The sequence below is a fragment of the Phascolarctos cinereus genome, unplaced genomic scaffold (assembly GCF_003287225.1).
Source record: "Phascolarctos cinereus isolate Bilbo 61053 unplaced genomic scaffold, phaCin_HiC Scaffold_4;HRSCAF=312, whole genome shotgun sequence".
NCBI classification, from domain to species: domain Eukaryota; kingdom Metazoa; phylum Chordata; class Mammalia; order Diprotodontia; family Phascolarctidae; genus Phascolarctos; species Phascolarctos cinereus.
The window spans coordinates 288621618-288693706 of record NW_027555847.1 but is presented as its reverse complement, the minus strand read 5'-3'; the positions used below and the strand labels follow the sequence as shown (position 1 = coordinate 288693706).

Sequence of the window (72089 nt, the reverse complement as noted above, 5' to 3'; positions counted from 1 at the left end):
TGCCTCTTAAATCTTTACCTGACAACATGGAACAAAACTGGCTAATTTAATTCTACCATTTTTCTTCCCCATTTTCACCACTGGTAATGGCACTGATGAGAAGCTAAATGCTGGAACTCTTACTTTCAAGAAGAAGCAATGAGGAAACTGAATCATAAAATGGACAATAAGATTTTTTTAAAAAAGAAAATGGTGATGTTAGTTTATGTGCACACAGTATTTCTGCTTCTATAGTAAAAAGAAGTGTTTGAAATTATATCTACCTTTTTTATTAAACAGTAATCATTTTATTTTATATAGGAAAACTCATCTCCTAGAGTTTGACATTTCTTTCATTCATATTTCAATTGTATTTTGCAAGTCACATAAAAAAGCATCCATAGATAGTAATAAGCTTATTTTTTACCTCCCATACAATAGAATACATTTTTTCACTTTTGTAAAATTGGATCCAATATTTGATATATGGCTGGTTTATATTAAAATTGCATTTTCTTGTATATGGATTTCGTTTTTTAGCAGTTGACATTGTTTTCCACAGGAAAATAAGACACCATCAATATTTATTTGCAGGACCTTCAATTTATGCTAGAAAGCTGTAGAAAGCTAGTGGAAAGGTTTATTAATTTACCATGCTTATTTTCAATACATATTCTTCCAATACATATTCTTTGTGCTTAAGTTGAGCTAGTTCTTCAACCTTCTTTCTGAAGCATGTAGCAAATGGAAAAGGGAAGAAGACAGAAAAGAGAACTTTTATACATGAATAGTTTAAACATATAGTAAGCAAATTACAGAAGAGCCTCAAGTACAATTTCTGAAAACCAAGTCCAATCTCTGAACTTGGTTCCTTCTGTTCCTTTCCATACTATATGCTATTGATTCATTGGGCAGCTTAAAAAAAAAAAACAATTTTAGTTGTGTACCAAGAGTGCAAAAAGACAAAGAGAAAGAGGGGAAAAAAATCCTATCCCATCAAATCTACATATTTTAGTAGGTGGGACCTTATTTTGTTTAAAATCCCTCTTTCAAAATTCCAGTTCTTACAATGTGCATTAATGAATTGTGTCTGTGCCTGAATTGCATGGACCCACATTCCTTGGGATTAAGTTCCTTGCACATTGGAGAAAATTCATAGTACTATACTTTCATGAAACATGTGCATGAGTTCAGCAGCAAGAAGGCATCACCATGAGCATAAATTCTTATGGAGTATGCACATTTCCAAAGCACTTTATTATGAAAGAAAAGTTAGAGGGTCTTATAAGGCAAGTGAGCATGGAGAGAGGAGATTGAAAATGGTAGTTATGTCTAGAAAATGCTAATTCTAGGACAACTGACAAAAGATATTGCATTGTTTAGAAAGGTCAGCACATCCTACATTATTGCCTCTATGCTGAAATAATTCAACAATATCTCTGTAATGATCTCTATTTGTAATACCAAGGATTCAGCACTCTAAGGAGAGATACTAGAATAAATTATCTCTGTCCTTTCTCTGAGCAAACTGAAATGTCCTTCTCCTACCATGCTGGCGAAAAAGAAGGTTTAATAACTAATTCACTAGACCTTGCTAGAGCTATGGTTGTTAACCATTTGGGAATGGGTGTTGAGAAAATGTAATAATAGATTGAGTTCCTTATTATCTTGCTGTTCTCTTTTAATTAAATGATTGTACTTTAAATTCATGTATAATCTGGGTTGTGTTGATATAAAAGAAAACATTGTGGGAGCTCAAACCTTTGAATTTGGATGTATGACTATCCCATCAGTCCCACGAACCTGTATGTAGTTAAAAGGACCATATTGAGAAGTATCCGGGCCACATATTTTTACATCTTGTTCATTCTTGCTCACTTTCCATTTCCATCCTAAAGATATTTTCATTTAAATGTGTTTTTTTTTCTGAGCTGATCTTTTGAAAAATATGTTAAGATGATATTACTAAATTGCATCTCTTCTGATCAAAATGTTTCACTTTTTAATCTGAGACTATTTTTTATTATATGGATTTTGATCCACATACAATTTCCTTTTAATTAAATTTTTCCTATTTCTTTTCCATCATCAGAGATCATGACACTTTATCATTCTAAAGATGAACTTTCTAATGTATTTAACAAATGCTTTAGAGTGGTACATATTTTCATTGAAGATTTACAATGGAGTTTGATTTAGGAAGCATTAAGTGAATACAGTGATGAAGAAACACTTATAACTTAAAAAAAAACAAAATTTTATTAAAAATATTTTGTATTTATATAATACTTATTTCTGAATGTACCCTGCCTCCTACCACACCTAATGGATCTTGTCTTGTGATAAAGACTAAATAACAAATAATAAAAACAAGTCAGCAAAACCAACCAACACATTAACTATGCCTGACAGAATATGTAACAGCATATACCTTGTCTTTATAATTACACAATATTCAATTTTACCTTATTGTTTTCTTTGTGATTATTACTGTGATTGTGGATTTTGTTTTATTCATTATGCTTATTTCACTCACAATTTCCAGTATCGCTCTGATTTACTATTTGTGTTTCTTACAGTACAATAGCATTTTATGACACTGAAGTGTCACAATTGTTTAACACTCAAATTATTTTCAGTTTTTGTACCTCTGATTTGAGGTAGAATCCTCTTTGATATGGATCAAAACTCTACTTTTCTATTTGTTAACTAGTACTCCATAATTTTAATGATTGTTGGTTTATAATATAATTTGAAGTTTCAAAGTGACATATATTCATGTATATGTACATGTATCCATAAGTATATACGTATACATACATGTTCACATATATGTATATATGCACATACATGGTACGTATATAGAATTAATCTGCTTTTTTCATCATTCCTTGAATTATTTTGTTTTGAGTTATTTTAGTGTTCTAAATAGTTTTATTACTATTTTGGCTAGTGTTACAGAGTACTTAATATAGCACTAACTCTGAAAGTTATTTTTATTTGTATTTGCATGAGACACTCAAGGAAAATTGATATCCCTCCAATTGCTTGTCTTCCTTTATTTCCATAGTGTGCCTATCCCTTTACAATCTTTCCAACAATTTCCATTTTCCCTTTTTCTCATCTTTGGAATTCTGATGGGAATGAGGTCAAATCTTAAAGATGTCTTCATTTTCATTTCAATTGGGCAGTTAAAAAATCATGTATCAAGTATTTACTATGCTCCTGACACTATTCTAGACACAGGGGATACAAATAAAAGGGAAAAAAAAATAGACCTTGTCATTAAGGAGCTCACACTCTACTTGAGGGGATGCCATGTAAATAACTAGGTGCATCCATGTTGTATAAAGGGTAGATGGTAAGTAATCTCAGACGGGAAAGCATGACAGTGGTAGCACTAGGAAAAGCTCCAACAGAAGAAACCAAGGAAACTAAGATGCAGAACTGAGGAGGCAGAGCACTCCAAGTGTAGAGGACAGCAAGTACAAAGGCACTTGGGAGAAAAAAATGGCTTATATAAGAAACAACAACAAGGCCAATGTAGATGGACAGTGGGGAGAGAAGTAAGGCGTACGAAGAATGGAAAAGTGAGAAGTCAAGAAATGAAGTATTTTGTTTGAGCAGTAACCAGGAGGTCTGTGTCACTGGATGGCTGAGTATAAGGGGTGTAAATGTGTAAGAAGACTGAAAAGATGGGGAAACTCAAGATTGTTCACTATCATGATTGCTTTCTGTTGGACATTTTATAGTATATCAGTATCCTTACATTGTGGTGCCCAGAACTGAGCGGTCTCCAGGTGTGGTCTGATGAGGACAGAGTAAAATGGCACAGAAAGCTGGGAGAGAGAACTTGGGAGAATGGAGTTAATACTCCTGGACATTGAATTTAGGCTTTCAGAATTCCAATCCAACATTCTTTCTACTACTCTTTGCAGGGTCTTCAACCAACATGTTCCCTCTGTATCTTTTCTTTTTCAGAAAAAAAAATTCTTAGTTCTTTCAATCCTAATTCATACAAATACATTTATCTTTCGTGATACCAGTCACCCTCTTCTGTATGCTCTCCAATTTATCAGTAATTATTTATCATTTATCAATTATCCAGCACTTAGCACAGTGCCTGGTACATGCTATGTACTTAAAAAATGCCAGTTGATGACTTAATTTATTGATGCGCCTTTAAAATTGTGGCTCTCAGAAATTTTTCCAGATGCAATTTTCTAGAAGCAACTTAGCTAGCCCAGAGGATAGTAATGCCATTTCTCCCTTGATCCAAGCACTAAATTTCAATTAATGCAGCCTAGGATTGATTTAGCTTTTGAATTAAATTAACCTGATACTCCTGATTTTTTTATCTGATCAGGTAGAGATCATTTAATCCTCAAAGATTTTTAACCTGAAAAAAATAACCTACTTTTTGCTTAAAAATGATGGGTTATTGTATAACATTCCTTCTATGATGGGTAGCAGTCCCTCTGGGCCTAGCATGAAGCTTCTAGGAATAAGCAGTGAAAGTTTATAGTGAAGGCATTTCTCTTCAGAATGCAACAAGAGAAGGAACATTGTTGATTGTAAGGATCTGAGAGTTGTTTACCATAATTCTTGACATAGGAGTGTAAAGCACAGAGGCTGTGAGTATGAGAGAAGGCTCCAAGAGACTGCAGGTCTATTGAGAGCTGGGATCATTTTGTTTTTGTCTTTGTCTCTGCATCCCTAGTGCCTAGCACAGTGCCTGATTCATATCAGGCCCTTAACATATGCTTGTTATTGAATTAGTAGATGAAAACCACGTTAGTACCAGCAGTTTGTGGAACAAGTAGAGAAGCTTGAGGACATCAGGAGAATAAGAAGGTTACAGATTAAACAGTTCAAGAAAACTGGTTGTACCAAGCATCCTTCATATTTTTAAGCCCAGGAAGACCAGGCAGGCTCTAGCCTTCTATTTTCCCCTAAATTAGTTGGACGACAAGGTAGATGATGTTTGGAGTCTGGTTGTCCTGAAAGATTTCAGGGGGCAGAGGTTCTCCTAATCAAGAAGGCTTTATTGACACAAAAGCAGTGGGCTAGTTCTTAGAAACACCAGAAGTTTGAGAAAAGACAGGGATTACTTTTATATATAGGTTTTGGGCACCCAGGGGTGGAGGTATGCTCCTGCAAGGGCAGTTAACCACGGGGAAGGATGTCAGGAAGGGGAAGCAGGTGTGTAAGGAGAGGCAGGAAAGGGGAAGCAGGTGTGTTGGGCACTTTACAAAACAGGTCAGGGATGTGGTCACAAAACAAGGAAGGAAACATGCAACATTCAAGGATATGGGCACAAACCATAGGGGTTAGTCAGGTACACAGAAAATAACAAGGTTTTCTTGTCAACAGATAGAGCCCTCTGTTACCGGGCAGATTTAAATTTAAGCAAGGCTTTCATTGTTGCTGGGCAGGTCATCCTCATCACCACTACACACAATTAGTAGGATCTTCCTTAGAAGAAATAGCTATCTCTAAGCAACAGCAGATATGTTTGCTAAAAATCTCTATATTTCAATAAAATATTAAAAGCATGGTACCAAACTCTAAAATTACAAATTATGAGTGGATTCAAATTTGTTCAGTATGTTCAGTCAGAGAGGGTTTTGAACATAAGATAGTTTGAGATATCCTATCAAAGATTTCTATGAATCTCTTTTCTCTAGGAGTTTCAAGATGGGTTTCCAAAACACTAGATGAGTATCACATTGATAAAATTTTAATTGCATTATTTACTTCCTTGCTAGAAGGACACATTTTAGGTGTTAGCACATGTTTATGTGTTACCCCATCTGGGCTGCTCCTCCAACTTGCACTCACACTTGTAGGTTGGATCCCCCAGAGAATAGCTGCCCTATTTTAGGTTTTAGGATATCCTATGTGTTTTCCAGACTAAAATTATTGCTTTTGATTTTCCACCATGAACTTCTGCTTAACAGCCAATGAGCAGACACAATTAGTTCAAAGAAGTGGTATACACTAAGATGGCATGGTATGAACAATATCTACAAAATAACTCCCTCCAAAAACTTGGAGGTGTGTGTTGCCTTGGCCATATGCATTCTTAACTCACCTCATTATTACTGTACTCACTTAAGTTTATGTCTACTCTTCCAATGGATTCTTTGTGTATCATAACTTAAGGGTATAGTGGTAATGAGGCAACTTGGGAATACATATGGCCAAGGCAACTCACACCTAAAGTACTCTTGAGTCCCCAAATCCTTTCCACATTGGTGGAATGGTTATGTGTCAAGAGAGGAGAATATACTATATGTGGTGGCATACACTTGTAGTCTTTGCTACTTGGGAGGCTGAGGCTTATAAATCTTTTGAGTTTGAGAGTTCTGAGCCGCAATGTGTTAAATTGATTGGATATCTGCACCAAATTCTATATTAATATGGTAAGCCCCTAGGTGGTCACCTGGTTGCCTAAGGAAGAACAACTGATCCAGATTGAAAAATAGGTGAAAGGTCCATGCCTATCAGAATGGGATTGGACCTGTGTGTAGCTCTTATACTTCTAACCAAGGCAAGAAAGGGAGACCCAGTTTAAATAGATATACGTTTGTTATATATTATAATATAATATTACATATAGATATAAATATATAAGTATAAATATGATACTATATTGTATATAATGTTATATATAGATAATATATACACATATAATTTAAAGTCATTGAAAATAACCACAGGAAAGTCCATATGCTCTACTGATACATTCATGACATCAGACTTGGTGGAGGATGTGAACAAAAGGATGGGCAGACACGAGTGGGTTATAATCTTTCTCTAGAGATAAAGATTATATTCACTTTGAAGCTGAGGCATTCCTCTAGGATATAGCAAATATTTACCTTCCTTTTAAAGGTTTATTTTGCTTCTCAAGCCAGGTGATAAAACTGTTAATTGATAGAATTTCTAAACCTTGTTTGCTATTGTTTTTATGTAGCATTCATTATGGGGTTTGACAAAGAGCTTCGACTTTTTTTTTTAAGGCAGTTGAAGTTAGGTGACTTGCCCAGGGTCACACAGCTAGTAAGTGTCAAATGTTTGGTCTGAGACCGGATTTGTACTCGTGACTTCAGGACCACTGCTCTATACATTGCACCACCTAGCTGCCCCCTAAGAGCTTTGACTTTTGACTGAGTTGACTGAGTTGACTGAGAACTGACTGAAGATGCCCAGGTCTTCATTCTCAGGCCAATGAATTGCCTGGGGCTGACCAGACTTTGTCAATTCCAGCCTCTGATTATTTTGTTGATCTCCCAAACTCCCCCCTCCAGAGATTCCCAAGCTTTCACTATGGATTTTTGTTTGTTATATACATTTACCTTGTGAAATTGTGAGATGCCTAACCCTTTCCACCTGCAGCCTAGTCATTCTCTCTGCCTTAGTACCCCATATAAACTCTGTTCCCAGCTCCCTCCTTGGGTACCTCAGCACTTGCTGTATGTCACCCCTAGCTACAACTCACTTGCCTTATTAAAGACCTCCATTTTGTTGTATTGACTGCTTTCATTAAAATTCAGGTTGACAGGGCCAATTGGGAAAGGCCTAGAAGGGGAGAGAGTTTGGAAACTGCTGCATATCTGCCAAAGTGAAATACTGTGAAGAGAGACAGAGAGACAGAAGACAAAGAGGAGAAGAAAAAGGAGGAGGAGGAAGGGAGGAAGGTAGGAAAAGAGAAAAGAAAAGAGGGTGGGAGTTTATTTCTGGTAGGTATTATATTAAATATTACATATAAATATTTAGTCCTTTTTTAATTTCATCACAGCATACCTCAGTATCCCTCCCTTCTCTCTCCTGGGGAACCATCCTATATAACAAATATTATCTTTAAAAATTAAAAAAAATGAAAAAAATCAGCATGACCAATGACTGTATAGAAGTAGTCCAGAAATGTGCACGATGTTGACCTCTATAAAGTACTTGTTGACCTTTATAAAGACGTAGGTTCAAATATCTTCATATATCTCTTCTTTAAAGCCATGCTTGTACATTTCAATTTTGTGACTCTAATTTTGCAACATCTAACTTTTGATTTTTGTATATTTGGTTATTCTTTCCATTTACATAATATATCATTTTCAATATTGTTTTCTTGGCTCTGCTTACTTTATTCTATATCAATTCACTCTGTATTAATTGAGATCTTTCATGCTTCTTTGTGTTTCATTCGTCATTTCTTATAGTAAACTAATATTACATTATTTACCACAATTTGTTTAGCCATTCCCTAATTGATGACCATTTACTTTGTTTCCAATTCTTTGCTGTTACAAAAAGTGTTACTATAAATATTTTGGGGTGTGTGTGTGTGTATGTGTGTGAACTCTTGTCAATGTCCTCTTTTGACTTTAATCCTAGTAATAGAAACTTTGGGTCAAAGGGTATCAACATTTTAATCACTTTATTTGCAAAATTCTCAGTTGTTTTAAAAAATTATTCCATAGCTCCACCAATAATGCGCTATCTTTCCAGAGTCCCTCCAACATTTTTATTTTTAACAATTTCCTAGAGCAGAGATAACAGTAAGGTAAAGCAAAAGGAGCTTCAAATCCTGTCTCTGAAACTTAATACCTGAGTGACCTTGGACAAGTTACTAAATCTCCCTGTACCTCTTCTGTTTCCTCATTTGTAAAGTGAAGGGTTGTACTAGAATATTTTTAATGTATCTTCTGGCTCTTTATCTATGATCCTACCATCCTCTAGGCATCAACCTAAGTCAAAAACACTATAGGACCCTTAGTTAGTTGAATGAGGCATGATAATTGCTTTTTTACTACTTGAATAATTTGAAAAAAAAAGAGGAAAGAAAAAGAAATGCTCCAAAAGGAAAGGGATCAGACACAGCTAGGGGAAAAAAAAATTGTGCATTAAGGAGGAATGATTTCTCTGATAGCCTAGCCCACATAAAAGTGGAAGGAATGTGGTGGTGGTGGTGGTAGTGGTGGTGGGGAATAAAATGATTGACAGCTCTCCCTGTCTTCTTACCAGTGCACTAACCAATATTACATAGAAATAATCTAAGGAAAAATTAACTCGGGGGTTCTTGACCAAGGACATCCATTTAATCTTTTCACTATTACAATAGTAACTTTTTGTAATACAAGGAGGCTTAATGACTATAATCTTCCATAGTCTTATTATGTGTATTTGCTGGTATGCCCTATTATGAATAGCAAAGGAATTGGCAACAGATACACTGACAATTTAATTTTCCTTCCATAGCTTCCATACTTAGTGATTATATGAATTACTCTATTTGCAATAATTTGCTATAGATGAAAGCTCTTAGGGTCTAGTGATCTGGTTGAAGATTAAAAGTAAGTATTGGCAAAGACAAAAACAAAACAAACCAAAAAGCCCTCAAAAGACTTCTTTGTGCCTGAAGTTTCTTTTTTTTTTCCCATTTCTTATTCTTATTCCAATATATTCAGACTATCTACTTTAAATTGATGTTGCTTTTTGAGTTCTCTTACACCACTGCTATTTAATTTTTTTCCCTAATAAATTTTGTGTCTTGCTTATTATCTGTTATTTTTGTGATGGCATCCATTTATTACACAATTATAAAATTAAGATTAATTTTCTCTGGATGGTGAAGAAATTGCCCTAATCCTTTAGCTGGCAATGGACTCTCTCTCTCTATATGTACTTTATATGAACCTTCTGTTTTGTACTTGTTAATTTTCAGTTATTTATATATATTTTTTTCTCTCCTACAATATGTGAGCACTTCTTTTCTGATTCCATCCTGGTATTCTGAGAACCCAGGATGAGTCCCTTCATATAAGAGGAGCTTAATAAATATTTGTTAAAGTGAATTGAATCATCTTCTAATTTTGACTAATTAAGCCTTTATGCTTGAAAGTATATATAGCTAGTTGGATTGTTTTCACTAATTTGTTATACCAAAAAAAAAAAAAAAGGAAGAATCAGTGAATCAGAAAGAAAAGGAAATAGCAATATCTCTGAAGAGGATATCAACCTATTAGCCTAGGAGTTGCCTGTAATTGGCCCAGTTTTTCTAAACTGGCCTTTGTCCTGTAGATCTGACTGCGTTAATAGGAGGCAGAACAAGAGAGCCAGGTTAGATATCTGAGTGATAGAAGAGTAGCCTTCTGGGCAGTCTGGTTACCTGGGTGATGTTCTCTGTACGTCTGTTTGTGTTCTTCTGTGTTTTGTGTTTACCTAGGAAGAGTTTTGTACAATAAGCTGTAAGGGAATTGCTCAAGGTCTTAAAAGGCAGCATATATCAATAATTCTCTACTTTTTCAAGTTATAAGGAGCCCTTTTTAATATCCCAAAATGTTACAAATCTCTACATGATAATCTGTATTACAGAATGACAAAAATTTATAATGAAATCTGTGAAAAAATTTTATTTTATTCATTACAACTGTATTTATGTATAATAGAAAAATAGTATAATGGGTGACATCCTTATTCAAACAGTAGAAGATATGGTTGCCTATTTTGCTGAATCATTTCATCTTCACCTGTCTCATATATACCCTCTCTCCCTCTCCTCACTTGTCACTTTCTTTCTAAGAATTGCAAATAAATCAACCCTGCAAGTGCCTCTGGGAAGAGTTTCTCAATTGTTTTCCCTATTGTTTTACTCACAATGTTATTGACTTCCAAGACCATAATCCCTGCATGCCACTCTCCTATTTGTATTGTCTTACCCATTAGAAATTAAGCTACTTAAGGGCAAGAACTCACTTTTGTATCTGTATTACCAGTACTGTGCATGGAGTGTTCAAGAAGAACTAGCACCTCTAGTGTCAGGGCTTGCTGAGCACTTTTCAGGGTTGCTCCTCTACCTCTGGTATCTAACTGGCACTCACCTGTGGCTCCAGGAAGCTGTTGCATGCATACAGGCCACACCCTGATAAACTGTCTAAGCAGCACAGCTTAACCAGGTTGAGAATATCTAATGGGCCTCAAACCTGTTGGTGACTCAAGGGGGTGTCTACCCCAAGCCTGTAAAGACTTCCCCTGTGGAATGGGCAGAGAGAACAATTTGTTCCAATGGCCAGTGAAGACAGCTGAAACTCTTAGAGCTTGGTCAGACATCTAAGATGCCAAGGTCATCTATTGCATCCTGGGCTATCACCAGTTGTCTTGACTTTTATCTTGCTATTGGACTTGGATGACTCTGGAAGAGAGAGTGAAGCTGACAACTTTGTGCAGCTTGGCCTCACTTAAATCCAGTTCACACATGAGTCAAGATACACTCCACGATGTCATTGGTCCTCTCTGAAAATGAAGGACAAGGAACAACAGCCAGTGCTAAGCATAGTGCTTGGTCGATAACATGTGATTAATACATTATTTTCATTTATACACTCATAATGAGATAGCTGGTGCTATTTTATAGCTTTCAGAGATTAGAAGTCAAGTTGGAAGTGATGCAAATTGCAACCTTAGATATAGTTTTTCAAACTTTGCATTAATTTTATTATCCTTTCCAAAGAATCCAGTCATAACCTGAATCATTTATATATGCCAAAAAGTGAAGATACTGTGTCACAATCATTAGCAATAACTGAATCCATGACTATCTATTCTGAGTCTTTTACACAGTGTGCTTATGGATCACACTGGATCATGGTTATAGTCTTAGCATACAATGGAAACTATTTTTCCTTCCCCCTCCTTTAGAGGGCTTGTGGAGGTCATACAACTGAATAAGTAGCTGCAAAGATCTACAGATCAGTGATTGCCCAATCAGTGGCATTAGTAGTTATGTACTGAACATAGAGAGATTTCATCAGGTTGGCATACACTGCAATATTGGTACCACTTGAGTCTATCATCCTTTTCCTACATGTGATCTTGGGTCATTGGGAGAGGACGCTGACATCTGTTAGCTGTTGCTATTATTGTCACAGACTTTTGAAATAGATCTGTCAAGGATGATCTTTATCTTGGGCAAATGGACTAGAGAGAAGGCACCAAAGACTGGGCAGTTCTTATGAGAAGAATCTCCAGTTGGGAACCTGCCAAGAATTTAAGGCAGAGTTTCTTGTTTAAAAATAGCCCATTGGGGCAGCTAGGTGCGCAGTGGATAGAGCACCAGCCCTGAAGTCAAGAGGACCTGAGTTCAAATCCGGACTCAGACCAAACACTTGACACTTACTAGCTGTGTGACCCTGGGCAAGTCACTTAACCCCAACTGCCTTAAAAAAAAAGTAGCCCATCAAGGGCAGCTAGGCAGTGCAGTGGATAGAGCTCTGGCCTTGGAGTCAAGAGGACCTGAGTTCAAATCTTGTCTCAGACACTTGACAATAACTAGCTGTGTAACCCTGGGCAAATCACTTAAACCCATTGCCTAGCCCCCCCCCAAAAAAAAGTAACCCATCAAAAATAGAATGTGACTATATCATATAGGAAATGCAATGAGAGATACTCACTGTTTATACATATCTACATGTTCTGCCAACTGAAAACCATTTCAGGCTGGGAGGACAATGAATGGAGAGAAATAAATTTTAAGTACTCCAATTAGGACTTAAAGGACTTAAAATTTCTAAGTAGGAACATTTGGTGACTTTAATTGACATTACTATAAAATATATCAGACTAGGAGAAAGAAAAAAGGGGATGGGCCGATGTTTCCAATATAAGGGCCTGAGTCACCTGGTAAAGTGGTAGAGACTGAACTGATAGCAACAGAAAGAGAAGGCCTAGAGGAATGATCATTCTATCCTTAGTTAAGCTTGAAGGAGTGACTATCTGGGGACAAGTAGGGCAGTGCAAATGGAAAAAATGCCTCATTAATTCTGGGACCTCCAAAATTATATCACTTTCTCTTAACAGGTGTTCATATTTCCCATGGGCTGGCTACAGGGCTGAAGTCCCAATGGAGGAAAGTCTTAGAATGAATCATCATTACAAACCCTGCCTTCTAAAGCATTCTACAAATTATTATTGTTATTGGAATTTAACACATGCTTCTTCATTCATCGATTCATCTGTAAAATTATGAGTACCTCTGTAAACTTAAGGACTTGAATTAGATGGCCTGTGAGGTCTTTTTGAGCTTTAAATCTATGATCCTACAACTAGGCTACTGTGCCATTCTTACTTCCTTTAGAACATGGAGATCCCTCTCAAATTTCATATTAGCTATTTTTTTTAAGTAAATATCTAGACAAGGAAAAAACTACTACTTCTCCGGCCCTATAATTTGTCATTATAAGGACCCAACACACAAGTATATTACCAAATGAACTACTTCATTTCTCTTTCCATTCAATCCATATTCTTTCCATCCAATTCTTCTATTATCCCTGACCCTCTTCTCCTTTTTTTGTGCTATTCTCTGTGTCTAGGTTATGGTTTAAAATACCTATAATAATGGGGCAGCTAAGTGGTGAAGTGGATAGAGCACTGGGTTATACAAACGTTAAGTATTTACTATAATTTTTTCTGAAAGTTCCCTCCATCCTATCCCCAATCCATCCAAATACATATATCTTACCACCAATATTGTGACTGAGGAAATTTAATGTAATACAACTTTTTAGTTCTTAAAAAAAGAAAAAAAATCCTACTTTTCTTCCAATTCTTTGAATCGTTGGCATATCTTTATGATTTTTATTTCGCTCTTGTGTGTGTGTTTGTGTGTTTCATCTTTACTTCTATGTCCTTCTCCTTATTCCACCTGCATCGTTTTGTTTTGAGTTAAAGCAACAATGTTTTCCAGTTGATCACTAGGTACTTAGGAGAGCGTGTAAAATGTACCTGCAGACAGCACTCAGAATTTTCCCCCAGAGTTTTTCCCCTAATAACCATACAAAGTAAAAAAAAAGGTAAAGGAAAGAAAAGCCAAGTAATATCAAACTCAAAAATAATCTGCTTTACTCCTTTTAGATGAAACTTACTTTCTTTTAAATCCTGAGTAGATAACAGCAGCAACAACATCAACAGCAACTAACATTTATATAGCATTTACACTGTGCCAGGCACTGTGCTAAGTGCTTTATAATTATTGTCATTTGATCCTCAAAACAATCCTGGGAGATAGGTGCTATTTTTATTCCTATTTTACAAATGAATAAACTGAGGCAAACAGAAGTTAAATAACTTACCCAGGGTTACATAGATAGTAAGTGTCTGAGGCTGGATTTAAATTCAGATCTTCCTGACTCCAGGCCCAGAACTCTATCTACACATGAACCTGTGTTTCTTTTTATTGCTCAAATGTGTTGTATCCTTAGAGCTCCTAAAAATGAAATTGCTTTATCACTCTGTAGACAGAAAGATATTGGAACTGAAATGGCCTTAAGATGCATCTAGTCTGAGCCCTTACTTTTGTAGATGAGGCAAGTAAGGCCTAAAGAATAAGTGCCTTGCCCAAATCTGACTTGTTGGAAGTAGAGCTGAGATTAGCACTCTGCCCTTCTGATTCTAATCCAGGGTTTTCTGCATTCTACCACGTTGCCTCCAAAACAATCAAACTTCTTTTAAAATAAGTATAAAATTGCCTCTAATGATACCATAGTAGCTGAATTCTATTTTGGTTGAGAGAAGAATATTATCTGAGTAGAACCCACACCTGGGAAGCTTATTCCCCTACCCCTTAGAAAAAGTCTATAGTGTTTCAATGCACAGTTTAAGAACCATCTGTTTAGAAAGGCTTTTCTCTGGTTGAGATAAACTACTAGCACTTCTGATCTGCATTTTTGTGGTTGGGTTTTGGAGTTTTTTTGTGCATACATGTGTCTTTGAAATACTTTCTAAATATCTCATCAATCTTCACAATATCTCTTTTGGTAGGTAGCAAGCATTATGGCTCCAAATGGTTATGATTTTTGTCATTCTAATAATAGCATTTTATTACCTCATTTAATGTGATTTTATTGTACAAAGTTGAGGATTTTAAGCACAGAGTCTTTTGCAAATGTAGTATCCTCCAAATTATAGGGTAGGTCCCCCAGAAAAGAATACCCTTCGTTGAAACTATTCTGTGTCCACAACTAAGACCATAGTTCACAATCCACTACCCATGTACTTACTTTTATTACTCAACAAGAAGATCAGACAACCAATGAAGCTATTAAATGAAATTGTGCAGTAAGAAAAGTAGAACAAAACATTTATCTCTTATATTTGTGGCATATTTTCCCATAAATACATATACCATTAGCAGGAAGATTGGATAGAGCAATGGACTTTGAGTCAGTCAGTCAGTAAACATTTTTTAAAGTACTTACTATGTGCTAGGAACTGTGATAAGAGTTGAAGTCAGGAAGAGTGGAATTCAAATCCAGATTCAGATACTTAGTGGCTTTGTAACCCTGGTGAGTCATTTATAGCCTCCTTTGCCTCAATTTCCTCATCTGCAAAATGGGAATAATAATAATAATATCAACCACCCTAGGTTGTTGAATGGATAAAATGGGAAACTACTTGTAAAGCACTTTTCAAACCCAAAAGTGCTATAGAAATACTGGTTGTGATGATGATGGTGAATGATGATGATGATGATGAATGATGACTACACAAGGAGAGGTCAACCCAATATCAATTCCCTGTGAAGCAAGGTGGCGTAAAGAGGGAGCATTATGACAAAGAGTAGAAAAACTCATCTGGCATTCTGCTGCATCTGGCCATGAAAGTGGTGGGACCAATGCTATATATGTAGGAACTGTGTCAAGGTATAAGCCTACTTCCTCAGAGACTGAAGTGGTACATGGGGAGAGGATGCCCCTGCATTATTGGAGGAAATGACCATAGGCTTAATCTTGCTCTGTCTATGAAATCAATAAATAGTCCTTTGTAAAAGTTATGTAGTATTGGGGCAGCTAGGTAGTGCAATGGATAGAGCACGGGCCCTGAAGTCAGGAGGACCTGAGTTCAAATCTGGCCTCAGACCAAACACTTGACACTTACTAGCTGTGTGACCCTGGGCAAGTCACTTAACCCCAATTGCCTAAAAAAAAAAAGTTATGTAGTATTAAATGATTAAATAGAACTGGGGAGGTCATAGTTGGTGAAGGTTCAAAAATCTGCAAAGACACCTTTGTACGCATGGAGGGAGATACAGCAGACCCAGCCCTGAAAGAGTGGGGCCAGAAAGTATATGCTTTACTTTCAGTATTCCTTTTGAATTTATTTTGATATTCTTTTCACTTTCACTTCTCACTGTCAGGTTATTCAAAGAGGAATAAGACATTGCTTATATTTAATTGCTGTTATATATGTAAAAACAAAACATGGAGAAAAACTGTGGATAAAAACAATTTAAAAAAATGAGGAACTCTCCAATGTAATTAGCCCTTTTTTTCTTTCAAAGATACAGTAGGATATCATGCCTTTGGCCACTGCATGTTTTACACGTTTATTTTAATAGTTTATGCAAAAAAAAGACCTGAATACCAATCAATACAAAACAGAATTTTGCTTAAAGGAACATTATATACTAAGAAATTCATGGCATCATGGTTTAAATGATGTGTTTCACACCATAGAGATACACATCTTTACATGTGTTACTATTACGTGACAATAAAACATTTAACAACTAGAATATTTAAAAAATTCACTGAGATTACAAACGCTCAAGCAAAACTTTGTAGTGTTCTTTACATGCTTTTGCCAAATAACAGACCACTTCTTATACATAACTCTTCTTGAATACCTATGTTCTATTTCCTTTCATTTGACCTAAAGCAGCTATAAGACCTGAGAAAAGAATAGGAAGGCTTCTGATTTCTTTCCCATGAATTGCCTCTTTTCTGACATTAGAAAGGGAACTGCTCTGAGTATGAGAAAAGTTTCCTTTTTTTTTTGGTAGTGATCTGTGGGTGACATGGAAAACTATTTTGATAAACATCCCTTGAGCAATGTTAGTGGTGGACCATGATTATAGGTTATTTTTTTTTAATGATTCTATAGTGCCCCCATTACTTGGCAGCCCCAAAATGTTCTTTCTTCTAGTTTCTAAGAGCATCAGGCACACATCTGGGTTCTTCAAATTCAACAAAAGAAAAGCCGGCAGGGTTTCCAGCAACCTATACACTTCAGTTGTTATCATTCAGTTGTTTCAATCATGTCTGACTCTTTGTGACCCCTTTTGGGGTTTTCTTGGCTAAGATACCAGGGTGGTTTGTCATTTTCCTCTCCAGCTCATTTTATAGATAAGGAACTGAGAATAAACAGGGCTAAGTGACTTGCCCAGGGTCACACAGCTAGCAAGTGTCTGAGGCCAGATTTGAAGTCTGGAACATGAGTTTTCTTGACTCCAGGCCCTCCAGTGTGCCACTTAGTTGCCCTATGAGGTATGTATTGCAAAGTGGTCCATAATATCCAAAAGCTTTTTCCAATTCTGTCTTGTCCTCATTCCCAAAGTTACCTTTAAAAACCGTATTATCCAATAAACAAAAGTCAGAATGAACCTCAAATACAATGCTGTCCTTAACAAGTAGAGATCAGATGTCTCCTGCTGTCCTAGATTTTCCCAGCTTCTCCTGGCTCTATCCCAGTGTTCAGCTATTGTACTCTCCCTCTGCCATATACAAAATGGTGATTTTTTCCCCCCTCTACCACAAAGCTTGTCCTTGTTTCTTATTCTTAAATAAGACACAGTATGCTGTTTCTTAATAATGAAACTGATTCTCTGTGTTTTTCTGTCCCTGTCTCCTTAGAGTACAAATATGATGAAACCTGCTCAGGAAACCACATGTATCCGTGGACTACCAGCTCAAACAAATTTGCTGGCATTGATTTTATTTCCTAGAGGAGTAAGATATTCGATCCCTCAACTGCTTGGTTCAACTGTGAACAGCTTAGAAAGTAGATCAGGTGGTGAAATTACCTCTTACAGCAGAAAATAGTATAAAATGCAATTAACAAAAGCCATAGAAAATGGAATCTTTAAGATGAAACCATAGATATATTTAACTTGACAAAAATAACTTAATGGAATTCGTAACTTAAGTAATATCAAGTTGCAAATTCACCCTAAGAAATGGTCCTCTGTGAACTATATACATTTCTACTTATGATTTGTGTGTTGAAATATGCTTTCCTCCTCACTGTGGATTCATAGTTTTTTTTTTCTTTTTTCCCCCCACAAATTCTATGTCTTTTATCCAGCTGAGGCCATTGAGAGATAATGAAAGCATAGCTACTTCTATTTTACTATTTGGAGAAGTAGTGGTGATTTCGGAAAGATATTAAGTAGAGAAAGTTATCTGATTCCCAAGTTAGTGCTTTACCCATTAAGGCAGTTCCTTAAGGCAGTATTTCTTCCCCTTCGAAGAAGTTTTTACAGCAAACATTCAGTCTTAGGCAAGAGCACCACTTCTCTTCAGTTGTATAATTAAGATAGAATGGTCATTCAAGTGATTTGCTATAGCTCCCAAAATGCATCAAAGCCTCCTACCTTCGCACTGTCAGGCAGTTATTACCCCCACCCCTAATATTAAATGGCATGCATCAAATTTTTAATTAACTATGTTGCTGTATTATTGGCTTGGGTTTGCACTTTTCATCCAGGTGAAGGAAAAGAAAAATACAACAATCTGAGCAAATGACTGCTCTTAGGGAAGGGACTTGTTCTCAGATTGGACAGATAATACATCTCTGAGTGAAGGTTTACGACTCCTCCATGAACGTCCTCACTGTCTCTGAAATTTTGACCCTTTGTTAAATTCATCCTTGGGTTCCTAGAACTTAGAACCTTTTTCACGATATGTTATTGTAAATTTGGTTCTCAGATATATTGATATCATAAACACTCAAATGATTTTTTATTAATCTTAAAAAATCCAGTATGTGACATCATTTAACATGGATTATTATTTCATACAAGAAAATGTGGAGCAAAGCTCCACGAGAAGTACTTGAGAAGCTCCTACGCCTCACTCCCCACTCTGTTTTACCTAGATATGCATTTATAATCTAGATATAGCTATTTTTTGCACACACATATGTTTGAATATCGCATTTGTGCACACATGCATTATATGTGTAAATCTATATTACATAAACATGTTTATATATATACATACATATATATGTATATTGCAGCAATAGATAAATGGAAGAGAAGACTTGTAATCAGGAAGACTGAGGTTCAAATCCTGCCTTATACACATACTAGTAGTGTGACTTTAGGAAAGTCATCAATGGAATTACAAGTCTGGACATACACACAAAATGATACAAAACTTCTCTAGGTGTTTGCCTTTTGAAAAAGATACATTTGGGTTGGAGCAATGTGAAAATAGCTTATGATACACTTAGCAAGGTGACAGCTTTATTTTAATCTTGGTTTCAATTAAACTTGAAATTCATTGCTAAAAATCTTTGTCTTTGTCTTTTTTTTTTTTTCAGGGGTTTAGAAATGTTGTGTATGGAATATACAAATCAAGGAGCATTGCTATCTTATTGCCCTGACATTTGTATGTGAATATCAGTCACATTTAATCTTTTCTTCAACTATCAACAAAATGCCTTCTGACATTATACTCTAATTTTGCAAGATACAGAATCAGCCATCCTAAATGACAGAGGTGGCTCAATTTAATGCCTCATTTTTCTCATTTTCTAGAGGCTGAAAATAGATAGATTTTGAAAAATTCCTGTCTCTGCATATGAATCTTTGTGAGTGAAAATTATATTGACTTTAACATTTAATTTGCAAGAATGCTTTGGTATATTTGAAATTGTTCCTCAAAATAACTTTCTTTTTTTGTGTCCAACAATAAATATCTTTAAAGTAGATAGTAGGGGCAGCAAGATGGTTCAGTGGATAGAGCACCAGCCCTGGAGTCAGGAGGACCTGAGTTCAAATCTGACCTCAGACACTTGATACTTATTAGCTGTGTGATGCTGGGCAAGTCACTTAACCCCATTGCCTAGCAAAAACAAAACAAAACAAAATAAAACAATAAAGTAGATGGTGATATTAAGATTAAGATATATGAAAACTATAATGAAATATACTCATATTCAGCACTTCATCATCAGGGGTGGGAGAGGGGAGAGTCAGTATCTCCAGCATAATGGACAAGGCCACCATCATTGTAACATGCCAAGCAAGGGATCTTTATTTTGGTCTTTATTCAGCACATCAAATCAGTGACTAAATTACCCTGTCTCTTCCTCCACAGTAATTCAACTTTCTCTCTAATTCTGGTGTCATTGCCCCAGCTCAAACTTTCATCCTCTCTTGCCTGGATTTACTCTGAACTATTCTTTAGCAGATTTCTCACTTTTAGCACAAACACATTTAACCTAGGATTCCAACCAGGACTTGCCTGCTACTGGGCTATGGAAGGATATGTTACTCTTAATTGGTGGAAAGAATTCTGTTACAACACTGAGGACGAGTGTGAAGGGTAGAGTTGGTTCCCAATATTCTTTATGAGAGAGTTGTGTAAAAGACTTTGGAAGTGAAAGATATGTAGTAGAAGCTGTCTCATTTTCACCTTGCCTCTCTAGACAATTCAGAAAGACCATCTTCCTGAGTGAGGCTGAGTTTCCATCTCAGTTCAAATCCTGCTTCAGACACATACTAATAGTGTGACTTTAGGAAAGTCATCAATGGAATTACTAACACACTCACAATAAAACACCTACAAAATGATGCAAAGCTTCTCTAGGCATTTGCCTTTTGAAAAAAGAGGTTTTATCTCAATCCCAGAAAAGAGCTGATTCACTCTTCCGTATTTTCTGGTACATTCTCCGACTTTTGTTTGCTGTTTGTTTGGATAAATGTGTTTACTTACTATTTATTTACTATTTGTGATGGTCTTTTGTGTAACCAGACTTTTCAGGAAGGAGCTAAGCTGGTATTTGGAAGCTTGACTACTCTCCTTAAGAGCAATGATGAAAGCAGCCTTTGTTTTGAACACCCCAAAAATTATATACATAGATTACTGATATTTAAAGGTATAGGTAGATATAGTAAGATGATCCTCTTAGAGCTAGGAGAGAGAAAGAGAGAGAGAAAGAGAGAGAGAGAGAGAGAGAGAGAGAGAGAGAGAGAGAGAGAGAGAGAGAAAGAGAGAGAAAGAGAAAGAGAGTCCAACTTTGGTTCTTTTCCTGTTCCCCTCAAAGTAGAAATCACAGCCTCCTTTAAAGAGTTTTGGGTAAGATTCCAGAGATAACCATCAGCCACTAGAGAGCTGAATCTGCATTTTTAAATAACTTGTATTTGTCCACAGGCATACCTATTTTTTTTTTTTTTTTGCATCTAAACAATGTTAACAAGATGGCCCTGTCTAAATACTTTTTCTCTTCAATGTGATAATAGAACTTTACTGCTAATCAGCTTCTGAGGTAAAATCATGACCAAGATGGTTAAATCAAGAAATCCCTATGTTCCATACATAGTAGGCACTGAAGAAATATTTTCTTATTAGAATAGAACAGAAGAAAATGGAATGGAATAAGACATGGAGAAAAAAGTCTACTCCTATGGTGTTTTTGGCAGACTGTATTTTTCAGGAAGTCCCCCATAATATACTTATGGCCTTAATCAGTCAAAACTTATTTAGCCTTCATTCTCTGGCTCAAGCAGATTAATGACTTACCATCCTCAGGACAAATACTTACTGAATGAATGAAAAAATTCATGGCTGAATAAAATATAAGAAGCATAAGACCTAAGTATTAACTTAAAATCTGGAATTTCCTTCCCAGGAAATTTTCAGTATTTATTAAAACAAGAGGGCACTCCCCTTCACATTTCAGTAACTCTGACCTCCTCTAGATCATCTTCCAAACTCCATTGCTTACCCACTACCACCCGATTCCTCATTCTCATTCCCCTCAACCCTCCCAGCCCAGAGTTTCATTCTAATTCCACTCAGTCCTTCCACTGTACCCTCTGGAATGCCTGTTCTATAGACAACAAACTTTCTTCATTTTAAATCTTTTCCTCTCCCATTTCTTCAGTCTACTTTTAATGAAATCTGTCTCGGCCTCCCTGACCACCCTTTCTAGTACTGGCTGTACCTTCATTCACTTTCCACAGCTCATGTATCAAGGCAGGAGAGTTAGAGTATTATTTGCTCCCCATTGTCAGTTCCAGCTTCTCTACCTTCCTCTATCACTTTGTGAACTCTCCTCCTTTGAGGTTCATGCTAGTCCTATCTACCATCCAATTGAAATCCTGGTAGCTGTTGCCTACGTATCCCCAGGTCACTTTTCTTTTTGCCTCAATGAGCTTGATACCCAGTTTAGAATTTTTCTCTCCTCCCCAATCTCTGTTTTCAAACTAAGGGATTTCAAAAATACATATTGAATCTCCCTCAAATACTTTAACAGCTCAGTTCTTCAACATTATCACTTTCCATGAGCTCCACTGAAATTGTACTTTCCAAAGTTATTAGTGACATCTTAGTTTCCTGATTTATGGTCTTTTCTTGATTGTCATTCCCCTTGACCTTTCTGTAGCCTTTGACACTGTTAATTACTCTCTCCTCTTTGATATTCCTTTCTCTAAGTTTTTGAGATACCTTGCTGTCTCCTGGTTTTTCTCCTACCTATCTGACTACTCCTTCTCTGTCCTATCTCCTTTGCTCAAACCGCCTTCAGATCATGTCCTCTAACCATAAGTATTTCTCAAGAGTTGTATCCTAGGTCTTCTTCTCTTCTCCCTCTGTACTACCTTACTTTATAATGTCATCATCTCCCATGGATTTAGTTGCCATCTCTATGCTGATGATTCTCAAAGCTACTTATCCTGCCCAAAACTCTCTAGTGACCTCTAACCTCACATTTCCAACTGTCTTTCAGACATCTTGAACTGCATGTGCAGTGGTTATCTTAAATTCAATATGTCCAAACCAGAATTCATTATTCTCCCCCACCCCAAATCCACTGTATCTCCTCCTGTGGCAACACCATCCTCCCAAACCCTCAGGTTTGCAACCCAGGAGTTATTCTGGATTCCTCACTATTTCTTACCCACCCCACCCTCCATAGCCAAGATTTTTCCAAGACCTGTTGATTTCACCTTTACAACATCTCTTATATACCATCTTTTCTCCTCTAATACTGCCACCACCCGATGCAGTCACTCATCACCTCATACTTCTACTATTGCAGTGGTCTGCTGGTGGATCTGCCTGCCTCAAGTCTATCCTCACTCCAATCTACCCTCTATTCAGTGATTTTCCTAAAATGTGGATTTGGTCATATCGCATATACACCCCTCCACTTCCCCCAACTCAATAAGCTCTAGTGGCTTCCTATTGCCTCCAGGAGCAAATACAAAATGGTTTATTTGACATTCAAAGCTACCTTTCCAGTCTTCTTATATTTTACTCCTTGACTCTTCCCTCACTTCTCGCACTCTTCCACCTAGTGACCCCAACCTACTAGCTGTTCACAAACAAGACACTTAACCTCTAGTCTCTAAGCCTTCTCTCTGGTGGGCCTCCATGTCTGGAGCACTTTCCTTCCTCCATTTTGACTACTGAGCTCTCTGGCTTCCTTTAAATTCCAATAAAATCCCACTTTCTACAGGAATCCTTTCTCAATGCCTCTTAATTTTAGTGCCTTCTCTCTGTTAAATAGTTCCTATTTATCTGTATATAACTTACTCCATCTATATTGATTTCCTTGTTGTCTCTCCCATTAGACTGTAAACTCCTTGAATATAGGGATTGTCTTTCACCTCTTTTTTATCCCCTGTGCTTAGTACAATGCTGACACATAGTAGGTGCTTAACAAATGCTTATGAATTGATAGAACAATAAAAACTATCTTTTTGCTAAACTTAAAACTAGCAATAGCAGTACTTTCATTACATTACCTCAGTTCATAAAGTAACATAATTTTTTCTTGATAATAAATAAGATAGATTTTAATTAAGGATATTATATCTATTCTCTATTCTCTTCATAATTGCCATTTGGATAAGAAAATCATGCTGTATCTTTTGTTATTGTTTTTTAGAAAACTAGACAAAATTTTTATGCTTTCTCTATTCCTTGCAAGATAATAGTCTTATCTAAAACAATATATTGCTTTGAACTTTTTGCCACTTTGCTCTATAATTGGCTAGTTATACTTCTTCTCTGATTTTAGCCTCAAGACTCTCTTTGAACAGGAGCTAACAGGGCCACCTATGCTGAGAATGTGACTAAACATCTATTGTTCACTCTCTTGGTGGGAGAACAAAGGGTGAACATTTTTCAGCAGTCGACATCCTTCCTCCTTTTGTTCCCCTGCTCTGCCTTTACTTGTTTTACCTAAGGCAAGAGGGAACATTGGAGAAAAATAACAGAATCATAATATTTTCAGGTTAGGAACTTAGAAAAAAAACATCAAGTTGAACTCCTTCATTACACAAGAGAAAGCTAGACCTTAAAGTTTAAGTGGTTTGCCCCCAAGTACATGATAGTTGGCAGGACAAGCACTAGAATTCAGAGACTAGAGCAGGAGTTATGCTCCATGGACCCCTTCATGTTGAATGAAGAACTTCTAATGCTTATTTTCACTATGCTCTCTATATCTGCCCAAAATATTTCTCAATCTGCTATTCTGCAAATAAACATTATTGTCAAACTTTCTCTGATCCTAAATATTATGGATTTTCAGGAATAATCATATCTCAAAACAAAACAGAACAGCCCACCCAGTGTCTCAGTTTATGCTCTCTTATTTGTTCATTGACTCATTCAATCATTCTGATAATAAGACAGGTACCTGTGGAAGTTATCTTAGCCAAAGCTATTGCTAAGAATTCTGGTACAAATGGAAAATTCAGTTGAGTGAAGTATCAGAATAAGACTTTGTTGTAGTGGCCTGGTGATGGACTGGTTCTCTGTTTTCTGAAAACCAGCTTTCAGAAGTTAATAGATTGATCACCAGGCTGGTTGAAGGACACTCAGAAAGACTACCTAGCAAGCTGCTGATAATTGTCATCAGAATCAGTGAAGGGAGTACCCTGATTACAGATCTTTGAAGTATTTAAGTAAATATCCCTTCTAAAAAGCCCATTATCATTTGCTATTATACATTGATGCAGATGTATTTCCATATGGTAGTGCCTTATTGTTAAAATTTTCAGCAAATTGAAGTAATGAAAAGGCAGGAAACACAGATTACAGCAATTTCTGATCAATTCTAAACCTGAATACAACCAACTTTCTTCCCTAAATGGAATTTTTTTGATGATTTTTTACAAGTGACCTACTAGAGAGTAATACCCCGTTTTACTCTAAACACTTTTCACAATGAATCATTAACAGTAATCACTTCTCTATCAAGTTCAATTTTTCTCTTGGCAATAGTGGAAGATTTTTTTACTTCATATTAATTTCAAACATTCATTGTAAGAAGGACCGATTTGAAAAAAGTACCTACACATCTGTACAATAGTTCATCATTCATTCATTTTTGAATCAAGACTTTCCCAAGCATTTACTACCTGGATGGCCTTGTCCCTTCTTACAATACATTAGAGTAGACAGACAACAAAATTAAACATAATAACAACAACAAAATAAAAAGGAGAAAACAGCCTATGATAGGTACTTCATCAAATGTGGCAATGAGTCCTGGGTCTGAGTGTAATGCTATAACTAGTTGTACAATACTGAATAAGTCAGATCAACATCAATATCAACAATTAGTCCTTAGTTTCTTTCTCTTTCAAATGAATGAACAGTTACATAGCTTGATCAATTGGAGAGCTGTGATTGTATTTTCTTGTGAGGGATATGAACACATCCCTTAGCACCTCCAGGAAGATGGATTTCACTGCTATGGGATGAAATGGTTGGCTACCATTGTTGTGGGACAGATTGCATGAAAAGAGCTTATTCACAATTTTCAGACCTCTGTACCTACATCTGTAGAGGCCCAGACATAGGCTGTATTTAGAAGTTTCACCAAAATAGATTCAGAGTGGGACAGTGAGCTAAAAAGAGTGATTTTCTTTGGGTAATCCCCAAGATAAAACTGGATACTTATAAGCTCAGAATGTTGTACTTGGGCCATGACTAAATCATCTCTAAGATCCGTCTGTAAATAGAAAGAACATTTTCTATCATTTGTGAAGTTGGTTAGCCTTTTTTGTAGACTAGAAGGAGGGAGAGAGAGACAGAAAGAGACAGAGAGGCAGAGAGACCGAGGCAGAGAGATAGAGAGACTGAGGCAGAGAGATAGAGAGAGAAAGAGAGAGAGAGAGAGAGAGAGAGAGAGAGAGAGAGAGAGAGAGAGAGAGAAGAGAGAGAGAGAGAGAGAGAGAGAGAGAGAGAGAGAGAGAGAGAGAGAGAGAGAGAGAGAGAGACATTTTGTTTGGAAAGCACTTTTCTCTCACCACCCTCTGAAGGTAACATTACCTTCATTTTACAAACAGGTAATAGCTTTCTCTGAGGTGAAGAAGTCTGTCATGGCTGGTCCACACTGCCTCTGTTACCAAGGGCTCTCTCCAATACTAAAAACCGATTTAACCCCCCTCATCTTCTTTCTCATTCTAATGTCCTATTGCTTAGAGGCATCTTGATGTGATGCAGGTCACCAAACCAGGTGCCACAATGAGGTTTCAGAAAGCTGGTCTGGGAGAAGGACTTGAAGGCCAAGGTGCCTCGGCATCGACAGCAGGTTGGTTCACAGGAAGTGTGATTTGTTGAGTAACAAGTGCTCCATACCACTTTCCTTCTTACCATATGAGACTTCCTGTGAAGCCTTCCATAATTATTCCAGTTTTCATCTATGTCCTCCTTTACAGAACTGCTATTGTAATCTGTGTCATTTGCCATGTCTTAATATATGTTAATTATGTTTCTCTAGGATGTCAATTCCCTGAGAGAAGGGACCATGTTTTATATTTCTTGGATAGTGATAACAGTACATATTGGTAACGATGTTGGCTCATTTTGTGTTTTTATCTTTATAGCCCCTGCACTTAGCATAGTCTCAGATATAGGCAAACCCTTAACAAAGGCTTCATTGATTGATTGATTTAGATTTAAATTGCTCCAGTTACTTCATCTTGGCTTAAAGAGAAATTAATTATGGTTGGAGAGGGAGGATACTGTATGTTGTTATGACAAAGAGACTTCTCTGAAAAATAAGGTTTTAATGCATTTATACACATTTACAACCAAACAAAAAAGACAAAAAAAAAGGGCCTTGGAAAGGGGGATTAGTCAAATATTTACTGAATATTTACTATGAAGTAACCAAGGTCAGTCATTATAATACCTCATTTGCTTTCCTTTTCTTGTTCTTTTCATTAAAATTATCATAGTCATTATTCATGGTGTACTTCCAGTCCTGTACATCTCTTCTGCATTAGTTCCTACAAGTCTTCCCATTTTTTCTGAATCCCCATATTTATCATTTTTTTAATGAACAATAATGTTCTATTACTTTTATATATTAATTTGTTCAGCCTTTCTTTGATTCATTTTAAAAAAGTTATCACTTTCTTCATTAGGAAGTGGGAATAGTAATAGCATGGTCCTCATAGGGCTATTATGAAGATCCAATGAAATAATATTAGTAACAGTAGAGTGCTTTTCCCCTCCTGGATCACTGCCTTCTCATTCAGCTTGACTGGTTACACTAAAGCCATCGTGTGGATCACAACAAAACCTGACAGGTCCTCAAAGAGATGGGAGTACCCGATCATCTGATTTGTCTCCTAAGGAACCTATACGCAGCCCAAGAAGCACGAGTTAGAGTGGAGCATGGAACAACTGATTGGTTTAGGTTTGGAAAAGGAGTACAATATGTCTGCCTATTGTCATCTTATTTAACTTACATGCAGAGTACATTATGAGAAATACCAGGCTGGGTGAATCAAAAGCCAGAATTAAGGCTGCCAGGAGAAATAACAATCTTGGATATGCAGACAGTATCACTCTGATGGCAGAAAATGAAGAAGAATTAAGAAGACTCTTGATGAAGGTGAAAGAGGAGATTATAAAAACTGGCTTGAAGCTTAATGTCAAAGAACCCAAGATAACAGCAAATAACAGGCAACATCACATCCTGGCAAACAGAAGGAAGAGAAATGGAAGCAGTATCAGATTTTATATTCTTGGGTACAAAGATCACTGCGGGCAGCAACTGCAGCCATGAAATTAAAAGACACTTGCTCCTTAGAAGGAAAGCTCTGGCAGATTTGGACAGCATACTAAAAAGCAGAGACATCACCTTACCAACAAAGGTCCATACAGTCAAAGCTATGGTTTTTCTACTAGCAATGTATGGCTGTTGCAGTTGAACTATAAGGAAAGCTGAGTGCTTGCAGAATCCATGTTTTTGAATAGTGGTGTTGGAAAAGACTTTTGAGAGGAACTGAGGAACCTGAAAAGACAATGTTTGAAGTGACTCCTCCAAAACTTTCCAGAATTGAGAATGGACAAATGTACCAAATGCTCCACAGTTTTTTCTGAGGATGACAGTTATTTAACTGAGGTAATTTAATTGGGAATGATCAGAGCTGTCCTCTTTGCTTCTGGCTGACCACATTCTTTGGCGTGGCCACTGCTCAGTAGTCGAGGACATTCAGTATTATCAGACCTCTGGATCTGCTACGGAGGACTTAGCTCTAAAAGGCTCCAGTGTTTGGGAGATAGTCAAGTGACTCCCTTACTGGCCACTGAATAGAACTGATGGTTCCTTGGGCCTTTAAAAAATAAGTGACCATGTGCCTGCTATTCTCTCTTCTTTTGGCCCCCTAGGTGGTATCATACTCCTGTGAGCAATGGGAGAGAAGTGGCCCCTTTACATGGGGAGAATGGATTGACTATACCTACATGGCAACTAAAGCAGGAGGTTCATTAGGTGAGCTTGAACCCGGCTCCTGGCAGCTGCTTCTATGTCCCTGATGCTCAAGCTCAAGAGGGACATTTCTAGGCTTAGGAATAACCTTGTGATTCTGAGAGATTCGCTGAGTCCTATACCAGTGCTAGGTGTGCTGTGGGTATAATGCCCAACACTATCTAATAATTTGTGGAAAGGGTGAGTGCTGAATGGTAGAGACTCAAGTCCTTGCTTGCCAGATGGCAGAGGCCTTGTTTGGGCAAGGCAGAGCTAAGGAGAAATGTAACAATGCCTATTGAGTAGATCCACAAATTGCCTTGTCTTATGTTCTCATACTGAGATGTGGACCTTCTGGTATAACAGTAGATATTACTGCTGCTTGTTTAGCTAAAGTTTTTCTATCAATTTGTGTTTTGTCAGAGCCTTTCGTGTTAAGAATTTCTTTGGTCTTCAAGAAATAAATATCTATTCCATGCCTGGCTTACATAGCATAGTATATCAAAAACATTTCTGTTCCTTTGGAGAGACCCTAGATGTAAGTCAAGAAATGAACACTTGGGGCAGCAGTGATGCAGTGGATAGAGCACCGGTCCTCTGAAGTCAGGAGATCCTGAGTTCAAATCCATCCTCAGACCAAATACTTGAAACTAGCTTTAACCTCAATTGCCTGAAAGAAAAACAAACAAAAAAAAGAAATGAACACTTAAGTAACTTTTAGTATGGGGCAGGGGTAGAAAGATCCAAGTGCAATTTAAGGAACTTACTTCTTTCCTTATAGGTCAGGCTACCTTAGGACTGAACACCGTCCACACATAAGACAGGATCTATGTCAGAAGGTCCTCATATAGGAGAAGAGTACATGGTGCCCCAGTCTCTGGGCTCAATATTGGTAGTTAATTGTTTGACATATAAATGTAGCAACTGTGTGTATAGATAGGTAGATAGATATAGATATATACACATTCATATAAGTATTCATACACACGCAAGGATTTATTCATTTATTAGATATGTCTATTTTATATAAATAAATTTATGTCAAAGTTTCCTAATAATACAACACCCCCTTGACCACACACACACACACACACACACACACACACACACACACACACAGAATAAGAGATGCAACATGATACAGTGGATAAAGAACAGAGTTTGAATCAAGGAGACTTACCTCTAAAACATACTAGATGTATAAATATAGTCAAATGATATAACATCTCGATAATGTACAGAATTTTCTAAGACCACATATAGATTGATGTGTATATGTGTATACATACACATATATATAAACATATGCATACACACATGTGTGCATGGAAATATATAAATGTATATGCATATTAAGCATATATATGTATACACATAAACATATATATATATATATATACACTCTGACATGAATTGTCATAGTAACATCATATTATAACCAAACCCCAGTGCAATGTGCATCAATCTATAATACTGTTCTTAAGAAACTGATTGTCTCTTCCTTCATTTTTTGCCTAACGTATTTTTGCAACACTAATTAATGACTTTAGGTGGGGTTTGTTTATATCCCCATTTGGAATAAATTACAAAGATGTATCCCCTCCTTAAGAAAGGTCTTCCCACTTGCTTTTAAGAGTCCAACCCCCTATTAAATCTGTTGCAATTAATCAACCGTGATTCTAATCTCTGCAAGTCATTTTGCATATTTATCTTTCTTTGACATTCTTAACAGCTCAAAACTTAGTATCAGCTATGAATTTCATTACTGGGGTTTTATTCCTTATTCCAAATCATTAATATTGATGTTAAATAAATGACAGTGTTATCCAAGCTAAATAATATTATTCTTAAACTGCTTGGCAAAGGCAGTACAGACCATTTTTCTTATTGCCCTGAAAAATGAAGTTGAAATGATATGTGCTAGGTACTAGCTACAGGAATGCTGCGATTCACTGCTTTCTCCCTAAACTTTGGTACATTTGTTAAAATGAAAAATATGACCCTATTACATTAAGTTTATATTTACTCATGAAGAGAGGAGAAAAATAACATGAAAAGTTAGGACAACGGCTATTTAAGTGAAATACAATAATATCCAAGGGGAAGGCAATGTGATTTCTATAAGGAAAAAAATTTGTCTGAATAATATATTAGACTAGATGGTCGAGTAGATAGAGTGCTGCACCTAGAGTCAGGAAGACCTGAGTTCAAAGCTAAACTTACTTAATAACTCTGTGACCCTGGGCAAGTGAGTTAACTTATTTTTGCCTCACTTTCTATAAAATGAGGAGAATGTTAGTACCTATCTCCCAGGATTGTTATGGTAAGTGATTGTTGAGGTAAGTGAGATAGTATTCATAAAGATCTTTGCAAACCTTAAAAATGTCATATAAATACTATCATTATAGATGGCTAGATGGCACAGCAGGTAGAATTCCAGTCCTGGAGTCAGGAAGACTCATCATTATGAATTTAAATCTGGCCTCAGACACCATCTGGGTGACCCTAGGCAAGTCATTTAACCCTGTTTGCCTTATGTGTAAAATAAGCCAGAGAATGAAATGACAAACTACTTCAGTGTCTTTGCCAAGAAAACCCCAAATGTGGTCACAAAGAGTCAGACACAACTGAACAAAAGCAAACAATTATTACTTTGCAAAATAAATATTCCTGAGCACTCTAGTAGGTATGATTTACTTACACTTTTAAAAAATCTTTAACAAGATTTCACATAAAGGTTTATTTTTAAAATGATTTAAGAATAATTTCTTGGCTTCTGCTACTATATCTCTTTAACCTTTTCAGCTCCTCAAATTTAACCCTCTTACTTTGGGTTCAGTTCTACCCCAGAGCTTCAAATGAATTCTATCCCTGGGGTTCTGAAAAACAAACAAACCAACAAAAAAAGGTACCCTAGTTTAATTGCAGTGACAATCAGCAGGCTCCTGAATTTTTCCTCAAGTAGCTGATTGTCTGCCCCAGTTGCTGTGAACATGTTGCCTTTCTCAGGGATTTCTCTCCTTCCCTATTCCTGCTGCCAGACCCCTTGATCTTGACTACAAATCTCAGTGAGTCTTTTTAGGACTGGCTCATTTGACTTATTTCTAAAGTATTTCTACCAACACTACTTCTTAACCCACAATCACTCAATATAATTGAAAAGAGGTAATATAGGCAACTAGTGACCTTTCTTCTTGTTGTATTCCTAACATTGTGGTGGATATCTCAGGGACACTTGAACACCATTCAAGATTTTCCTTTAAAGTGCCTATTACCGCCCATTCATGAGCCTCACTTTCCCATCAGGGAATTATATAATTAAGACTGATTCTTTCAAACTTCTTATCACAAAGGCCATTGATATGTAACTGGTCATGAAAGTTGAAGGTCATATCCTAAATTATTATTCATGACGGCAAAAAAAAAAAAGTTTATTCTCTTGGCTCCGAAGACTAATAAAAAGTAGTACTAGCAGAGGGAGAACTAGGAGAATAATCATAGGGACACGAATGAACTGAATTTGTTGCCATATACATTATCTTAACAATCAACCTTTCAATGAAAACAACAGCAGCAGCAACAATAATAGTACTTGAAAGTTTAGAAAGTAGATAGTAGAACAGAGTACTTTCAGAATCTTATTGTCTTGAAAAGTTATTGAGGAAGTTAAATAAGAAGAAAAAAAAAGGGACCTGGGGATGGATTGGTTTTGTTCTGAGGCTATTAAAGAGAAAAAGAGAAATTAAAAGATTACATCAGTATAGAAAGTAGAAAGAGGTGGGGTATGGCTTACTATTTCTCATAATCAAGGTATGTGAGAATTTTTGTTGTTGTTGTTGCTCAGTCGTGTCCAACACTTCATGACCTCATTTGGAGTTTTCTTGGCAAAGATACTGCAGTGGTTTGCCATTTCCTTCTCCAGATCATTTTACAGGTGAGGAAACTGAGGCAAACAGGGCTAAGTGACTTGCCTAGGGTTGCACAGCTAGTGAGTTTCTGAGGTCAAATTTGAAATCAGAAAGATGAGTCTTCCATGGCAGTGCTCTATCTACTCTGCTACCTAACTGCCCCTCCACCGTTGTTAAACAAAGCTTAATAAATGCTTGTAGAATGAAAGAGACATATAAAGATTTTTTTTTACAGAAGTTTTATAGAAGTTCACATTCTAGGACAAAATCTCAGAAGCTGTCACCTCACTGGATGACATGATTATGTGGCTAACATTTATTTCATGGCTGAAAACTAACATTTATCTTTATGTTTTAGTATACAAACTTCATTTAAAACAGTGTTACACAGAACATAGACTGATAAATCCTAATGGAATAGTATATTCAACTCTGGCCTAGCTCTATCTGTATGTACATTTGCATCACTCATGGAATGAAGGGAGAGTGACAAAAGCTGCGACAACAATAATAAAAAGAATGCTAATTTCATCAATAAAACATTTTTTAAATGCACAGAAGAAAACAAAGAGAAGTTCAGAAAGACATGAGTAAACTAGAGAATTTGTTACACGTTAATTTTAATATTCACTTAAAATTTCACATACATACAGCTCATAGTTTTCTATACAATCTTCTTTCTTATTCTTTGTATAAAGATTTATGTGTATTGGTAGTTGCTAAGTTTATAATAGTAGAAGAAAAAATGTAAAAACATAAATATGTTATAGAAATACATTATAAGAGCAATCCTTTAGTATTCTGTTTTCAGGGCTGTATTGTAGTATCTATACATTAATCTCCCGTAAATTGGGCTGTGCAGAACTTATTTGGTCTGCCTCCATGATTTCATTGATATAAGGGAGTCATATTGTATAAATTTCCATGACAAATGGCAACTCTTCTATAATTTATATCCTTAAAGAGATGCTCGAGGAACTGACAGTTTAAATGACTCGTCCATTTCTTGGTTTGTACGTGTCAGTGGCAAGCCTTAAAGCCAAGTCTTCTTGACTCTGTGGCTGCCCCTAGATCCATTACACCACTACACCACTACACCACTTAAATTTCTCTTTATAAAAATATTTGTCAGTGGTTGACCACTCCATTTCCTAGACTCCCAGAAAGCACTGTATTGTAATATCTCCTGTGGGGTTTGGAAAGTTGGTGGAGAGGGGGACTGTCTCAAACAATTAATTTCCACCCAGCTGTCTGTTGCCATGTAAATTTGCACCACTTTAGACCAAATACAGGTTTTAGTTCTTTCTAGTTTAAAAATTATTCAGTAGTTGAAGATTAGCCAGGAAATTGTTGTACAATTTCAGCAGCAATTGAAGAATATATCAGAGACCTTGGCTTTTTTCATGCAAAAAAACAGCTGCAGGCACAACAAAGTAGTCCCAAGGATCCAATTAAACTCAATTGCTTCCTCATGTATTCTATACCACTTACAACTATTACATTTCCACAGTAATACATTACTTAAAGTAACAATTATCCAATGATTTGGTTTGGATTGTTCCTCTACAAAATGTTACAACGTCAAAAGTACTATTTACACATAAGCTGTAATGCAGGGAATTGAGGTGAATAGGTAGTGAATTTAACTCGTCTCAGTTACAGTCTCATGGAAAGTGAACTTCTCCTTGATACTCTAGGAAAAGTCAGATTATATATTTTAAATTAAATGGGATGATAAATTCCTCTGGTCAGGGACAGAGTATTGGGTGAGGCAGGCGATAAAGAAAAGGAATCTACTCATTTGAAAAGCTGAGAGGCAGCAAGCTACAGAGGAAAGAACCTAAACAGAAAGTCAGATCTTAGATGTACCTACTCTTGGCCTATGAGAATTTAATTCACTCAGCTTCTTTTGATTGGTCACGTGAAGAAGTTTGACAGATGAGTTGCAAGGTTCCTTACAACTTCAATATTTAAAGGGTATTGCTGCCTGTAAAGATTTCAGTGAGTTATTTTTCACTGTTAATATCATAGATCTGTAAATTTTACTTTCCTTAAGGGAGGCTACCACTATTTATTATTCCACCTAGGAAAGAAACAGATCATTACCAAATAAATAGATATGCTTTTGTATAAAAAATACATTAAACTGAGCATGTAAAAAGAATCAATGGATCAGAACTATCTATGCATGAAGGTGTATATTATCTTTCAAGGGTTTCACATTTCTACTAACTCAAATCACTACTGAGAACCCTGGGAAAATCTTTAAATTGGACATCTTGTGAGTTCTTACCAACTCTGTCTCTTGCAGATAAACTGGCCATGAAACATTTGGAGAAAGTGTTACTCTAGGAAGAGAGTATATGATTGCAGTTGGTGTAGCACGTATGTGCCATGAGAGTTCATTCTTTCTGTAGGAAACCCAGTCATAAATTTAGTACATATTTTCTTTTTCTGTTCCATACATGGTGTATTAGCATTTCTCAGTGTTAAAGGATTTTAATTCCTACTGGGAACTGAGGATACTTGTTTACTTTTCATCTTTGGAATCACCTCTAATTAACTATATGAATTTTGATTGTTCATTTAATCCTACATCCCTCGAAATATGTGAATATCTAAAATGCTACGGGATTACCAACATGCAAAATCTTATCAGCTGACAAATAACACACACATTTCTAAGACCTTTTTCCTTTCTGATTCACTATTTCTTTTGAATTTCAATGAAGGCATTTTTTAAAAAGTCTGAGTGGAGGAAGGCTATATAATTTTCAGAAAACAGATTAATTTAATACTAGCTGCATGAATTCCCCTCGTCCCAATTTCATCATGCTGCCAGGATTGCAGCTTACTATCTGATTATTAATTCTTCCTTTTTTCCCCATTATGAGCTGAAGTTCATTCTTTTACCCACTTAGAACCTAATTCTCTAAAATGAAATCCTCAGGGGGTGAGGAAAAGGTTTACTCAATCAGGTACTGTCATTTCCAGACAACAATTAATGGCATGCAATTCTTGACAGCATCTTGTAAGTTCTTTGCGGTCAAGAGCTTGTCTTCTCTCATCTAATCTTCATCTCAATAATTTTTATGAATCCTCCAACACATGTGGTTCTGTTTCACGATTCCCTTCTGCAACACTTGCAATTCATTAGTACAACTTCTATTTGGTGTAGGACTGAGCCTACATACTTGAAACTGTTAAGAAGGATACATAAAAGATGATATAAAAAAGTTAAATTTCATGGCTCTTATTAGAAAAATATATAAAGGAAACATAGTCATTTTTGAATGCTGTTGTCATACTCTGTCTTCTCATCTCCCTTAGCAATTGATGTAATTCTTCAGAGTCCTATATTACTCTGAGATTTGCCATGGCCCAGGGTCTGTCAGCCATTTACACTGAGGGAGGAAAATGGGACAGTGAAGGAATATGGAGAATGCCTGTAGGTGTGACATTGCAGGACTTGGGAAATCACAGAGTTTTAGATGCAAAACAGAATAAAAAATTCTCATCATTTCCAAATTATGGAAATTCACCTTATTGTGAATGATAGACTTTTGAAGGTCAGACTGTTGCTATGTGACAGCAGCTTGGCAACTGTTATCTGCTCCTTGGGTATAGCATATAAGGATATTGATTATTAAATGCATGTTAAGTTAGCACCATTGTGTATATCTTAGCATGGAAACTTCAGGAAAACTTAGAATTTCTTTGGTTCACTTAAAGCTTAGTCAAAAACAATGAATACAATGGGCACAATGAATGTGGTGATGAATTGCAAGGGAGTCAAAGAGTTTCACATACCTAATTATTTCCTTTTCATCACCTTTTGTCCAAGCATTCAGAACATGCAGGATAATGGAAGGAATTCAAGGAGATAGGGATTTTTGCCTATAGATTACTAATGCCAGTACATTGGAATTTTGGGGCAGTCACTGTTAATTTGGAGACTGGGCCTATGAAACTGAATGTATGGGATGGTAAGGAGGAAGAAGAGACAACTTGATCTCCCATTCAGTTTTCCTATTTCCTTCAAACTATATTCACTTCTTTCCTTGTTCTGCCCCCCACCCCCACCCCAACATCCCCATTCCACCATACACGACAGAACTAAGGGATATGGAAGGGAATTCCTCCCTTAGGTGATCCTCTACCTTCCTTGTAGATCTGGACAGGTTTCACCTCTCCCAATTATCTTACTCTAGATCCTATGGAACTGTAATAAAAATGTGATACATTTCCCTGCCCCTTCACCTGACTTCTAGGTTTGAGACATTAAAAATCATAGTCTATAACATGGGGAGTAGGCATCCAGAAACTTTAGAGGATCAAGGTGAACTGTCCTCCATTCTTCATATTGCTCTCACACCTAAAGAACTGCATTATACCTTTTGTGAAGGATATGTGGTATCAAAACCAATGTCATAGCATACTAGCTGTACTTCCCAAGGTCTTCCTAAAGGAGTCAGGTGAGGTTTTCCTACTCACAGTGAGCTTATTCCAAGGGATGAGAAAACAAACACAGGTTAGTTTAATTTCAAACTGAGGGAAACTGCTTGCAAGCAAGGACACATATGCCAGAGCCCCACCCCTAGCAGGGAGGACCCAAGGCAATGTGAGGAGATCTCCTTATTTATGCCAATGGTTGTGCATGAACTATAGCCCTAACAATGAGAAGTAACAGCAACAATGTGACAGGTTTGATTCATAGCAGGACTTCATGAGCAGAACTTGTCTGAACTGAAAGAGCTCCTGGTGCTGGTCAAAGCAATACAATAAGTATGTGATTTTGCCAGAGTTCGAGCAGAAAGAATTGTTGTTATGCCAAGCTCAGAGCACAGCTTGTTTGCTGGGTCTTAGCTCTGGAAAATAGGTTGTTTCCTAATATTTTGGCATTAGTTTTCTCCAGCAATGGAGATCACAACCTACTTATGTTTCCTATCCTATATGACTCTTGTCTATGTTTTCCTCCAAGTTTTCTAGAAAGGGTCTATCCAATATACTGGAAGCCTGCCTCACTTTCTCCTGACATCACAAGGGTTCCAGAGGAACGCTCTGACTTTCTGGTTGTCACCTCTAGCCCTTGTGACCAGCTCATCTTTTCCTATCTTTTATAGTTGCTTGATGAGATATTTTATTTTTGTTCTTCTTCAGAGTTCCTCCAGACTCTACATTATAGCCTCATCACTCCTACCATGCACCTCTCCATTGTCCTCTGTTTGATACCATTTTTTGGTTCTCCAGAGGCAGTTGTGTTTCATGTCTTGCTGCCATATAGCAACACCACTGGAATATTAATATTAAAAAAAAAAGATGGACCTTTGCTTTTATGGGACTCTGGGGTCAGTAAAAGAGCTTTATATTTCCCTAAAGTAGTTGAGTTTTCTTATTCAAATCTGGGTCCACCTAATTTTTTTATCTGTACTGTTTGTTCCAGATATACACAGATAATATTTTTCCTATTGCCATGTACATTAATATGATTTGTACAATGATACTGACTAATTTTATGCTACAGGCCATGGAAAGGACTGATATATTTCCCAAATACTAGAGATTTAGGGTCCTTTCTAGCACTGGCTCCAAATAATATATTAAAGGTATTCCTAAATCAAAGGAATTTAGTCAGAATCCTTAATTCAAGAACTGACAAATACTCAAATGACTTACTTGGGAATCTAATTGCCCCTCTGGCTGCTACTTCTTGAGATATTAATAGACTCCATTGTAGTGACCTATAGAGGATATTCTGGTGACAAAAGCTCTGGGAGGAAATGAGTAGCAACATTTTCCTGACTCCCAAAGAGAGAGTCCCTTTGAAGGAAGAAAAATAGCATTGTAGAAAGAGCTCTATAATTTGCTTCAGAAGACCCTGGAATCAAGTCTCAGATTTCCAATTTAGTAGTTACATTATTTGGGACAAATCACCTCATTTCTCTGAATCTCTAAGGTTGCTTGTAAACCTAAAAGCTCCACATAAATGTGAGATTTTGTTTTTATTATTATCAAAATTAAGGTGTTGAACAGAATGATCTGTAGGGACCTTTCTAGCTCTGGCATTGCATGATTCTATAAGGAACCATGGCAAAATAAAGACACTTTTTGCCAGCAATGAGTGAGAGTTAGCCAATCAATAAACATTTATTAAATGTCTACTATATGCAGACACTGTGCTAATTAGTGGGGGTACAAGAAGAGGCAAAAGAATCTCTCTCCTCAAGGATTTCACAATCTAGTTGGGGAGGCAACAAAGAAATATATACAAATAAGCTATATACATAGGGTAAATAAGACATAAATAAGAAAGGGAAGGCATTGGGATTTAGAAGGGTTGGGAAAGGCTTCCTGTAGAAGATAAGATTTTATCTGGGACTTGAAGGATGCCAGAGATGCCAGTAGAGGAAATGAGGAAGAATAGCATTCCAGACATGGAGGATAACCAGAGAATATGCCCCAAGTGGAAAGATAAAGAGTATTGTTCTTGAAACAACAAAGAGGCCAATGTCAATAAATCACAGTTCACGGCAAACGGTAAGGTATAAGAAGTCTGGAAAGGTAGTTTGGAGAAGGGATGGGGGAGCCAACTTATGAAAGGCTTTGAATGCCAAACAGATGACTTTTTAAATTTTATCTTAGAGGTAGGTTATAGGGAGCCACTGGAGTTTATTGAGGAAGGAAGAAGACATGTTCAAACCTATGTTTTAGGAACATCACTTCGGTGGCTGAATGGAGAATGGATTGGAATGGGGGAGAACCTTGAGGTAGGCAGGCCCATCAGCAAACTATTACAATAGTCCACGCATGAGTTGATGAGCACCAGTGTGGTGGCAATATTAGAAGAGAGAAGGGGAGAATATTTGAGAAATGTTTCATGGGTGAAATCCACAAGATTTGTAGGAAAAATGATAGCTGAAACATTTTATAACTATGAAGGTTTGTCACACATCCTGGACTTCTGCTCAGAATGGGCAAGCTCCAAGTTATGGATTTCTTCTGCAAAGGGCTGATCTAGGTGCTCCTTGCTTCTAAAGTGATTTGAAATATGAAATCTGAAATATACATTACTGGTTTCTAAGACATTTTCAAAGTAGAACTTCTATGTTTTCCTACATATCTGTATCATAGCTCAAAATCAGTCACAATGTACTATTATTTAGGGAGTTTTCAAGACAGGATTTTGAAAATCTTCCAATTATACATCCTAAAAATACCATGAAATTAGCAGATGCAATGATATGGAAATGAACGTGGCTTGCAGTGCGTACTATGGAAGTGACTAGGTGGTGCAATGATATGCTGAGGTTCAGAGATTAGGGGTGCTGGGACCCCCAAAATCATGTGGGTCCTGCCTGAAATAATTTGACCCAAGCCTTCTTTCAGCCAAAGACTAGATTTATTAGGACATCCCTCATTTTGGCCAGACTCTCAAGTAATCTAAGCATTTGTATCGCTAATGCAAGGGGCCAGATCTCAAGAATCTGAACCCTTGGCTAGATTATAAGAATCTGAGCACCTTAATGGAGACAAGATGAACCTTATATACAGAAAGAATGTGGGAGGGATCTAGGAGTGGCCAAGTAGTTTGGGGTGACTGAAGGAGGGGGTCTAAAGAGGATCTGGATGGGAGTGGCCAGTAAGCTGGGGTGAACAAAACACTGGGATTTGGACCACGTGGCCAAGGGATGACGGAGTCTAGATTGAACTGAACAAAAAACCAAATCTTTATTTCAATGTAATTGGTTTCTTTTGTAATCTTATGTATTTTTTTTTATGCATTCAAAAACATCATTCTGAGACCAGGTCCATAGACTTCACACACACAATTAAGAATTCTTGCTTTAATGGGTCCTTACAACACATAAGTCACCTGAAATTTCTCCAGTGGATCCCAGAAACACATAAGGCATTCCAACTATACCTCCAAACTGGCCACCCCCAACCCCAACAACAACAACAACAAAAATAGTTTCCAATGGGTTGCTGCAATACATAGAGAACCAGCATAGTGTTTGCTCCTTAATTCTAGACAGCCCTACCCCACCCCACTCTTTGCCCTCAATCCCAGCCCCAGCGCCTTTATCTTCTCTTTCTCTGGGTTCTTGTGGGGGCCTCTCTTCTAGTCATCTTTCTCCCTCTCCATCCCTCCCACACCACTCCCAGACGCCACTACCATAAACCCGGTAGTGGGGGAGCTGCCTTGAGCCTTGTCCAGGCACACTGAGCTTCCTGCTTCTGTTGCTTGGCTTGCCCCTTGTTTGGCCCTTTGCTTGGCCTGTCAGTCCAGCCTCAGTTGGGACAGGGGTGCTGTCCAGCCTGTTGCCAGCCCAGTCCTCCTTTTAACTGCTGCTCACTCCCTACCAAAGTAGGGACCTGTCCTACCGGTCCTACAGCCCAGGTGAGCTCAGCCAGTAGAGTCCAGAAGCCAAATTTGAGTCTGCCGAGCAAACCATATGGGACCCAAATATGATCCTAAAGAACAGAAAAAAGAAATTATGGAGGCATTTAATCTCTTTGATAAAAGTGAAACTGGAAAAATCGACATTAGGGAGCTCCAGGTGACCATGAGAGCTCTGAGTTTCTAAACCGAGAAAGAAGACATCAAGAAACTGATTATGAAATTGACAAGGAAGGGACAGGCAAAATCAATTTCAATAATTTCTTGGTTCTGATGACAAAAAAAATGGCTGAAAGGGATGTTGAGGAAGAAATTCAGTGGACTTTCACCTTTTTTGATGATGATAAAGCTGGAAAAATCACCCACAAAAACATAAAATGTGTGGCCTTTGATCTAAATGAATATGTCAATGATGAGGAGCTGCAGGAAATGATTGATATAGCAGATCTAGGCAGAGATGGCGAAGTTGATCAAGAAGAGTTCCTGCATGTCATCAAAAAGACCAGGAAATTTTGAGGACAATTTCTACTCCATCTTTTTAAAATAAATTTTTATTGACAATTTTGGTTTTTACATGGCTTAAATTTTCCCCTTCCCCTTTTTCTTCTCTCAGAAAGTCATTTCATATAACAAATACTTTAAGAGAAAAAAGATTGGAAAAAGAAAAAAATCAGCAAAGTTGATCAATATATTAAAAAAATCTGATATTTAATATGCAATGTTACACAAATGAGGACCTCTCACTTTTGCCGAGGAATGGGGGAGGTGCCTTCTCACATCTCTATTTCATAGCCATGCACATAGCATCACCTCTGAGCTACTTTCCCAACTTAATCCAACAGAGTAGTTTTGGTTTCTTCAGAAGGTGGCTGCTACCTTGGGTTTAAAGGACATCTAGTAAGTCTTTATTTCTAGTCAACACTGTATATAGCTCACAAGTCTGCACCAGTATGCTTCTCACTAATAGTCAGTAGACACAATTGGCTGTTAGCAAAGGCATTTGCTGAGATGGCAATGGAAACTAGAAGCTAAAGAACATATTCCTTATAAACCTGGAGTTTATACTCTCTCACAAATACAGCATCCATGTCAAGAGTGGATTAAGAATGATAACACATTGGTAGTAAAGCACATGTGCAGGTAACACACCAAAACTGAGTTAAATGAGCACACCAATTGTTTTTAGAAATATCACAGCACAAATTGGTTGAGGAAGTCAGTTGTTTAAAGGATCTTAGTGTTAATATAAGTAAAATTCTATAGATTATATTGCAGTGAGGTTTTAGTACATGTGCAGACCACAGCAGTTTGCTAAAATAGTGTTATCTGCATGGAGGATGCTATTACAGACTGGAGTATATGTGGATATTCTGTAATTTGGAGTTAGGAGAGTGGCTTTTTTCCATTGGCTTTGTAGCCAAAATTGCTGGAGTCTTCAAAAGGTCCTCAGGAAGCAACTGCTTTTGAAGGCTTTTGTAGGTTTTTATTTCATTTACATTTGAGGGAGTGAGGTGATTCTCTCACCAATTCTATCCTTTGATAACAATTCTATAAGGGGAAAGGCTATGGGGCTTTATTCCCCCACAGCCCATATAAGGTCTGAGAAATAGACTTGAATATTTGGACTTTTTATTAGATCTTTTCCATTCTAAGTGCAAGGAACAGAGTCTCCAATCTGGACTGAGAACATGAGCTATGAGTATTGCAGAATCCAGGAATCCAGGTCAAGTATTATAGTCAGCCCAGGGGTGAGCATTGGCTGCAGGCTTTGATTGTGAAATTGGAAGAATCAATGTTATGTAGGAACTGAGATAAATCGTGGGCCTAATTCACTTCCCATTCCAGGCAGTATAAGAGCAATTATACCTCCAAGCCGTTGAGAAAATGTTTAGCTATATCTTGGTTCTGGCTGTATCTTTGAAGTAAATATTCCTTTGTAAAAGCCACCTGGTGTTAAGTGGTTACATAGAATTGGGATACTAGTCACTAGGTCCCTGAAATAAGATGGTGGCTCATTTCTCAGCATAGTTAGTGGAATGGAAGAGATGTTCCAAATCTTCAATGTACACTGGAACTTTGAGGGGAAATGTAGCAAGATTGACCCTGAGAGGGTAAGGCCAGAATGAACAATACTATATTTGTAATATTTATATTTTATTTCATATTTAAAAACATTATTATGAACAGGGGTCCATAGGCTTCAGTAATACCAAAGATGTCCATCACACACACACACACACACACACACACACACACACACACACACACTCAGTTAAGAACCCATGGTCTATAGAGAATCCCTCTTCCACTGTATTTTTTTTTAATCAGATCACTTCCACAACAGTGCCAGAAATATCTGGATTGATATTAATGATCTGAAGGCTATCAAGCAAGATTAGCTCTGCCATTACATCTTTCAAGCAATCTTGCAGGCTTTTGATATATGCATATGATATACCTTATTGGAGCATTGGAGAAAAGGCATTAAGGGTTTTGCTGTACTGAATCAAAACTTTTTTGTTTTAATAGTTAACAAACTAATTGAGAGTCACTGCCCACAATAAACTCAGTAGTCTCAGAAAATATTAAAGAGAGAGATAGAAAGTATGAGGTAAGAGCATTACTGTTGAAACTTTGTTGAATTTCATAGCTATTTTATGCTCAGTTCACTGTTTCATAAATACTGGGCTATAAAAAGCTGACTATGCCATATAGAGTCATTTATAAAACTATCTATTGAATAATGTTTTCTAATTTTAAATATTTACTCATTTTAACCTCCTTAGGTTACAAATCTTCATACATAGCCTATTCCTAGACTTTTCTGATAATTACTACAGCTATTTCAAAATGATCTGGTAGAAAGAATGTTGGAATAGGATTTAAGAACCTTTTATTTACACTCCCATCACTGACATTTTCTGTAACCTTGGGTAATTCCCTTCGAGGAGACAGCATTTGCAGCTCTTGCCCAGAGGCTCATTAGCAAGACTCAGATAAACAGAAAACTCTCAGATTTGTTATGTTTACCTGAAGACAACTTGTCTCAGTGGGTGGAGCTGAGAATGGAAGTTGCTGTCTCTGCTGCAGCCACTGCCACCACAAATACCATTTCTATATCCACCTTCTAGAGCCTCCAACCAGCCCAGCCAGCCAAGTCAGCCAGCCATGTGAAGGTTTATCCTGTGCTTTTGCCTCCAGGCCTAAGACGGTTTCCAACATGGACAATTCATCCCATTCTCATTTGGACAAACATATCAAATACATGAACTTGCCTTAAGGTAACAAAGTCTTGACTATGTGTATCTGGATCAACGGCACTGGTGAGGGACTGTTATAAAATCCTGATCCTAGACTCTAAACCAAAGAGCATTCATGAACTTCTTGAATGGAATTTTATGGCTTCAGCACTTTTCAGTCTGAAGACTCCAATGGTGACATGCACCTTATTCCTCCTGCTCTATTCTGAGATCCCTTCCAAAAACACCCCAACAAATTGGTTTTCTGTGAAGTTTTCAAATATAACTGCAAGCCTGCAGAGATCAATTTGAGGTATACTTGTGAATGGATAATGCCTATGGCATTCAATTAGAAACCTTGGCTTGGCATGGGCAAGAATATACTCTCATAGGAACAGATTTTTGGCTGACCTTCCAATGGCTTCCCTGGGCCCCATGGTCCACATTATTGTGGTGTGAGAGCCATTAAAACCTGTGGAAGAGATAGTGTGGAAGCTCATTACTGTGCTTATGAATATACAGACAAAAGCTGAGGGAATGACAGTTCAGTGGAGGTTCCAGATAGGACCCTATGAAGGGATTGAAATAGAAGGATTGCTTCTAGACTTCTGGCTTCATCCTCTATTGGGGGTGTAAAGATTTGGGAATGATTGTAACATTCAATCCCAAGCCCTTCCCTGGGAACTGGAATGGAGCTGGTTTCCTTACCAGCTTAAGTACCAAGGCCATGAGAGATGAGAATGGTCTAAAGTACATCAGAGAAGCCATCAAGAGATTAAGTAAATGACATCAGTACCACACCCATACCCCAAAGAGGGTCTGGACAATGCTTCCATGAGACATGCAACATCAACAAGTTCTCTACTGGCATGGCTAACTATGGCACTAGAACCTGCATTCCAAGGATGGTTGGCCAGGAGAAGAAAGACTACTTTAAAGGTTGCCACCCCTCTGTCAACTATGACCCTTATGCAATGACAGAGGTGTTCATCTGTACTGTCTCCTCAGTGACATAAGAAAAGAATCCTTTCAATATAAAATTTACCCATATCTTCATGCCCTTTTCTACCTCACCTCTCCCATCTTCTGAGTTTCCCTACTAGATGTAACTCAGGGCACAAAACACCATGTTTTTTGGTGCCCATAGATAACTCCTTTGTTTTCTTTTTCTTTCTTTCTTTCTTTTTTTTTTTGGTGGTGGGGGGAAGAATTAGGGTTAGGTGATGTTTTTAATCTTTCTTTCCCCATTATTGATGACTTTTTTTTTTAACCTTTTACATAGGTTGGCAGTTGCTTTTATTTCTCATTAAAAAAAAACCCCAGCAGTTATCATTGTTTACCTTGTCCATCATTTTCCTTAAAAAGACTACATATATTTCCTTTGGATTTTATAGAGCGATACATACTTAGAATGAATAATGATAACAACTGACTAGGATGACTCAAAAATCTTTTGGTTTACTCTTTTTTAAAAAAAATTTATTTTTAAATTTTTTTTCCATATGCTTTTGAGTTGAAAATTTTTCTCCCTTTTCCTCCCCCCCACCTTCCCCAAGACAGCTCACACATTTACATACCCATTAAACATATTTTCACATTAGTGAAGTTGTAAGTAAAAATTAAAACCAATAGGAGGAACCATCAGAAAGATGAAACAAAACTCAACAGAAGGTAAAAATAAGTGATAGCGATTCAACTTCCATAGTTCTTTCTTTGGATGTGGACAGCATTTTCCATCCGAGGCCTCTGGAGATGTCTTAGATCCTCATGATGCTGAGAAGGGTTCAGTTTAACATTCTTAGTCATTGGATTACATGGCTGTTATTGTGTACAAAATCCTCTTGGTTCTACTCACTTCACTCAGCATCAGACCATATAAGTCTTTCCAGGTTTTTCTGAAGTCAGCCTGTTCATCATTTCTTATAGCACAACAGTATTCCATTACATTCACATACCACAACTTGCTCAGCCATTCCCCAATTGATGGGCATCCTCTCAATTTCCAATTCTTTGCCACCACAAAAAAGAGCTGCTGTGAATATTTTTGTACATGTGGGTCCTTTTCCCATTTGTTTGATCTCTTTGGGATATAGCCCTAGAAGTGCTATTGCTGGATCAAAGGGTATGCACATTTTTGTAGCCCTTTGGGCATAGTTCCAAATTGTTCTCCAAAATGGTTGGATCATTTCACAACTCCACCAACAATGTATTAGTGTTCCAATTTTCCCACATCTCTCCAACATTTATCATTTTCCTGTTTTGTCATGTTGGCCAATCTGATAGGTGTGATGTGGTACCTCAGAGTTGTTTTGATTTGCATTTCTCTAATCAATAACGATTTAGAGCATTTTTTCATATGACTATAGATGGCTTTAATTTCTTCATCTGAGAACTGTCTGTTCATATCCTTTGACCATTTATCAATTGGGGAATGGCTTGTGTTCTTATAAATTTGTCTTAATTCTCTATATATTTTAGAAATGAGGCCTTTATCAGAGAGACTGGTTGTAAAAATTCTTTCCCAATTTTCTACCTTCCTTCTAATCTTAGTTGCATTGGCTTTGTTTGTGCAAAAACTTTTCAATTTAATGTAATCAAAATTATCCATTTTGCTTTTCATAATGTTCTCTATCTCCTGTTTGGTCATGAATTCTTCTGTTCTCCATAGATCTGATAGGTAAACTATTCCTTGTTCTCCCAGTTTACTTATCAGCCTTTATATCTAAGTCATGAACCCATTTTGACTTTATTTTGGTATATGGTGTGAGATTTGGGTCTATGCCTAGTTTCTGCCATACTCTTTTCCAGTTTTCCCAGCAGTTTTTTTCAAAGAGTGGGTTCTTATCCCAGAAGCTGGGGTCTTTGGGTTTATCAAATAATAGATTACTATAGTCATTGACTACTGTGTCTTGCATATTTAACCTATTCCACTGATCCACCTCCCTATTTCTTAGCCAGTACCAAGCAGTTTTGATGATTGCTGCTTTATAATACAATTTAAGATCTGGAATTGCTAGGCCACCTTCCCCTGCATTTCTTTTCATTAGTTCCTTTGATATTCTGGACCTTTTGTTTTTCCAAATGAATCTTGTTATTATTTTTTAACTCTATAAAATAATTTTTTGGTAGTTTGATTGGTATGGCACTGAATAAGTAAATTAGCTTAGGTAGGATTGTCATTTTTATTATATTAGCTCGCCTACCCATGAGCAACTGATGTTTTTCCAATTATTTAGATCTGATTTTATTTGTGTGAAAAGTGTTTTGTAATTGTGTTCATAGAGTTCCTGGGTTTGTTTTGGAGGTAGACTCCTAAATATTTTATAATGTCTACAGTAAGTTTAAATGGGATTTCTCTTTCTATCTCTTGCTGTTGGGCTTTGTTGGTAATATATAGAAATGCTGATGATTTATGTGGGTTTATTTTATAGCCTGCAACTTTGCTAAAGTTGTTTATTATTTCAAGTAGTTTTTTACTTGATTCTCTAGGATTCTCTAAGTATATCATCATGTCATCTGCAAAGAGTGATAGCTTTGTTTCTTCTTTGCCTATTCTAATGCCTTCAATTTCTTTTTCTTCTCTTATTGCTAAAGCTAAGGTTTCCAGTACAATATTGAATAACAGTGGTGATAATGGACATCCTTGTTTCACCCCCGATCTTATTGGAAATGCTTCTAGCCTGTCCCCATTACATATAATGCTTGCTGAAGGTTTTAGATAGATGCTATTTATTATTTTAAGGAAGACTCCATTTATACCTATGCTTTCTAGTGTTTTTAATAGGAATGGGTGTTGTATTTTATCAAAAGCTTTTTCTGCATCTATTGAGATGATCATGTGGTTTTGTTCATGTGGTTTCTGTTGGTTTTGTTGTTGATATGCTCAATGATGCTGATAGTTTTCCTAATATTGAACCAACCCTGCATTCCTGGTATAAATCCTACCTGGTCATAGTGTATTATTCTTGTGATAAGTTGCTGCAATCTACTTGCTAGTATTTTGTTTAAAATTTTTGCATCTATATTCATTAGAGAAATTGGTCTATAATTTTCTTTCTCTATTTTGACTCTTCCTGGTTTAGGTATCAACACCATATTTGTATCATAAAAAGAATTTGGTAAGACTCCTTCTTCACCTATTTTCCCAAATAGTCTATATAGTATTGGAATTAATTGTTCTTTAAATGTTTGATAGAATTCACATGTAAATCCATCTGGCCCTGGAGATTTTTTCCTAGGGAGTTCATCAATGGCTTGTTCAATTTCTTTTTCTGAGATGGGGTTATTTAAGTATTTTACTTCCTCTTCGTTAATCTGGGCAATTTATATTTTTGTAAATATGTATCCATTTCACTAAGATTGTCAAATTTGTTGGCATATAGTTGGGCAAAATAATTCCTAATTATTGTTTTAATTTCCTCTTCCTTGGTGGTAGCTTCGCCCTTTTCATTCTTGATACTAGTAATTTGGTTTTCTTCTTTCTTTTTTTAATTAAATTAACCAAAGGCTTATCTATTTTGTTGTTTTTTTCATAAAACCAGCTCTTAGTTTTATTTATTAGTTCAATAGTTTTTTCTTAATTTTTCCTTTGGTTTTCAATATTTCTAATTTGGTGTTTAGTTGAGGATTTTTAATTTGTTCTTTTTCTAGTTTTTTAGTTGTATGCCCAATTCATTAATCTCCTCTTTTTCTATTTTATTTATGTAAGCATTTAGAGATATAAAACTTCCCCTAAGAACTGCTTTCCTGCATCCCATAACTTTTGGTATGTTGTCTCATTATTGTCATTCTCTTGAATGAAATTATTGATTGTTTCTGTGATTTATTGTTCGACCCAATCATTTCTTAGGATTAGATTATTTAGTTTCCAATTATTTTTTAGTCTATCTTTCCATGGCCCTTTATTACATATAATTTTTATTGCATCATGATCTGAAAAGGATGCATTTAATATTTCTGCCTTTCTGCATTGGATTGTGAGGTTTTTATGCCCTACATGGTCAATTTTTGTGTATGTGCCATGTACTGCTGAGAAAAAAGTGTATTCCTTTCTATCCCCATTCAGTTTTCTCCAGAGGTCTATCATACCTAACTTTTCTAATGTTCTATTCACCTCCTTAACTTCTTTCTTGTTTATTTTGTGGTTAGACTTATCTAGTGCGAGAGGGGGAGGTTCAGGTCCCCCACTAGTATAGTTTTGCTGTCTATTTCTTCCTGTAACTCCCTGAACTTCTCCTGTAAGAATTTGGATGCTATACCATTTGGTGCATATATTTAGTAATGATATTACTTCATTGTCTATGGTGCCTTTTAGCAGGATGTAGTTTCCTTCCTTATCTCTTTTGATTAGATCTATTTTTGCTTTTGCTTTGTCTGAGATCAGGATTGCTACCCCTGCTTTTTTTACTTCAGCTGACGCATAATATATTCTGCTCCAGCCTTTTACCTTTACCCTGTATGTGTCACTCTTTTTCAAATGTGTTTCCTGTAAACAACATATTGTAGGATTATGGTTTTTAATCCATTCTGCAATCCAGTTTCCATTTTATGGGAGAGTTCATCCCATTCACATTCACAGTTATGATTACTATCTGTGTCTTTTTCTCCATCCTTTTCCCCCATTTATGCTTTTCTTTCTCCTTTTTCCTTTCTCCCCTTCACTAGTGTTTTGCTTTTGACCACCGCCTCCTTCAGTCCCTCCCCCTTTTATTATCCCTTTCCCTTTTCTTCCCTTTAGTCTTACTGCTTCTTCTCCCTCTTTTCCCCCCTCTTTTTTTCCCCTCCTTTTCTTTCCCCTTTTCCCTCCTACTGCCTATAGGGCAAGTTAGATTTCTATACCTAACTGATTATATTATGCCCTTCTTGAGCCAAATCTGATGAGAGTAAGGTTCAAACAATGCTCCCCCTTCTTTCCCTCTGCTAATAGGATTTTGTGTCTTTTCCTGTAATGTAATTTACCCTTGTCTGCCTCCTCCTTTCTCAGTACATTTTCTAAGATCAGATTGATCCACTTATTTGGATCCATTTAACCCACTTGATTAGATTTTTTTTATCATTACATCAAAGTCAACTAATATCCACCCTCTTTATGTATACTCCTTTAACAAGGTGTAATAACAATACAGTTCTCAGGGGTTGCAAGTCTCATATTCCCTTGTAGGGGTTTAAACAGCCCCCCCTTAACAACATATTGTATCCTTCTGTCCCATTTACCTTTTTAAGTCCTTCTTGAGTCCTGTACTTGAAGATCAAATTTTTTGTTGAGCTCTGGTCTTTTTATCAGGAAAGTTTGGAAGTCTCCTATTTTGTTGAATATCCACTTCCTCCCTTGAAAAATGATGCTCATTTTTGCTGGGTAATTGATCCTTGGCTGCATTCCAAGCTCCTTTGCCTTATGGAATATCATGTTCCATGCCCTGCGGTCTTTTAATGTAGAAGCTGCAAGGTCCTGTGTAATCCTGACTGTGGTTCCATGATATTTAAATTCTTTCTTTCTGGCTGCTTGCAGCACCTTCTCTTTCATCTGGTAATTTTGGAATTTTGCTATTATATTTCTTGGCGTTGTCAATTTGGGATCTCTTTCAGGTGGTGATTGGTGGATTTTTTCTATGGTTATTTTCCCTTCTGGTTCTAGGACTTCTGGGCAGTTTTCCTTTATGATTTCCTGAAAGATACTGTCCAGGCTCTTTTTTTCTTTTTTTTTAAATTTTTTTTTTCCATATGCTTTTGAGTTGAAAATTTTTTCTCCCTTTTTCTTCCCCCACCCTCCCCAAGACGGCGCACAATCTGACATAGGCTTTACATTTACATACCCATTAAACATATTTTCACATTAGTGAAGTTGTAAGTAAAAATTAAAACCAATAGGAGGAACCATCAGAAAATTGAAACAAAACTCAACTGAAGGTAAAAATAAGTGAGAGCGATTCAACTTCCATAGCAGGCTCTTTTTTTCAATCATGATTTTCAGGTAGTCCAATAATTTTTAAATTGTCTGTCCTGAGTTGATTTTCCAGGTTGGTTGTTTTACTGATGAGGTATTTTACATTTTCATCTATTTTTTCATTTTTTTGTTTCTGTTTAACTGATTCTTGCTCTCTCATAGAGACATTAGTTTCCATTTGTCCAATTCTAGTTTTTAACAGATTGTTTTCTTCTGTTAGCTTTTGTACGTCCTTCTTCAACTGGCCAATTGTGTTTTTTAGGGACTCATTTTCTTCAGTGTATTTTTTTTCCAACTGGCCAATTGTATTTTTGAAGGACTGTTTTTCCTCTTTCATTTGACTATTAAAATCCTTCTTCAGCTCTTCTAAGAAGGCTTTTTGGGCTTCAGACCAGTTCATATTCCCTTTTGTTGTTGCAGATGTGGGTTTGTTGACAATGTTGTCCTTTTCAGAATTTCTGTCTTGATCTTCACTCTTCTCATAATATGAATCTATGGTACGTTTCTTTTTACTCACGGTGTTTCTTTATTCCCTGGCCTTTAAAGAGATTGAGCTTTCCTGCTGTGGAACAGAGGGTACTGACCCCAGCTTCTTGTGTTGGGAGCCTAGGTCTTGTTCACTGGCTTTGTGTGCTGGGGCCTCTTATGCTGGGAATTGGAGGCTGTAGGTTTCTGGCACCTTACCTTGTGTTGGGCTGGAATCAGCAAGGCTGGAACTTTCAGGCAATTCTAGGTTGCCTGCTTTTCCTTTCCTTTAGCTTTCTTCAGCTCCTTTTAGATGGGTGCTGCAGGATGTTTATCTGCCTGGGGACCCTTGCAGTGTTGTCTCCCTTGTTTCTGCTAATGCACTAGGCGATTCCTTTGTGGTGGAGTGACAAGGCTCCTGGTGGTTTTCTGAGCTGGTTTCTACCGGTTCCCCCTGCCCTCACTGAGTCACTCGGAGGTCCAGGTGTTGGTGTTTGCCTGCTCTACCACCTGGGCTTCAGGATTTCTTCACAATTGGAGGCTTCAGGGCTCCTACAGCTCACCTGGTGTTGGGTTGGAATCAGCAAGGCCAGGGCTTTAGGAAGCCTTTAGGTTGCTTTCTTCACCTCCTTTCAGATGAATGCCGCAGGGTACTTGTCCACCTGGGGCCCCTTATAGTTCTGCCTCCCTTATTTTTGCTGAGGCACTGGGAGACCCATTTGCTGGGCTGCTGCACTGCTGCTCCTTATCTTTCTTCTAGTTCAGGTGTTCCAGGGTTTTTTTTTTCTGGGGTGATATTTTCTGGGTTTTCAGAGGTTGATAGGGGAGAGTGAGAGCGACTAACCTTTTCACTTCGCCATCTTGGGTCCTGGAAGCGGAAGTCCCTCTATTGGTTTACTCTTGCCTTGGGCAAAGAGTATAAGACAATAAAAGAATGATTTTTAAAAATCTGTCTCAAAGCATAATATTCAATTATTACAGTACGGTAGTTATAATTAAATTCACAGTAGAATATCTTTAGCCTAAAACACTAGACAGAAACTAAAATCAATTTGATACTGTTTAGTGTCAGTACAAACAGTTGACTTCCTAACAAAATGAGAACAAAAACCAGTAAGGCTGTTCTGACAACCAGTCTTTGACACTAAAAAGGTTTCATTTCCAGTCATAGAGCACTCTTCTTAAAGAGGATTCTTGCAAGCTTTTTATCTTGAGTCTTGATCAGTCTTTGCATCTAAAAGTGCTGATGGAATTCCCCACTTTTTCAGTTCTTCTGCTAGATCTCCATTCTGAAGCATCTGGAGGAGGATGTCACAACCACCAACAGATTCAACACTAAAGTACACTTTAGGTATGGTTGGCCACTTGGAATAGTCTTTAATGCCTTGACGGAGGTTGGCCTCCTCCAGCACGTCATAGGCTGCGTAGTTGGTGACTCCATGCAGCCGCAGGGTCTGCACCACGGCGTTGCTGAAGGCTGAAGTCGCACTGGGGCTGCTGGGGGGTCCCCTTCAAGAACACCACCACCTTGTCCTTCTGCACGAGAGCGTCAAGATGCTCCCTGGAGGCTGAGCCCGACCCCCGGCCCCCGAGCTGCGAGGCCGCAGTGCCAGACCCCGCAGGACCCCGCTCCCCAAGTGGAGCAAAGCTGCAGAAGCTCGGCCTGAGGACCCGCTTATCTCCTGCAACCAAACCTCCCGGCCCAGGACTCCACAAATGACTTTTTGAAGACTGAGAAATAAGGTATTAGTGAGGAACGGGGTTGGAGAACATAACCATTCTATCTAATCAGGTTTGCTTTTCAGCAGAGACTTGTGGCTTGGGGGATGGGGAGGAAGAAGTATTTAAGATGGGGGAAGTGGAAGATGGGTAGAAAGAAGGATTCGCTGAGGGTGGTTTTTGGGGAAAGAAATGTTAAATTTATATGAGACTATAGCTTACTTTTCTTAAAAGGAAAGAATTAGTAAGGTAGTCTTAGCTTAAGGAGGCAGGAAAACAAAGTTTGTCTTTTAGCTATATGGACCTCTTTATATTTTCCTTGGCCTAGAGGGAGAAACCCTTAGCCAGAAAATAATCTGTAGGCTATGTTAACCAATGGAAACTACTCAATTTTAGAAAAGAAAAGAGGAAAATTCTTGCCACTCATCTTCCCTTCACCCAAAGCAGAGTAAGATTTTTACATTTAAAGGGAGAAAACCACATGGGTTGACTGGTCAGCTTAACCATGTTACTGACAAGAGGGTGAAGATTGTAGGTGTTAGTTTTCTAATGTGACTAAAGTAGGCCTATATATATGTACATATACAAAAAGGCAAAGAAAAAAAGTATTTCAGTGACAGGTACTAGACATGGACTGAGACTTCTCAGTAGGAGTAGAAAGGAATAAGATTCAACTAATGAGAAAGTTCCACTGATGACAAGAACAAAGAAACAAAGCAGCCATTGACAGATGAATGTCAAAGATCTCAGACTCATTTATCCAGGTACTATACAAAAAAAGTAACAGAAATAATCATTGTTTATTGTACTAAAGTTGTGAAATGCTTTGTGAAAGAGGTTTACTCCTCTGACAAGAATATTTGATTTAATACCAGCAAGCCAAGGGACAGCTTAGTTTAGCATACTAAATAGGCCATGCCAACAAAAGGAAGGCAAAAGATGGTTTTCCCCTCAACAACCTTTTCTTCTGATTTTCTCAGGTGGTTGCCCAAAGGTGCTTTTATGAGTGTGAGACCTTTAATTACCATAAGTTTAGGTGCACATTCATTATAGACAGATCCACTCTGCACTTATTGGGAATGAATGAAAAAATTCTGACTCTATTTCCTAAATCTTTCAAACCGTGTTCTTAACTCAAATTCTCCTTAGAGGCTCCCATCTGTCTCTTCAATCCTGCACTGCCTCTCAAAAAAAAAGAAAAAGAATAGCACACTTTTAGGAGTGAGACAGAAAATTGTATTCTCAAAGAAAAAGGAATTAATTAGTAGCCTTACTCTTGCCTAAAAGAGTATCTTAAACAAAGGACATATTTCCTCACTGCACCCCCTACCTCCCCAACATGCTACAAACCTGCATCTTTATGACTCCTGGTGCAATTATAGTTGACAAATGTAGCAAGTTTTTGGAATGGCTCGTTTCTCTTTTCTTCATAATCCAGATCTTCAGCTACCATTTCCATCAGTTGGAGGATATCTATATAAGTATGGTGAATTAGAATGAACTATGAAGTTCAGTTGGACCAAATTGGCTTGGCTAGGAAATGCAAGCCTCGGTTTCACTGCCTTCAAACTAAACATTAATGGTCCATGTTTTATTGTCTTGGGTCTGGTTAATTTACATTATGTGAACATTGCCTTTGAATAGCAAATGTCCTTGAATTGTGTCAGGACATTTTTTATTGTTTTGAGGTCTCAAAGAGGATTGACATTTGCCAAATGGCAAAATTGTCTACAGCAATGGGGTGAACCTCAAATAGAAATAGATCCCTGTAGGCAGCACATTGACTTAGGCAACCACAAATTAACATTATGTTGTATTTTTATTTATTTAGTTAAATGTTGACCGATTCCATTTCAAGTCTGCTTGGCTACACTTGAGAGTTTCACTGCTGCTTGGGATCTATGGGCTATGAGTTTGACACCTCTGGTCTACAGCTTCAGGTCTTAACTTAATATGAAAACAAATTCCTTGGGAAAAGTAGTTCCTCTATATTTGATTACTGCTATTTATAGTACAGTGTTTAAAATATGTAGTGAGGGAAGGTGATTGAGAACCAATTTACATATATACATATATGTATATATTTTCATTTCCATCATTCCTTTTTCATATATATTTTCATTCATTTCATATATGCACACATATGTATGTGTGCATATATGTGTGTGTGTATACACACACACATAGATTCCATAGGTGTTTTCACAGAGCTTGGTGTTCAAATATCTAAGGAGACTGATTCTCCCAAAGTATAAAGATGTAGAAAGTGGTGCTCATGCAATTAATGTAGGCTGGAAGATACAGGTGAGGAACAGGGGTGACTCTCAGAAAAACTCACCCTCTTCTCATCTCACAGTACTCTTCATATGCTTATCAAATCCTAATTTGCAATTAGATAAATCTGTGATCTTCAAGGAGACAGAATGATGCAGTAAGAAGAGAACTGAGTTTGGAATTGGAGGACCTTACTTGTAATGCCAGTTGGGTAACATTGGACAATTTACTTAATCTCCCTTGGCCCCGGTTCCTCATCTGTAAAAGGAAAGGGTTGGACTCAGTGACCTCTGAGGTCCTTTCCAGATTTAAATCTGTGATCCTATATTAGGTGAATCACATATAGAGAATTTACAGGAAGATGTGGTTAAAAAAAAAAGAAAAAAAGGACTCACAGGATGGGTAAGAACAGATATGTTCCAATATATACTATTACAAGATATAGCCACTTCATTCATAGGAACATAAATTAAGAGCAGTTCAATGATTTGTCCAAGGTAACAAAGGATACCAATAGAACCAATGGACTATCCATTGGTTATCCCTAGCCTTTATTGTATGACTGGTCTTGTTGTTTGTTTGCTTTGTTTTTGTTTTTGTTTTTCTGATGCTATATCTCCTGACTGAACTCTTTTCACTGGCTGCCCCACCATGCTTGAATTGAACTCTCACCACATCTTTGCATCATGGCTTCCCTGAATTCCTTCAAGTTCCAATTAAAATCGATTCTTTTACAAGAAGTTCTTTTCTATCCCCTTTAATTCTAGTGCACTCTCTTTTTTTATTATTTAAAATTTATTCTACATATGTATATCTTGATTTTGCATAATTCTTTACATCTTTTCTCTTCAATTAGACTCTCAGCTTCTTGAGAGCGGGGACTGTTTTTTGGCCTTTCTTTGTATCCTCAGTGCTTACCATAGTTTCTAGAATGTAGTAGGTGATTAATACATCTTTGTTGACTGACAGCCTGCTGTTTGAATATTTTTCTGACGGTATTACTTATGCTACTTCTTGTGTGACTCGTCCTTTGTATAATATTTCAACCTGCTTACACCCAACATGCTTCTCTCATGCTCAACATTAGCTTTTGAGTGGCTCTTAACCTTAAGTGTTTGGAGTCTGTTGCATTTGATTATTCACAGTATTGTAATAGCCACATAGGATCAGAAGAAATGTATCATTATTTGTAAAAGATGGGCCTTGTTTTGGGGAGAAGCTTGGGGTGCTTTGAGTCCATTCTTCTATTCAATTCTGGGTCTAATTCACTGACCGTGTACCACGTTTATCCAAAATTATGTTCTGATGTACCAGCTCTATGGGTTCTCCATCCAACTACATATTATAGTCTGAACTATAGGCATTCTGTGTTTACTTGAGTTTTCCTTTGTCAATAACTAGGCCAAACACTTTTGATTGATAATAATTGATTTCCCTTAGGAGGATCTGTAAAAGTTCCAAGGGTCGATATTTTTAGTAGAAGGTTATCTACACACAGGGGCATGTGAAGAACTTTACTGTCCACAGGCAAATTCCACTTTTACTATAAATATCAAATGAGTTGTTTCCTGATCCCTCAGTGCCTAGTGCTCCCATCCCCTGAAGTTATCTTTTATTTACTTTACATACATTTGCATTTAATTATAAGTAGATATCTTCCTTCAATATAATGTGAGCTTCTTGAAGGCAAGGGTTGTTTTTTTGTTGTTGTCTGTCTCCCTAGTACCTAGCAAAATACTTGACAGGTAATAAATGTTTGCCAACAGATTGATGTATTTGCCAAAGGTGTTTACTAATGTTATTGAAGATGTCTAGTGCTGAGTCTGAAAGGAAGAGGAATTTAAATGGGCTATAATTATTTGTGTACATATTCTTTCGTATTACTATACTGTAAGCTTGATGAGTTCAGAAGGATTAAGACTAATCTTTGTTTTTCTCCCACAACGTAAAAGCATCCCAAGACCAAAGAATTGAAGAATTTTATGTTAGGAAGGGATTCCTCCCCACCCTTGCCTCCTCTCTACCCTATCTAGTCTTGAAAGAAATTGCCTCTACAATATATGTCTCATTACCTACCCTTTGCTTGAAGATCTCCATTGAGGGGAAATCCACCACTTGTTGAAGCAAACCATTTATTTTTGAATAACTAATTAGGAGTAAGTTTTTCTGATATCAAATCTAAATTTTCTTTTTTGCAACTTCCATATGTTGGTTCTGTTTTTTTTTTTTTACCTCAGAGACCAAGTAGAACAAATCCAATCCCCCTTCCACATGATGGCCCTTCAGAATCTTGACCACAGCTTTCCCTTCCATGTTTTCTTTCAACTGAGTCTTCTCTTCTCAGTACTAAACATCCCTGATCCTTTCAGCTGATCTTCATATTGGCATGAACTCAAGGATCTTCCAGATGCCAGTTACTCTCCTCTGGGTACTCTGCAGCTGGTCAATATCCTTCCTAGAATGGTCTTCAGAACTAAACTTAATAGTATAGATGTGGTCTGACCATGGCAAACTACAGAGACACTATAACCTCCTTATTCCTAGAGACTATTCTACTCTTAATGCATCCCAAGATACCATTTTTTTTGAGGGAGGAAGGTGGGCTACCACATTATGCTACTGATTTATATTGAATTTATAGTACATTAAAATCTTCAAAAAAATCTTCATATTTTTTTTTGTCAGACAAAATGTTATCCAACAATGCCTTCTTGCATTGTGTACTTGTAAAGTTGACTTTTTGAACATAGGTTTAAGACTTTATATTTGTTTCTATTGTTTCAAATTTTTGGTGGAGGTCAATGTTTTCCTATCTTTTAATAATTCTAATATTAAAACTAATAACTAACATTTACATAGTGTTATAAGATTTGCAAAACACTTTACAGATATTATCTCATTTGATCTTCACAACAACCCTGGAAGGGCAATGTTATTTTAATCCCCATTTAATAGATGAAGAAACTGAGACAGAGGTTAAGTGATTTGGCCAGGATCACACAGCTAACAAGTGTCAGAGACAGGGTTTTAATTTAGGTCATCTTAACTCCAGATCTAGCCAGCTATCCACCATGCCACCTAATGTGTTAGTCCTCCCTTTCAGCATCGTATCATTTGAAAATTTGGTCAATATGCCACCTATTGCTTTATCCAAGTCACTGGAAAATAAAACAAAATAGGGTCAAGCAGAGAACAATGGGACACTCCAGTGGAGACTTCCTACCAATATGCATTAAACATTAATGACTGCTCTTCAAGACTGGTCAGTTAACCAGTTCCAAGTCCCCCCAGATATATTATCATCTGGTTTATTTCCCAACCAAAAGAATGATATGAGATCTTTTATCAACTGGTTTGCCAAAATCCAAGTAAACTATAGCTACAACATTCCTTTCTTCTACTAGTTTAGTAACTCTGTCCAAAAAAGGAATAGCATTAGACAGCAGAATGAGATATTGAGTGTTAAAGAAATGCTTGTTGAATGCACTGGGTACATTAATCTTCAAAGATGTGTGTGTTCTGATTGTATGGCTTATCATATTCTTTAAAATGAGCTATTGCTTAGTTTTAGCACATTTGGAGAATATTTCCCTTTTCATTTTTGTTCTCAAAGAAGGTTAGCTGTGTCCTTAACTATAGAAGAAAACATCAAAATTCAGCCCTAATAGGAATAGTATAAATAGATCCCAAATTATTTTGAAAAGTATGTACATTAGTCCTGGACTTAATTAGGTACTGGTACAGTTGGATCATTAGAGTTAGAGCTTCTAGGTCACCTAAAAAATGTAAAATTTTAAGATAATGAAGTCCCATTCAAAACCTATTATGTTCATTGGCTCATAGTATTTAGAAGTAGAAAGAACTATAGAGATGATTTAGCCCAGGGGTGGGGAACTTGCAGCCTCAAGGACATATGTGACCCTCTGGGACCTCAAGTGCAGAACAGTTCTATGAAGTTTGGATTCAGTCAAAGGGCCTCACTTGAGGACTTAGAGGTGAGGTGTGATTTCAGGACAATACAGTAGTGAGAGAACCTGCCTTGAATTTAGGAAATATTAGCTTCAAGTACCACTTCGGACACCTACTGGATGTGTGACCTTGAACAAATGACTTCTTAGTACCCCAGTCAACTCTCTAAAACTCTTTAAGATTCACAGAAGGAATTGATCTTTATTGGTAGAGGGAGTTTCCATACTGGTAGTGCCCTACATTGATGAAACCACTGGTCCAATTAAAAAAAAAATCTGGTTCACTATGTGATTGATTTGAAAAAAGCAGATCAGTCACAAAAAAACCAGCACCCTGAGCTTGTCACTGTAGTAAGTATCCAGTTAATCCCTTTGGAATGTAACTATGCATTTTTACCTGCCTTGGTGGTTCTACTTCACAAAGGGCAGTCAATATTTATAGAAGGTGATGTAATATGAAGGCAAAGAGCTAATTCAATTATCTGGAAAATTAAAGTGAGGAGGGCTTAAACTATGCAAACTAGCAAATTCATGGAATTCATCAGATAATCCAGATCGCTTAATACAAAACTCAATAGAAAAAAAAAAGGATGTTTAAATTTGACTAATAAATGCTTAACCTTTATTTTTTGCTTTGCCCATGTTGACATCTTCATCATGCCTATTCAAAGGCTGAAAAAAGAAAATGGGAAAGATAGATTTGTTTTGTAGTAAAAGGCAGCTTAGGATAATAATTCTAATACTGGATTTGAGGTCAGGAAAGAAAACCTGTGTGCAAACCTCCTTCTGTCACCTGCTGGCTATGTGATCTTGAGAAAGTCATTTAACCTATGGAAGCAACTTTGAAAGACATCAACAAAGTTGCAGAGGGATTGATACTTGGCACTGGCAGAGGGTGTTTTCACACTGACAAAAATCATAAGTATTTCATGTATTTGTAGAAGATGGGCCTAAGGAAAGGATGAATCTTACGTTTGGAAAACATAAAGAAAAAGAATATTAACAAAATGTGCATGCCAAACTACAACGTGTATGAGTTTACATGTACACTCCTAATTTAATGCTCTATTATAATTAAAATTAGCATTTTTTTTTTATCATGGTGGGTATGTTAAACTTTATTTCAATGTGAACTGATATAGTCATTTTATAACTACTCAACAGCAGCTGGCTCATTATGGAATTGCTGACATACCCTCAACTGTATCAATGCTGATTAGGGAGTAGAGAGCATCTTAATGCATAATTTCTGAGCACAGGAACTTCATAGATCCAAGAATTATTGTTTTTACAATCCTTAGAAACTCTGTGAATATTCCTGCTTTAAATGGAGGGTTCAATGCTATTACTTTCTTCCCCAACAGATTTTGTACCTTTCTTCTCATAAGTCTCATAAGTTAAAGAAATAGACTTTGAATCTATTATCAAGGATGAGTCACTTCAGAAAATTGCTTTCAACCCCTTTTTGAAAATGAATAAATCAGTTGCTCACTTCCATGTATAAACCAGTCATAATGCTGAAGTGTCTGATCAACTGTTTCGTGTCAAAAATTATTCCAGAATGACATTAGAAAAAGGAAATTTCATTTAAACAAATGTTGTTTTGCTACCTTCACTGTTTTTTTTTTCCATTTTAATGTAGCATAGTTCAGTACAGAAATGTTTTTATATGATGTTCTTTCTAGGTACTTATAATTCCCTTGCTTCCTTTCCCTCAAATTACTTCTTTTCTTAAAATGTATTGCATTACTGCTCTCTCAAAGAGAGTGAATTTGTAGAGCCTACTCTGAGTTATGTGGGCTTTCGAATATCATAATCTATTCTTACTTAAAATCTCTAGAGGTGGGGACTGAAATCCTCTCTTGATAATATACTTTAATTCTCCCAAGGTTTACAGACTTGAAATTTAGCCTATTGTATAACCAAAATCTTGTGTAGTTTAACATAAACCCATCCACTCAATTTGTTTTTAGTAAAGACAGAACTTCTTCACCTTCTTTCTCTCCTCAAATTTCCAATATCTTTGATCCTTTCTAATTTCTATCTTGTATCTACTTTCTATGTTCTCGCTTTTATTAAAAACTTTTTGAAGGCTGGGAATTTGTTGTTTTTCATCTGTTTTTATTCTGAGAACCTAGTAAAATCATGCATACATATTAAGGACTTAATAAATATTTATAGTAAAGCTAGATATATAATGGGGGAACAAAAAGAGTCAAAAGACCTAGTCTGGAACTCTCATTTACTAGATGTTTGTCTAAGAGTTAATCAAACTCTCAGAGATTCAGTTTCCTGTGAAATATGGGTAATAATGTCTACATTACAAATCACACAAAGTTATTGTAATGGGTAAATGAGCAAATGCAAGCAAAATGCCATATAAATGGAAGATATTATTAGACTTGTTGTTCAGTAACTTTTCAGTTATGTCCAAATATTCGTGACCCCATTTTGGGTTTTCTTGGCAAAGATACTGGAGTGGTTTGCCATTTCCTTCTCCAGCTCTTTTTATAGATGAGGAACTGAAACAAATAGGATTAAGTGACACACAGCTAGTAAGTGTCTGAAGCCAGATTTGAACTAAGGAAGACAACTTTTTGATTTCTATCCACTGTGCCACCCAGCCACCTGATTAGAATTGTAGATTATTGAGTACTCTATCTCATTTGGTTTTTCTCCCTAACAGATATTTGGCCAGTCAAAGGAGCATTTGAAGAAAAAAAAAATTGGCCAATGGCAGCAATGGGCTATTGAAGAATAAAACTCATGACAAATTCTCAATGTGAGAGAGGTAAAGGACCAAATAGAACAAGGTTATTGGTAATTAGTATTGAAACTATACTGGTTATTTTTTTTTTTGATAAGGTAGACATCAAACTTATACAAATAGAAGACCAGTGTCAAAAAATATATCAGAATGGGTCAGCTAGGTGATGTAGTGGATAGAGGGCTGACCCAGGAGCCAGGAGAACCAGAGTCCAAATTTGGCTTCAGACACTTAGTAGCTGAGTGACCCTGGGAAAGTCACTTAACTCTGCTTCCAAAACACACACATATGAAGAAATTCTTATTGTAATACTAGTCATTATCATAATTTTAATAATAACTTGCATTTGTATAGTCCCTAAAGATTTAAAATGTACTTTACATATATTGACTCATTTGATCTTTATAGTAAAAGGTTATTGTTCAATTGTAATGATTTGTGATAATGAACTGGTTGCAGTTAATGTTTGTATCAGACAGTAAAATTTATGTTTATTCTTAAAAATTTCTTTTCTTTTCTTTTTAATATTCTTGAGAGTATCACATTTATCCTTCTATGCTGAGTTGCACTATCCTTTTATATGAAGTAAATAATGGGCAATCCACTAAGGGTGAACTAGAAAAATAAATCACGGCTATTTCCCTATGATACATTGTAAAGGATATCATTAGTCACCAAACAGCAAGAGGCTGAGCTGGCTCTGGTTGAGATCCTGTAAAAGCTCTCACCTCATGGTGGTTAAGTGGTTAAGAGTGAATGCTTTATTGCCAAAGCAAAGATTTCATTCTGGTCATGGTCACTCAGCATTATACAATTGAAAGTGGAGATTTCCCATAGGTCAACAGTTCAAGTAGTTAGCTCAATGAAATAAATAAGTGCATTCACAATGCACAAAACAAAACTTTTAGAAAATAATTTACTGACTTCTGCTTCTGGGAGTCAAGATGGTGGAGTGAAAAGGTAGTCGCTCTCACCCTCCCCTATCAACCTCTGAAAACCCAGAAAATATCACCCCAGGGAAAAAAAAAGACAAAAAAACCCTGGAACAGCTGAACTAGAAGAAAGACAGGGAACAGCAGTGCAGCAGCCCAGCAAATGGGTCTCCCAGTGCCTCAGCAAAGATAAGTGAAGCAGCACTACAAAGGGCCCCAGGTGGATAGCACCCTGCAGCATTCATCTGAAAGGAGCTGAAGAAAGCAACCTAGAGTCTTCCTAAAGTCCCAGGCTTGCTGATTCCTGCCCAACACCAGGTAAGCTGTCAGAAACCTACAGCCTCCAACTGTCAACCAAGAAGAAATCCTGAAGCCCAGGTGGTAGAGCAGGCAAACACCAACACCTGGAACTCCAAGCGTGAGGCAGGGGAACTGTGGAAACCAGATCAAAAAACCATCAGGTGCCTCAGCACTCTACCTCAAAGGAATCTCCCAGTGCATTAGCCAAAACAAGGGAGGCAGCATTGCAAGGGGCCCCAGGCAGATGAACACCCTGCAGCACCTGTCTAAAAGGAGCTGAAGAAAGCTAAAGGAAAGGAAAAGCAGGTAACCTAGAATTTCCTGAAAGTTCCAGCCTTGCTGATTCCAGCCCAACATGTACAGCCTCCAATTCCCAACATAAGAGGCCCCAGCACACAAAGCCAGTGACAAGACCTAGGCTTCCAACACAAGAAGCTTGGGTCAGTACCCTCTATTCCCCAGCAGGAGAGCTCAATCTCTTTAAATCCAGGGAATAAAGAAACCATGAATAAAAAGAAAATACCATAGATTCATATCATGAGAAGAGTGAAGATCAAGACAGAAATTCTGAAGAGGACAACATTGTCAACAAACCCGCATCTACAACATCAAAAGGGAATGTGAACTGGTCTGAAGACCAAAAAGCCTGCTTAGAAGAGATCAAAAAGGATTTTAAAAGTCTAATGAGAGAGGTAGAAGAGTCCTTAAAAAATACAAATGGCCAATTGGAAAAAAAGTACACTGAAGAAAACAAGTACCTAAAAAACACAATTGGGAAACTGGAAAAAAAGTACACTGAAGAAAACAAATCCCTGAAAATACAATTGGCCAATTGAAGAAAGAAGTACAAAAACTAACAGAAGAAAACAATCTGTTAAAAACTAGAATAGGACAAATGGAAACTAATGACTCTATGAGAGAGCAGAATCAGTGAAATAGAAACAAAAAAATGAAAAATGGATGAAAACATAAAGTACCTCATCGGTAAAACAACTGACCTGGAAAATTGATCCAGGGCAGACAATTTAAAAATCATTGGGCTACCTGAAAATCATGATAAAAAAAGAGCCTGGATGGTATCTTTCAGGAAATCATAAAGGAAAACTGCCCTAAAGTCCTAGAACCAGAAGGGAAAATAACCATAAAAAATACCAATCACCACCTGAAAGAGATCCCAAATTGACAACACAAGGAATAGCAAAATTCCAAAAACCAGATGAAAGAGAAGGTGCTGCAAGCAGTCAGAAAGAAACAATTTAAATATCATATAACCAGAGTCAGGATTACACAGGACCTTGCAGCTTCTACATTAAAAGACTGCGGGGCGTGGAACATGATATTCCATAAGGCAAAGGAGCTTGGATTGCAGCCAAGGATCAACTACCCTGCAAAAATGAGCATGATTTTTCAAGGGAGGAGATGGATATTCAACGAAATAGGGGACTTCCAAACCTTCCTCATAAAAAGACCAGAGCTCAACAAAAAATTTGATCTTCAAGTACAAGATTCAAGAAAGACATAAAAAGGTAAATGGGATAGAAAGATACAAAATGTTGTTAATAAGGGCAGACTATTTACATCACTACAAGGGAAGATGACTCTTCCAACTCTTGAGAACTGTATTGTTATTACACCATGTTAAAGGAGTATACATAAAGGGGGTGGATATTAGTTGACTTTGATGTAATGATGAAAAAATAATCTAATCAAGTGGGTTAAATGGATCCAAGTAAGTGGATTAGTCTGATCTTAGAAAATGTACTGAGAAAGGAGGAGGCAGGCAAGGGTAAATAACATTACTGGAAAAGACAGAAAATCCTATTATAGCAGAGGGAAAGAAGGGAGGGGGGGAGCATTGTTTGAACCCTGCTCTCATCAGATTTGGCTCAAGAAGGGAATAACATAATCGGGTATGGAAATCTAACTTGCCCTATGGGCAGTAAGAGGGAAAAAGGGAAAGAAAAGGGAGGGGTATGGAAGGGAGGGAAGAAGTGGTGGGGGCAAAGGGGAAGAGGGGGAGGGAGATAATAGAAGGGAGGAGAGACTGAAGGAGGTGGTGGTCAAAAGCAAAGTACTGGTGAGGGGGGGAAGGGAGAGAGGAGAAAGAAAAGCATAAACAGGGGAAAAAAGGATGGAGAAAAAGATGCAGATAGTAATCATAACTGTGAAAGTTGAATTGCTATCTTTTTTTTTCTCTTCTGCTGAGTTTTGTTTCCTCTTTCTGATGGCTCTCCTATTGGTTTTAGTTTTTGCTTACAACTTCACTAATGTGAAAATATGTTTAATAGGAATGTGGGTGTAAAGCCTATATCAGATTGTGCACTGTCTTGGGGAAGGTGGCGGGGAGGAAGGGGGAGAAAGATTTTAAACTCAAAGGCATATGAAAGTGATTGTTGATAAATCAAAATAAATTAATAAAATTTAAAAAAAGAGAAAAAAAAAGAAAATAATTTACTTCAAATAAGATGTTTGGATAAATTTTGTACTTTTCAACTAATTACCTTGGGATTAAAGATGCATATGAAAAGATAGCAAATAGATTAAAAATGGAACAGAACTGTCAGCGTTTCCTATAACAAGCTATTTTTTCCATTTTATTAATGACAATGGAGTTACGACAGTGGACTCAAACCATTCAAGGAAGTGGAAATTACTGTAAAGAAGACAAAAGTTGGAAGTGCAGCTGAATGAGAAAAGTGTACATAGAGGACATCTGTGCAGGAGACATGACAATTTTGAAAGCACTGAAGATAGATTTTCAAAATATTTGAGAGAAGACATTGCATGATAAAAAATCACAATTTTTGAAATCATAATTTAAGAAAAGTCAATTAGGAGGAAATTGATAACTTTTAACCCATATGTTTATTTTTTATATTTATAAAATCTTTATGAGAATGATATTGAAGGGTATCCTTGATGAAAATATGAGAATGATTTTGAACAAGATATTCATAGCAGACTATATTATCAAAGGCACACAATTGACTGGAAAGTGCAATGTGTTCAATATGTATAAGAATATGTATTCAATATGTGCAAAAAATATGTATTAAGAGAATGTATTCACAAACTACACTAGATTTATTGTTTGCTGACTACAAAAAAGAATGGAATATTTGACCAAATAAGATGGCCCCTTCAATATCATTGGCACCTAGGAACTCTGGGTGGTCTTTCCCATGTCAAGAGAAAGGTCATAGGACTATGGCTATTGCTGGATAAATTTCCTCACCTGTAAGAAGATATTCAAGTTACCTTAGGCTTTAGTGTTAATACTCTGTGGGCAGGGCCAAGCTCATACCATATACATAAATGTTAAATAGAATTGTAAAAACAGGCCTTAAATGAATTTCTTGATATATCAATGAATGAAATAACCTCTCATAATCCTCTAAGAAGCAATATCAGATAAGCCAGCAAAACCCAAACAATGATCTAGTGAGGTTTGGAAGTGGAGTGGGAGGGACCTATTATTGGCTGATCCAGGAGAACCAGAGTGATTTGAATTTAAAGGCACAACCAAGTAGCTCCACTTGAATTCCAATGGGCTTTATCAGAGCCTGGTTTTTCAGAGCTATATTTCAAGAAATCATAAATGAAAACCACATGAGACAAAAGAGTAATTTACAACCAGAACCATGATCATGTACTGTTGACCTCACTCCTAATCAACAAGAAAATAAATGAAGACATTCACTGAGGCTCTTTATCATCTAGTTGTCATGTAGCCTATTGTGAAAATTAAGAGTAAGTCTTGATACTTTCAGAGTACAGAGATTAAAGGTTATGTGGAATGTCTGCTAAAGGAATAGCATACCTCTCATCTTCTGAAAGTCTCTGTCCTTTTACTGAATAAAGGTTAGTGTGAAGTTCTCAGTGTAAATTGTCCTTGTTGTTATCTATCTGATGGGGATGGGATCTGAACCCCTAAAAAAAAAGAACCAAGTCTTTGGGATCTGGACTCCAAAAAGGAAAAGCCCTGGACTTTCTCAAATGGCCAAATCTCTGGTGTTCACCTCAAGCCATAATCCTATCAACCGACCTTTCATTATCCCCTACCCAATCTCCCAACTCTCTTTTCCATAAGGCCCAGGGCCACTTCCCACCCTTAATCCTATCTAGGCTTCATTCTCCCTTGGCCATGTGGTCCAGGTCCTTGGTGTTCTATTACCTCACTGTATTCCAGTTTACTGGCCACTCCCATCCAGATCCTCCTTAGACCCCCTCCTCTAGTCACTCCAGACTACTTGGCCACTCCTATATCCCTCCCACAGTCTTCCTGTTTATAAGGTCAATCTGGCCTCCATTAAGGTGCTTAGATTCTTAAGGTCTGGCCCATTTGCATTAGCCATACAAATGCTTAAATTTCTTAAGATAACCAGAGATCTGGTTTCTTGATTGGGTTCAGCACCTCACAGTATGCTGAACCAGAGTTTATATGCCTACAGGACTATAGGGCCAAGAAGTCATATAGGGACATGTAATTCATGATTCAGTCAGAATTAATGATCCTGTGAATATTTACATTTTTTTCTTGGTACCTCAGGCATGGTCATCTCACAGTTATCAGCAGCTGCATCACCACCCCACCATTCTGTACTTCCTATTATTTTTGAGGAAGTTCAGATTAATATGATCTGAGGGCAAACAAATAATAACCTATTATTCTTCTATGTTCTATGTTAAATGCAGGTAGATAAAGATGGATGAGTTTTTTGTAATTGGTCAAGTATTTTGGAATGTAAGCTCATGTTCAGGCTCACTAAAATCATCTAAGGGTCAACTCCAGGAGCAAATAAGATCACAGACGAAATATGTATTTCATCCTGATCCTTCTTGGTTTTAGTTTCTTCTGTTAGGTCTCTATATTTTGAAAGTTTTCTTTCTATATAATAGCCAAAAGCTAATCAATAAACATTTAATAAATGCTTACTAATATGCCAGGCACTGTGCTGCATGCTGAAGATATAAATAAAGGCAAAAACATGGTCTGTGCTCTCAAGCAGCTCACATTATAATGGAGGGGCAGGACAACAAGCAAACAGCTATGTATATACAAGATATATACAGAATATATGGAAGGTACTAGAAACATAGGCAATCGGGAAAGGTCTCCTGCAAAAGGCAAGATTTGATCAGCTTCTTAAATGAAGTCAGGAAAAGTAACTCAAGTAACGTCAAGTCTATAAATATTTATTAACCACCTACTATATTCCAGACACTGTGCTAAGCACTGAGGATAAAAAGAAGGCAAACGACAATCCCTTCTCTCAAGGATATCACAGTCTAATAGGAGAAACCACATGAAAATAACTATGTACTGAAAAGATACACAGGATAAATTGGAACTAATCAATAGAGAGAAGGTATTAGCATTATGTTAGTCTGGAAAGGGCTTCTTCTAGAAAGTAGGATTTTAGCTGGAAATCAGAGGAATCCAGGGAGGTCAAGAGATAAAAATGAAGAGGGACATGATTCTGGTTGCTGGGAACAGCAAGTGAAAACTCCTAGAGTGTGGAGTTGTAACATCTAATGTGCAGTTTATTAAGATTCATTGCAATGCATAGTCAGTGGGGGTGGTTAAAATGTAAGAAGATTAGAAAGGTAGAAGTTAGATTAGAAAGGTCAGGTTATTAAGGGTTTTGCATGCCAAATAGGTGAAAGCAATAGAAAACCACTAGAATTTATTGACTAGGTGGATGAAATGGTCAGACCTGAGCTTTAGAAAGATCAATTTGGCTGCTGAATAAAGGATGGATTGGAGGGGGGAAGAGAAGACACAAGGAAACCAATCCAAAGTCTGTTGCAATAGTCCAGGTATAAGGTGATGAAGACCTGTACCAGGTTGGAGGTATTATCAAAGGAGAGAAGTATGAGCTGTTACCAAGGTCAAATTGATAGGAATTGCCCATCCCCCCAAAAAAAATTGGATCTGGGGAATGAGAGTGAAAGTAGTGAATGATGCCTAGGTTGCAAGCCTGAGTGACTGGGAAGATAATAGTGCAATTGACCAGTAACAGGGAACTTTGGAAGGCGAAAGGTTTTGGAGGGAAAGATAATGATTTGAGTTTGGGATCTGTTGTGTTTATAGTGCCTATAGAAAATCCAGTTTGAGATGTCCAAAAGGAAGTTGAAGATGCAAATCTGGAGTTCTGGAGAGAGGCTAGGGTTGGATAAGTAGGTCTCAGAATCACTTAAAGAGAGATGATGAAATCACCAGACATGGAAGGAGAAGAGAGGGAAGCCCATGACATGGATTAGAGGGAGATGAAGAAATAGAGTGGTGTTACAAAAACCTAGAGAAAAGAGAGTATTAAAGAGAAGTGGGTAATCAGCTGTGTTAAAAACTTTGGAGAGGTTAAGAAGGATGAGAAATGAGAAAAGGCCATTAGATTTGCCAATTAAGAGATCACCGATAACTTTGGAGAGAGTGTTTTCAGTTGAATAATGAGTTTGGAAGCCACACAGGATAGTTAAGAATAATGTGAGAAGAAAGGTAGTGGAAGTATCAATTTACAAATGGCTTTCTGAAGGAGTTTAGCCACAAAAGGGAGGAGAGATAGAGGAGATGGATGGATAAAGTTAAGGTTTTATGAGGGTGAGGGAGATATGAGCATGTTTGTAACCAGTAGAGAGTCACAAGATGGGAGAAAGTAAAGGTAAGTGAGGGTATGGATGACAAAGGGGGCAATGAACTAGAGAAAACAGGATAGAATGGGATCACTCTTATATGTAGAGGGGTTTGTCTTGGCAAGGAGAAAGGCCACCTCCTGTGAGACAAAGATGAAGGAGGAAATGAAGCATACGGTAACGGGGTGAAAGAGATGAAGAGGATGAGAGAAGACAGCTCTTGTATAATAGCTTTTTTTTCAGTTAAATATGAGCAAGAGTCTCAGCAGAGAGGAGAAGGGGAGGGAGGCAATGGAGGGTTTGAGGATGGATATAAAGGTTTGGAAGTACAGTTATGGTAAAGGGCATGGTGGCTTAATTTGAGGAGGGAGAGAAGTAAAAACATTGTTTCATCTCAGTGAGGTGCCAATTAAAATTATGACATAAATCAGTAGTGAGTACTGTTAGCATGGTTTTGTGATTTTCTCCAGCTTTGTGCAATAACAAGTGAATAGTTGCAAAGGTGAGGGTAACCTGAAGTTGAGTCTTGGCAAGGCAAGATATGCAATACGATAAGGGGCCAAGGGATTTGAGAAAAGTAGCCAGTGTCAGATTGAACAGGTTCACCAAAGTGTCAAGATGGGTAAGGAAGGAGAATAGAATTAGTGTATCAATGATGGCAGGGAAAAAACCAAGGGGTCAAGGCCTTACGGATCACATGGAGGATAAAGAACTAGGTTTGTGCAGGTACAAGGAGAGGCAGAATGACGACAGGGTGTGATCCAAAAAGGAATTTTCAGAGTTCATGAACATGGAAGTGCAACATTTGAGGCATCCAGCTGGAGCAATGGATAGATAAGAGTTGTGAGCCTGGAATAAGGAGGACCAGGGTTCAAATCCTGCTTTTGACTATTGGACCTGGACAAGTCATTTTCACCTCAGGTTCTTCAACTGTAATATGAGGATAATAATAGCACCTACCTCCCAAAGTTGTTGTGAGAATGAGATATTTTTAAAGTGCTTAACACAGTGCCTGGCATGTAATAGTGCTTAGTAAATGCTTATTTTCTTCCTTGCTTCCTTTGTGTGTGATGGTAAGTTTAATGGTATTGCTATATCTATGTATAGCTGGAGTGGAATGGAAGAATAGATCATGTAAAATAAATAAGTTGAGGAAATGAAAGGTTGAAGTATTTGAGGTAATATCAATATATATTTTGATGGACATCATAGTAGTATGATATATGAGGACAGGAGTAGGGGAAGAGAGAAAGATTGTGAGCCATTCACTGAACTTTTTTGATCAAAAAGGGGAATGTCCTGAAAGGGTGTAGACAAAAGTTACCAGAATCTCGATTGTGTGATTAATTTAGTGAACCTTGAAGGAGAAGAGGTTACTGAGCGATGATGGTAGAAGGACAGCTTGGAAATGGCAATAGGGAACAAGGAGTGTTCCAACTCTGCCATCTACATCAGTGACCAGAGTGAAAGTGCAACTAATACTGAGAAGCTGTCATCAGGAAAAAGCTACATCTCAGTGAGAACCAGAAGATATAAAGCAGGAATGCAAACCTTTTAAGATGAAGCAAGTTTATTACCTATGAAGCATGCATTACAGGTAGTAAGTACAAGAAAAGGGTGGGTAGCTTTTGAAGAAGACATTGGGAGGGGGATGGGTGGTTGGGGGGATGGGAATAATAGAGCAAGCAATGGAAGATGGAGAACAGTTTTGAATAAAGCAGCTGAAGATTCAGAAAGACTAGGGTGGGGAGGGTATGTATGACTGGGGTTGGGGAACTT

General features: G+C 37.1%; 3 pseudogenes; 2 read left to right on the top strand and 1 right to left on the bottom strand.

Annotated features, from left to right (window-relative positions):
* The first annotated feature begins 26498 nt into the window (after positions 1 to 26498).
* LOC110222070 (uncharacterized) lies at positions 26499 to 41586 on the top strand (annotated as a pseudogene).
* Positions 41587 to 44290: 2704 nt separating this feature from the next.
* LOC110222078 (glutamine synthetase pseudogene) lies at positions 44291 to 45399 on the top strand (annotated as a pseudogene).
* A 7523-nt stretch (positions 45400 to 52922) lies between these two features.
* On the bottom strand, positions 52923 to 54889 carry LOC110222087 (glutaredoxin-related protein 5, mitochondrial pseudogene; annotated as a pseudogene).
* Between the last annotated feature and the right edge of the window lie 17200 nt (positions 54890 to 72089).